This window comes from Corylus avellana, chromosome 5 (genome assembly GCF_965113065.1).
Source record: "Corylus avellana chromosome 5, dhCorAvel1.hap1.2, whole genome shotgun sequence".
NCBI lineage: Eukaryota > Viridiplantae > Streptophyta > Magnoliopsida > Fagales > Betulaceae > Corylus > Corylus avellana.
Genome location: NC_142494.1, coordinates 7318903 through 7390991, shown reverse-complemented (window position 1 = coordinate 7390991; position 72089 = coordinate 7318903). Strand labels below are relative to the sequence as shown.

The 72089-nt window shown below is 36.3% G+C and overlaps 5 protein-coding genes across 5 annotated transcripts; 3 read left to right on the top strand and 2 right to left on the bottom strand.

Annotated features, from left to right (window-relative positions):
• Nucleotides 1–6507: 6507 nt before the first annotated feature.
• Nucleotides 6508–7251, top strand: LOC148585323 (uncharacterized). The gene has a single exon (XM_088516710.1). It carries the CDS (start codon nt 6508–6510, stop codon nt 7249–7251), a length of 744 nt encoding a protein of 247 aa, XP_088372836.1.
• Nucleotides 7252–17371: 10120 nt separating this feature from the next.
• On the top strand, nt 17372–19877 carry LOC132181741 (proton pump-interactor BIP103-like). Its single transcript, XM_088516709.1, has 8 exons — nt 17372–17569; nt 17685–17876; nt 18182–18310; nt 18469–18657; nt 18770–18845; nt 18879–18976; nt 19607–19705; nt 19782–19877. The coding sequence occupies exons 1-8, from the start codon at nt 17372–17374 to the stop codon at nt 19875–19877; spliced, it is 1077 nt and encodes a 358-aa protein (XP_088372835.1).
• A 10059-nt stretch (nt 19878–29936) lies between these two features.
• Nucleotides 29937–30928, bottom strand: LOC132183326 (transcription factor bHLH162). The gene is made up of 3 exons (XM_059596738.1): nt 30755–30928; nt 30316–30660; nt 29937–30207 (listed from the first exon to the last, which is right to left on the bottom strand). Exons 1-3 carry the CDS (start codon nt 30920–30922, stop codon nt 30061–30063), a joined length of 660 nt encoding a protein of 219 aa, XP_059452721.1. The 5' UTR covers nt 30923–30928; the 3' UTR covers nt 29937–30060.
• Nucleotides 30929–33304: 2376 nt separating this feature from the next.
• Nucleotides 33305–38970, top strand: LOC132189616 (uncharacterized). Its single transcript, XM_088516708.1, has 3 exons — nt 33305–34619; nt 34826–37206; nt 37495–38970. The coding sequence occupies exons 1-3, from the start codon at nt 33305–33307 to the stop codon at nt 38968–38970; spliced, it is 5172 nt and encodes a 1723-aa protein (XP_088372834.1).
• Nucleotides 38971–56622: 17652 nt separating this feature from the next.
• LOC132182336 (uncharacterized) lies at nt 56623–57930 on the bottom strand. The gene is made up of 3 exons (XM_059595553.2): nt 57643–57930; nt 57285–57513; nt 56623–57170 (listed from the first exon to the last, which is right to left on the bottom strand). Exons 1-3 carry the CDS (start codon nt 57889–57891, stop codon nt 56746–56748), a joined length of 903 nt encoding a protein of 300 aa, XP_059451536.1. The 5' UTR covers nt 57892–57930; the 3' UTR covers nt 56623–56745.
• Nucleotides 57931–72089: the final 14159 nt, after the last annotated feature.

The window sequence follows — 72089 nt, the reverse complement described above, 5'->3', positions numbered from 1 at the left end:
AACAATAAAGCTTTCAGCGAAGAATATGTGAAGAAATGATTTGGCTTGGCTTGACTACCACCGATTGAGTGAGGATCGACGAATGAGACACTTTGGAAACGTCACACCAGAGGCAATGAGTACTACAATCTATTTTATTCCATGTAAAAGTCTTGATGACTCAGCCCTAATTTATATTCCAATAAGAGCTGATAACTCGGCCCTAAAAAATGTTGTAGTAGTTTACCTTTATAAAGGCCATTATATTATAAATAAAGGAAGCAAAAAAATTATTCTACACATTGTGTTTGAAAAGATTTTAGGTTTCCTTCAACGAATTTAAAGGGTTTAGGTTCCCTCAAAACCTAACAATCTAACCTGTTATATGTTTGTGAAAATATTTACGTAACAGCTCGAGATAAGTAAAAACTTACAGAACAGTTGAACGATTTTTATCATGTAAACATGTTTAAGCAATGTTGAATTATTTATCATTACATTAAGATTATGTGTCTTTTTTGTGGAAATAGATTATGACAATTGAAAATAATTGTGTGGATCATCATGTATGAATGACAGGCATAGGTGTGGTTTAATTATTTATATATAATGAAAATTTGTTCCCATACGTATACATGGTTTAAAATGAAAAGTATAAAGAAAAAAATATATATCCTTTTAAATAAATGGGCTAGTTGGTCGTTTTTTTTTTTTTTTTTTTTTTTTATGACCAATATGGCCGATTATGAGTAGTTAATGTAGTATGTTTTTAAATTTTAAATGTTGTCTTCCTATATATAGTTTGGAGAGTAGTAAATTATGAAAAAATAATATGGTGCATTAGATTTTTGAACTTAATGAAATCACATATAAGAAAAAATATTGAAATATAATTAAATGCATTTAATTAAGCTAATTTAATGACTAGTTCACTTTTGAAAAACTGGTTCATTCTTAAAAAATCAATTCAAAAATTATTCCTAAAAAACCAGTTTAGCCTTTAAAAAAAAAGGGTAAAATACCTTATTACCTCCAGAGGTTTAAACACTTTATTTTTTTTCTCCTAGGGTTTCATTTTTATCACAGGAGATACCTGTGGGTTTTACAAAGTCAGAGATCGTACCTTCGTTAAAATTTCGTCTAAAATTTAACGGAATGTCACGTCAGCACCAATCAAAAATCGACACGTCTCGTATAATTAATTTTTTGAAAAAAATATATATATATATATATAGAGAGAGAGAGAGAGATTTGGGGATGGCTATTATTTGGGGGATGGTTTCGGCCACCCCTTTGACCACGAGGGTGGCTTGGCCACCCCCATCTAGCCGGTTCCCCAAACCCGCTAGAGGTGGTTTTGGCCAGCCACCCCTATCCCACCGTGGGGATAGCAAGTCACCCCAAACCGGCCAGATGGGTCACCCCCCAAATGGCCAAGAGGGTGGCTACGGCCACCACCAATCTTTATTTTATTTTTTGAAAAAATATAATTTTTAAAAAAAAAAAATTCGAAAAATGAATTATATGACACATGTCGATTTTTATGAAAAGCACAGGTACCTCTTGTGACAAAAATGAAACCCTAGGGAGGGGGGAAAATAAAGAGTTTAAACCCAGGGGCCAATACGTATTTAACCCTAAAAAAAAAAAAGGGTACACACCGAATGCAGATCTACAAGCTTGTTGGCAGCTCATCTGCAGCCTATCTAGATAGGAGCAAACCCGAGAGCCTCGTCTGGAGACCGTCCGGATGCCTATGTTATTTTCGTCTTACAACCTTTACTAAAAATGCCATATCTAGAGCTACATACCTCTGATTGGAGCTAGCTTACGGCGTTGGAAATCTAGCTCAAAGATCTACAAAGTCATGTTTGGAAGTTTGGCTAATTACGATGTTGGTCAAAATGGGCTGTAAAGGGAAGACTGGAATGCTGGACGACATTATGTTTAATTTATGCACTTTTATTAAGTGCCTGGCCGGATAGGGGTGTTTCTCGTTCGAACAGGCCTTGTAGAATTACAATTTCCAACTTTAATTCGTACTTTTATTAGGTTTAGGGTTTGGGGACCTATAAATACATACTTATAGCCTCAAAAACGTAGTCATTGTTTATATTTGAGTTTGTTTAATAAGAATTACTTAGAATTGAGTTTCTTCTTGATTTTCCTTCAAAACCTAAAGAGTACCTAGCGTTTTAGAGAAGATTTGTTAGCTCCTTTGATAGAATCATGATCTAGAAATACCTATATGTTCTTTATTCTTGTTATTCGCTACAGTCCACTAAGTCAAGCTACATCAATTAGTAATAGAGGCTAAGTTACTTTCCATGAATGGGGAGGGGCAACCATTGTGCAAACATGAGTGAAGTGCACATGCACACGGAGGCAGTATGTAAGGAGCAACCGGCGATTCGTTTACAGCACATGGGTGATGGTCCAAACGGTCGTCGTCACCAACCATGACTGTGGTATGAGAAGGCGAGAGGCAAATCTATCGCTAAATGTTGGCAACACATGGAGGAGCAAGTCGAGGCTATGAGGGATCAAATCGAAGCCCTCTCTACCTGATTATCCAACATGGGTGGTCAAAATGGAAATGGATCTTGAAACCCTTTTACGGAGTGCTGAACGCACGGATGCCAGCACCATGCGCAAGCTCATGCCAATCAGTAGGTGAACGGATTCAAACTCAATATTCTGAAATTCCAAAGGTATCTACAACTCGAAAAATATCTCGATTTGGTGCTGACTGTTGAAGAGGTTCTTGAAATCAAAGGGGTGTCCGATGAACGACAAGTCTCTTTGGTGGTAAACACATTCCGAGGAAGAGTTGCTGCGTGGTGGCAACAACTGAAGCAAACTAGGATGCAGTAAGGCAAATTAAAGATCAATAGTTGGGAGAAACTATTAAAATATATGCAAGTCGTTTTCTTGCCCTATAGTTATACCATGAGTAGAAAATCATTGAATTGGAGACAAGGGTCTATAGCTATGACAAAGAAAATAGAAAAGTCCTACAAAAAAAGAGGTGTCTAGGGAGACATGGATTGAGGCGGAGATTCCACAACAAGCCAATTTGGCCCATATTCGCCAACCTCAACTCTATCTACCCAATCTATATGTGGAGGGGGAAGGTGAACCTGTTGATGAGGAGTTTCAGGAATTTGAGTTCCTTAATGAAGAGTTCAAGCATGAAGATATTGAAGATCCTTCACAAGGATTCGTGGATTGAGATTTCCCACCAACCTACGATGACGATGTCAGTGAGGTAGATCCGAATGAAAGACCTTTTCCATCCAAGCTGATGAATGCCAAATATTGTATATTTGGGCCCCTTAACTTATGTTTGTTAAGCACTTAGCTGTGTTAATTTCTGATGTTTTTTGTTAGTTTTAGTGTTTTTGTGTGTTGCAGGTCATTAAGAGAAAACTGTCGTTTGAGGGTGGAAATAAGCAAAAGAATTGAAGATCCCTGGAAGTGCGATCGAGCGCATCTGCACTCGAGCCCATGCACGGCATGCTCGAGCGCACGACCATGTCAACCCTAGCATGCATCACTTAAGTGATGTGCCGCAGAAACCTTGGAAAGCCAAGTGCACTCGAGCGTACCGTGGGTGCGATTGAGCGCACTCACGCTAACCTGGCAAAGCTAAACCCTAGCTTTTTTCATTAGTTATACAATTTTTTATCGTGTAACCACACATTGGGAGGCGCTGTTTTAAGCTAAAATACGACGTATTGTCGAGGGGGAGCTTTTGCTTTGTTTTCCATTGAAAGTTTTATTTTTCTCATGATGTGAATTCAAATGTTTATTGTTTTTATTATCAAGAGAGGCTAAATCTTTCAACTAAGGTTGAAGATGAAGCTTCGTCATTGACAAACTCATATATTCTCGTATTTTGTTCATACAATTTTGACTTTGAATAAGAATGTAGTAAATCTTCATTCAATTGGTTGATTCTTATCTTTTAATTGAATGTGATGAATTATTATGTGTTGGAGTTGGATATTTGACGGGTTTCATCCTTCGGATACATCAAATCATTTGATTGAAATCAGATATCCGTTGCGATTCGTTAACCAAATAGATACATAGGATGATTTAATTTCAAATCAGATATTTGTTGTGATTTGTAAAAATGGGTGGATATTTAAACTAGATATTTGTAAAACATCGAACAATAGTTTGAGCATAATAGTTTGTCCATTGTATGAACAAATACGAGAATATAGAGTTAAGATTTGGCAAAGTGAATTCTTAAACCTTAGTGTTCTCTACCATTTCATTTCATCATTTTCTTTAGTTTATGCTTTATTCTGCACGACAAAAATCACGAATTCGGAATTAGGTTACAATAGAGTTAGTTTAAATAGAAAGTGATTTACACAACACAAATCCTTGTGGATTGACCTCACACTTACACACACGCTTTATTGCATACGACTTGTGCGCTTGCGAGTACAATTAAATTTGTACATCAAATTTTGGCGCTGTTGCCGGGGATTTGTTTGTTAGTGAATTTGATTTTTTATTTGAATTGATTTTATTTTTCTACGAGTTATTTTCTTTTTGCAATTTTATTTTATTGTATTTGTCGTTGTTTCTACCATTATGATCTACAAAAAAAAAAAATTGTTTGTTGTTTCAGTTTATCTTGCTGCAGTTTTGGAGAATTTCAGTATTTGTCAGTACGCTTGATCGCACTCCATCTGCGATCGAGCGCACTCGAGCCTTTTGCAGGGAGCAGCCCGCATGCCTGCACTCGATCCACTCCGCAAGTAAGCACGAGCGCACATCTACGCTCAATCGCATAGTTCCCGCGCTCGAGTGCACTACCAGAAGCAGCAAAGCACAATTTTTTTTGTTGTTTTAAGATTTCTTTTGTATATTTTTGTTGATAGTTTGTTTCTATTTCTATTTATCTTTTGTTTGGTTGTTTGTTTCCTTTTTCTGATTATTCATTGTTGTTTAGTTAGTTTGTTTGAGCACTTGAGATTGGTGTATGCTTGGTCGGAGATCCCTAAACTTAGATTTGACACCTTTAGATCCCGACATTGATAGAACTCTTAGGAGAACTCAAAGAGTGCCTATTAAGAGTGAGGATAAAGGTGAAATGGGAGACCAACAAGATAATATACCCCAGAATATGGAGCAACCTAGGGTTGAGCATGAGGATGCTAGAGCTAGGAATCCCAAGCAAGCTAGAGCTTGGAACGTGGACGTCACTACATCACTTAGGGAGTAGTTCGCACCTATGGACTTCACTACATCCCATTCGTGTATAGTGTTGCCGCCAACCAATGCTACTCATTTTGATTTGAAACCATATATCATCCAACTCCTACCAACGTTCCGTGGCCTAGAACTTGAAAATCCTTACAGTCATGTAAAGAAATTCAAGGACATATGCGTCACTTTCAAATTTGAAAATTTTTCTGAAGAGTCTGTCCATCTCAAACTATTTTCTTTCTCTCTGCACGACAAAGCCAGGGCATGGTTGGATTCCAACACGCCCGGATCCATTACATTTTGGGAAAGTTTGTTAAGCAAGTTCTATAACAAGTATTTCCCAATGTCAAAGGTCAATGAAAGCAAAAAGGAAATAAGTTCCTTCACTCAGGAGAAGGACGAGAAATTTTCAGAATGTTGGGAAAGATTTAAGGAGTTGTTGATAAGATGCCCTCCACATGGATATGAGAAGTGGAGACTCGTTCAATTTTTCTACCAAGGATTGACCCAATCCAACCGTAGTATGATCGAGTCAATGAATGGAGGAGCATTCTTAAGTTTGACAAGGGATGCAGCGTATAAGGCATTAGACAAGTTGTCTGACAGCTCACAGTAGTGGGATTTTTTGAGTTGTCGGGATAAATCTGCCAATATCCTCAAGAAAGGCGGTATCTATAAGGTTAAGGAGGACACTGATTTGGGGATAAAGATAGATGCCCTGACCAAGAAGGTTGAAGCTCTTGTAGTGGGTTAGTCCGTAAATACTACTAACACATTCAATGTTGATGGCTGTTCAATCTGTGCTAATCTTATGCACTTAGCACAAAATTGTCTATTTTCACCGGCTTTTGCCGAGTGCTCGATGGAACAAGTGAACGCTTTCAATGATTTTAGGAAGCAAGCAAGCGGGCCCTATTCAAAGACATACAATCCAGGGTGGTGAAACCACCCTAATTTCTCATGGAAGCAGAGCCAACCAATGAACGAAGTATTTCCCCCACATGCTCAAAATCATGGTCGTACGGCTCAACCAGCGCAATCTTCTGCATCTTTGTCACAATCGTCGCTGGAAGAAACAATGAAGGCATTCATACAATCGAATAGCCAGACCATACAAGAGCTCAAAAACTCTACCATGGCAAACACCCAAGTGATAGATGAAGTGAAGAATGCCACCATGTTAACACCCAAGCAATTGCAAAGGTAGAGAGTCAGATTGGATAGATAGCCAATCACTTGGGTGAGAGAGAAGAAGGGAAGCTACCCAGTCAGCCCATGCCCAACCCAAAAGGTCAATATATGGTTGGGAATTCCTCAAGTCCTGCACACGAGCAAGAACATGTGCAAGCGATTGTCACACTGAGGTCAGGGAGACAAGTGGACAATCAAGTGGTTAAGCAAGAAGAAGACCCTACGAGGCAAGAAAGGGAGAAGAGTGGCAACAAAGAGAAGAGAGATGCCGAGCCATCTACAGCCACACCCATTATTGAGGATCCTCTTAGGTCATTTGTGCCGAAAGCACCTTACCCTGAAAGGTTGCAAGCACCCAAGAAAGGAGGGAAGTTTGAGGACATTCTGAAAGTATTGAAGCAGGTCCAAATCAATATACCATTTTTGGACGCCATCCAACAAGTGCCTTCCTATGCCAAGTTTTTGAAGGATTTGATCACAATTAAAAGAAGAACGAATGTCCCAAAGAAAGCATTTCTGACCAAGCAAGTTAGCTCTATCCTTCAATGCAAGTTGCCCATTAAGTATAAGGACCCTCAGTGTCCTACCATCTCTTGCACGATAGGAGTCAATCAAATTGAGAAGGCTCTTTTAGATCTCGGGGCAAGTGTGAATCTTCTACCCTATTCAGTTTACCTGCAATTAGGGTTAAGAGAACTAAAGCCCACATCCATAACACTTCAATTGGCTAACAGGTTAGTTAAGATACCACGGGGAATCATTGAGGATGTTTTGATCAAGGCGGATAAGTTTTACTTCCCCGTGGACTTCATTGTGCTAGACACAGAGCTGGTCCAGAATGTTGGAATTTAGATACCGGTGATTCTAGGGCGACCATTCTTGGCTACGGATAACACCCTGATTAATTGTAGGACAGGGTGATGAAGATTTACTTCGAAAATATGACAGTGGAGCTGAATATCTTCGATATTAGCAAACAACCATTGGAATATGATGAAGTGAGAAATGTATGCTTGATAAAGGAGATTATGGATGAGACAGTGGATGAATCAAGCATTGGGGACCCCCTGGAGGCATGCTTTGCTCAATTTGGAGAGGATTTAGACTTAGATAAGTTGCTGGAGCAAGCAAATGTGTTTTTGGAGACTGCTCTTTTGGCGAGCAATGAGAAGGAGGAGATAGCAGTATCTAATCCCCCCAAAAAGGAACTTAAGCCTCTACCGGATAACCTTAAGTATAAGTTCCTAGGTCCAGCAGATTCTTTGCCTGTGATTATTGCTTTGGATTTGGTCGATGCTCAAGAGGAAAAATTGCTAGAGGTTTTAAAATAGCACAAGGAAGCTATCAGTTGGACCATTGAGGATATCAAGGGGATTAATCCATTGGTGGTGATGCACAAGATACATTTAGAGGAGAATGCCAAGCCATCAAGGGAGCTATAGAGAAGGCTAAACCCAGCAATGCAAGAGGTTGTGAGGACTGAAGTGATTAAGTTGTTAGATGCAGGGATCATTTATCCAATCTTGGATAGCAAGTGGGTAGACCCTATTCATGTCATGCCAAAGCAGGCTAGATTGACGATAGTAAAGAACAAGGATGACGAGTTGGTCCCAACTCGTATTCAATCAGGATGGAGAGTTTGCATAGATTACCACAAGCTAAATACAGCCACCAGGAAGGATCATTTTCCACTCCCATTCATTGATCAGATGGTAGAACGTTTGGCTAGGCACGCATACTGTTGCTTCTAGGATGGTTATTCTGGATACAACCAAGTCCCTGTGGACCCCGAAGATCAGGAGAAGACGATGTTTACTTGCCCTTTTGGGATGTTCGCCTACCGTTGCATGCCCTTTGGGTTATGCAATGCACTTGTTACTTTTTAGCGGTGCATGATCAGTATTTTTTTTGACTTGGTAGAACGTTTCCTTGAGGTTTTCATGGATGACTTCTCTGTGTTCGGTTCATCGTTTGAGGAGTGCTTGCACCGCTCACCATGGTCTTAGTGCGGTGCAAGGAGAAGAATCTGGTGCTCAATTGGGAGAAGTGCCATTTCATGTTGAAGTAAGGCATTGTACTGAGGCACGTCATATCTTTTTGGGGGATTGAGGTTGACAAAACAAAGGTAGATCTGATTTCCAACCTTCCACCCCCATGTATGGTGAATGAGGTTCGTTCTTTTCTAGGCCATGCAAAATTTTATAGGCGATTCATCCAGGACTTTAGCAGGATCGCTAGGCCCTTGTGCAAATTGTTGGTGAAGGATGCCCCATTTGTATTTGATGAGGACTGCAAGATAGCATTTGGGGAGTTGAAGAGAATTCTGACGTCCACACCCATTATTCAGCCACCCAATTGGGGTGTACCATTTGAGATAATGTGTGGTAACGCATCGAATTATGTAGTCAGAGCTGTTTTGGGGTAGCGTGTTGATAGACTCCCCCATGTCATTTACTATACGAGCAGGACTCTGAACGACGCACAACTCAATTACTCCATGGAGAAGGAGTTGTTGACAGTCATTTTTGCGCTAGACAAGCTTAGATCCTATTTGCTAGCATCTAAAGTCATCATCTTTTCGGTTCACGTAGCATTGAAGTATCTTTTTCCAAAAAAGCTGCTAAATCTCATCTGATCCGATGGATTTTGCTACTTCAGGAGTTCAACATAGAAATTCAGGACAAGAAGGGTTCCAAAAATGTGGTGGCGGATCATTTGTCTAGATTGACTATGGATTACACTGAGGACGCAGCCCCATTTTGGAGACTTTCCTTTATGAGCAATTGATCCACATTGCTCATGAGCCCGCACCATGGTTTATTGACATAGTGAACTATCTCGTCACCGACCAACTGCCTCAACAGTGGGGGCGACAAGATAGGTCCAGATTTTTGTCCATGGTGAAGCACTTTTTCTGGGACGATCCTTACCTGTTCAAGTATTGTTCCTATCAGATCATTAGGAGGTGTATACCTGAGCATGACCAATCCAATGTCATCTCCTTTTGTCATGATCATGCTTGTGTAGGCCATTTCAATGCTAACAAGACCACTTCTAAGATTTTGCAATGTGGATTCTATTGGCCTACCCTTTTCAGAGACATCCATGCTTATTGTACATCTTGTGAGCATTGTCAGAAGCTAGGGAGTATCTCTAGGAGGAATATGATGCCCCTCAGTTCCATTTTGATTGATAATATTTTTGACGTATGGGGCATCGATTTCATGGGGCCTTTCCCGAACTCCTTTGGCTATCTGTACATCTTGGTTGTTGTGGACTATGTGTCCAAATGGGTGCAGGCAGTTGCATTCAAGACCAATGACCACTTTTTTAGAGACACTATCTTTGCTCGTTTTGGTACGCCTCGAGTAATTATAAGTGATGGAGGTAAGCATTTTTGCAATCGGATTTTTGAGCAGTTGATGAAGAAGTATTTCATCACACATAAGGTTTCCACCTCGTATCACCCACAAACGAGTGGACAGGTTGAAGTTTCCAATCGAGAAATCAAGCATATTTTGGAAAAGACGGTAAACCCCAATAGAAAAGATTTGTCTCTGCGATTGAGTGATGCACTGTGGACATATAGGATAGCTTTCAAGACCCCGATTGGGATGTCACGCTATCGGCTTGTGTACGGGAAAGCATGCCATCTTCCTGTGGAGTTGGAGCATAGAGCATATTGGGCCATCAAGCAGCTGAACTTCAATCTTTTGAAGGCTGGCTCACAAAGGAAGCTCCAACTCAATGAATTGAAGGAGTTAAGGAATGATACTTATGATTCTGTGCAGTTGTACAAGGCACAGATGAAAAAGGCTCACGACCAGAGCATTTTGAGACAATCTTTTGAGCCTAGGGAGAAAGTCCTTCTTTACAATTCACGGCTGCATCTTTTCTCAGGCAAGTTGAAATCTCGGTGGACAGGCCCATTTATCATTCGGTCAGTTTTTCCTCATGGGGCCATCGAGATTGAGGATCCAAAGAATGGTAACACCTTCAAAGTGAATGGACAGAGATTAAAACCATTCCTGGAGTTGAGGAGTAAGGAGATTGAGATGACATTGTTGGAAGATACGAGTTATTCTGAGTAATTGTTGTCTTTTTTGGAGAGTCTTGCTGAAGATTTAAAACTTAGCGCTTGTGGGAGGCAACCCTCATTCTTTTCCTCACCATTTTATCTTGTTTGTTTGTTTCAGTTGTGTTTTTTAGGGCAAGTGTCTGCCATTCAAGTTTGGGGGAGCGTTCTCCTACGTTACACCTGACTTCCGCAGCTCATCTGGTATTGTATCTTTCGACCCATTGGGGACAATGTGTCATTTTAGTTTGGGGGTGGGGTAGACATTTCTCTATCTTTTTCTTAATTATTCTTGTTGTTTTGTCTAAAAAAAAAAAAATTGCTGTGTTATTGATTAAGCAAGGGTAACACATATTCTGTGGTTTGCATGTCATTGGTCTGTTTAGCATTTTGAATACAGCATGTCATTAGGAATCTGAGTCTTTTGACTCATTGTTGGATTAGAGAGATTTCACATGTTGAGTTTATCACCACGAGCACACTAGCATAGAATCAGTGAGGTATACGATTTGAATTGATTAGGGTGTATCTAGAGATTGGTAGGATGCAGTGTAATGAAACCTTGGCTTGAATAAAAATAAAATAATATTAATAATAATAATAATAATAATAATAATAATAATAATAATAATAAAAATCAGTTTGAGCTTTCCATTGAGTAACCGGACCTCATGTCTCACTAAGCATTGAGTGTTCACGTAAAAAGATAAAAAATCTAATTTGGTTGGTTGTATGGCTAGTTTGGCTTTGTAGCCTAGTTGACTTAAGTAATTAATCCCTTAGGGATATTTCTATATCTAGTGCCTTAAAACCATTTGGTTTGGGAGTCTCTGACCCAACACTTGTTACATAAGTCAATTAGAAAGCTTAAGAAAACTAAGCATTGCACAGCCTACAAAAACAAAAACAAAAAATTAAAAAATTAAAAAATTAATCCTTGGTTGTTTCATCTAAGCGAATTCTTGTCACTTTTAAGGTGCACCCAAGTTTGAGAATAAATTGAAGCCTCATGATCATATATTAGTCTCACATTGCACTTATTGGAACATGTGTTGTCTCAAATTTTCATCTTTGAGGTGAATGATTTGTGGTTGTCTTGATGTGATTGTGGTGTTCACTGTGATAAACTTACTCATGATGTTAAAAACCATGTGTTTGTGTGGAAGTTCTTGTTTGTCAAATAACATAATGCATAAATGTTTGCGGGTATCATTATTGTTAAACCCTCACAAGACTTCACTCGTCCTCTAGGGATGCTTAAGGGTTTAAAAGGCTTGTTGCATATGCTAAATGCAATCGTTTCACCCACAAAAGCGGACTTATGTTTCTTGTTTTCATTTTATTTTGCTAAGGGACTAACAAAATGTAAATTTGGGGGTATTTGATGAGTGCCAAATATTGAATATTTGGGCCCCTTAACTTATGTTTGTTAAGCTCTTAGCTGAGTTAATTTCTGATTTTTTTTGTTTGTTTTGGTGTTTTGGTGTCTTGCAGGTCATTAAGAGAAAATTGCGGTTTAAGGGTGGAAATAAGCAAAAGAATTGAAGATCCCTAGAAGTACGATCGAGCGCACCTGCGCTCGAGCCCATGCATGGCACGCTCAAGCGCACGACCACGTCAACCCTAGCACACATCGCTTAAGTGCTGCGCCGTAGGAGCCTTGGAAAGCCGAGTATGCTCAAGTGCATCGTGGGTGCGATCGAGCACACTCACGCTGACCTGGCAACGTTGAACCCTAGTTTTTTTTTATTATTTATACAACTTTTTATCTTGTAACCACACATTGGGAGGCGCCGTTTTAAGCTAAAATACGATGTATTGTTGTGGGGGAGCTTTCGCTTCGTTTTCCATCGTAAGTTTAATTTTTTTCATGATGTCAATTCAATTGTTTATTGTTTTTGTTATCATGAGAGGCTAAATCTTTCAACTAAGGTTGAAGATGAAGCTTCGTCATTGACAAACTCATATATTCTCGTATTTTGTTTATACAATTTTGACTTTGAATAAGAATGTTGTAAATTTTCATTCAATTGGTTGATTCATATCTTTTAATTGAGTGTGATGAATTATTATGTGTTGGAGTTGGATATTTGATGTATTTCATCCTTCGGATACATCAAATCATTTGATTGAAATCGGATATCTGTTGTGATTCGTTAACCAAACGGATACAGATGATGATTTAATTTCAAATCGAATATTTGTTGTGATTTGTAAAAATGGGTGGATTCATTGAATGATTTAAACTAGATATTTGTAAAACATTAAACAACAGTTTGAGCATAATATTTTGTCGATTGTATGAACAATATAGAGTCAAGATTTGGCAAAGTGAATTCTTAAACCTTAGTGTTCTCTACCATTTCATTTCATCATTTTCTTTAGTTTACGTTTTATTTTGCACGACAAAAATCATGAATTCGGAACTAGGTTAAAATAGAGTTAGTTTAAATAGAAAGTGACTTACACAACACAAATCCTTGTGGATCGACCTCGCACTTGTACACACGTTTTATTGCACACGACTCGTGCGCTTGCGAGTACAATTAAATTTGTACATCACAAGCCATCCAGCCTAGAGGAAGAGTACGAAGAAGATGGGTTTTCTCCTATGTTTGGTGGCCTCTACTCCAAAGAAGATGACCCATGGAAAATGAAGAACCCACAGATGACATCGCAGATTATGAAGAGGTTGATGAAGACCTTCCAAGTGAAGTGCCTAATTTTAGTGATGAAGAATTAGGTTATGTTAACTTCCTTGATGCAGACGAAATCTTGTCAAATTCTTATAACAATGACTATAATGAGTTTTATGTGGATGAGGAAAATTATATGGTCACAAGGGAAACAACGGCTGACCCATTCTTGTCTTCATGGCACGTGGAAGGGAAAATGAACGAGAAAAGTACGGCAAGCCCAAAGTATTGCCAAGTGGTGCGTGGGGCCTTCGCGACAATCATCAAGGTATGTCGATGATGAAGAGCATCACGTTTATTGTGGGGTGTTGCCTTGTCTTGATCTTGAGGAATGGTGAATAGAACGAATTGACAGGGCATTAGAAGGACTGTGGAAAGAACCGGCCGAATTCGAGGTCGAATTCTCTCCAACCAGGAGAGAATGATGCAGATCTGCAAGCTTGTTTACAGCTTGTCTACAGCCTATCCGGACGGGAGCAAACCCGAGAGCCTCATCTGGAGTCCTCATCCGGAGACCGTCCGGACGCCTCCATTATTTTTGTCTGCCAACCTTTACTAAAAATGCCATATCTAGAGCTACATACCTTTGATTTGAGCAAGCTTTCTAGCGTTGGAAAGCTAACTCAAAGATCTACAAAGTCATGTTTCAGGAAGTGTGGCTAATTCTAATGTTTACTAGGTCAAAATGGGCTATAAAAGGACAATTGGAAAGTTGGACGACACTATGTTTAATTTATGCACTTTTATTAAGTGCCCGTCCGGACGGGAGTGTTTCCCGTCCGGACTGGCCTCGTAAAATTACAATTTCCAACTTTAATTCATACTTTTATTAGGTTTAAGGTTAGGGAGCCTATAAATACATACTTATAGCCTCTAGAAACGCAGTTGTTGATTATATTTGAGTTTGTTTAATAAGAATTATTCAGAGTTGAGTTTCTTCTTGATTTTCCTTCAAAACCTAAAGAGTATGTAGCGTTTTAGAGAAGATTTCTTAGATCCTTTGATAGAATCAAGATCTAAAAATATCTATCAATTCTTTACTATTGTTATTCGCTGCAGCCCACTAAGTCACGCTGCATCAACACCACATGTCGCAATATTAAGGTACTTCGAAGAATGATTAAGCTATTATATATATATTTAGTGTGGAGACACTACACGTAAAACTCCAAGTTAATCAAATTTTGGGGGCATTACACATGTAGTCCTTAAGTTATATTGAATATGGCTTAGGTGTGTTAATGATATTATCACACAAAATATCTAAATTATAAACCTTGTAACTTATAAACTATTGTCCATAATAAGTAATAAAATTGAGAATTTTATTTGATAAAACTATAATATATCAATTATGATGATCCATTTAGATCATAGAAGTAGAGACTTATGATTGATATGTTGGTGTGCAGGGAAGGAACTAGAATGTTTAGTTTGGGGTGAGGGGGGGCGGGGGATATTTAAAACAAAAATTCTTGGAGGGGGCAAAAGTTAATTTTTAAAGGTCTTTTAATTTTTTTTCTTTTGTGGGGGGGGGGGGGGGGGGGGGGTTGGCCACCCTATGGCTTGGGTGGGCTAGGCCCTCCCAAGCCAAGGGGTAGTTCCGCCCCTGTTCGTGTGGTTACAGTGTACATAACAGACCATGTTTTTCTTTTGTGGGGGGGGGTTGGCCACCCTATGGCTTGGGTGGGCTAGGCCCTCCCAAGCCAAGGGGTAGTTCCGCCCCTGTTCGTGTGGTTACAGTGTACATAACAGACCATGTTTTTCTTTTGTGGGGGGGGGGGGGGGGGGGGGGGGGGGGTTGGCCACCCTATGGCTTGGGTGGGCTAGGCCCTCCCAAGCCAAGGGGTAGTTCCGCCCCTGTTCGTGTGGTTACAGTGTACATAACAGACCATGCTTTTGTGGGGGTGGGAGGAGGGGGGGGGGGGGGGGGGGGGGGGGGTTGGCCACCCTATGGCTTGGGTGGGCTAGGCCCTCCCAAGCCAAGGGGTAGTTCCGCCCCTGTTCGTGTGGTTACAGTGTACATAACAGACCATGTTTTTCTTTTGTGGGGGGGGGGGGGGGGGTTGGCCACCCTATGGCTTGGGTGGGCTAGGCCCTCCCAAGCCAAGGGGTAGTTCCGCCCCTGTTCGTGTGGTTACAGTGTACATAACAGACCATGTTTTTCTTTTGTGGGGGGGGGGGTTGGCCACCCTATGGCTTGGGTGGGCTAGGCCCTCCCAAGCCAAGGGGTAGTTCCGCCCCTGTTCGTGTGGTTACAGTGTACATAACAGACCATGTTTTTCTTTTGGGGGGGGGGGGGGGGGGGGGGGTTGGCCACCCTATGGCTTGGGTGGGCTAGGCCCTCCCAAGCCAAAGGGTAGTTCCGCCCCTGTTCGTATGGTTACAATGTACATAACAGACCATGTGAGTTGTTATTCTATATATAGCTATTTTTAATATGAATAAATTATACTCACAATTGCTTATAACATTGACTCTCAATCCTTAGAGAAATTAAAACTCAAATGTGAAGTGAATTTCACTTTCATACATTTAAGAGTGAGATCTTTCAAGGTCAAAATATCGGTATGTTCAATGATAACATGTAACATTTTGGGAACAATACTCCTCGAGATGAAATCCATAATCCTGGATTTATGAAAGCAAGATGAAATATCCACTTGAGAGAAATGACTGAAATGTAATGGAAATATCCACGGAGGATACCAAAATACCCAAAAATAACATGTTTAAAAATAAAAACAAATAAAAAGAAGAAAGAAAAAAATTTGATGCTGGGCTAACCCACGGCCATGTCGTGGGTTCCATTTTTTCTTTTTTTTTTAGAATTTTTAATTATTTAAAAATTAAATAATTTTTAAGTAAATGAGTATAAATGACATTTCACCAATACTTCCTCTCATTTTGTTAAACTAATGATTAAGTGATTAAATTTACATCTTCCTATAAGCTTAAACTTTTGGGATAAGTGGTAATTTAATAGATTTAACTCCAACCTCTAGCAATAAGGGTGATATTACAAACTTTTTAAAATTAGATATACTAAATTGAGAATTTTTTAAAGTTTAAGAAGATAATTGCAAAAACATTAAAAGTTTAGAGGAGTAAACTGTAGTTTCTCATTTTTCACATAGACAATTATCAATCTAATATTGGTTGAAGAAATTTTTCTAATAAAAATTAAAAAGTTTCTTGACTATGATTATTCTAAATTATTTATAACCCCAATAATGCTTGGTAGGCCCCATAAATATATTAAAGAGACGCAGAAATATTTGACAAGGTATTGGGAAGACTTGACTTTCTTTGCTTTTATTTTGGTATGGTTTAAACTTTACGTACTTGGCGTGGGGTGCAAGTGTCTTGAGCATGAGGGATACCTATGTGGAAGTGGGTGGCATATTCTGGCAGGAGACACCATCACGTTCATGTTCCTGTTAATTATAAACTATAAGTACGTCAACTCAAAGTTTGTGTTTATCTTCTCACTTGAGGTAATTAAGATTCCTAACTATCTCCTTAGTGACTTTTTGTCTATTTAATTATGTTTGATTTCCATTTTTGTTCTTTGTATAGTAGCAGTTGATTTTGTAATTGTGCCTATTTTTTACTGATCCCCTAACATCTAGTTAATATAGTCGCGTGACATTTAGGTCGACCACTACAAAGAAAATATAGTAATTATTAATTATTTTAAAAATTTAAGTTGAAATAAATATCCGATACCAAGTTAAATCTCGAAAAATTAGGCAGATATAAAACAATAAATTTAATTATCTGATTAATATGTTAACATTAATGTTTTTGTTTTGAAATTTAATATATAGATGCAATCGGTGTTTAATATGTGCGATCTCCATTTTCACCATTTTCACGTATTCTAATATTTGCCTTTTTAAGGTAAAAATTTATCAGGTATATATGCATATGTGTCTTTATCTTCAGAAGGCATATAATACATGAAGTTGATGGTTGCATTTTCACGTAATGAAATTCTACTATATATTCTCTTAATTAGTTTTTACAGTCCGGCCAACATGTTTTGATATTTTATATATATACATATGACTGTACGTTGTTTTGTTTTCATTTATGTATATTTAGTTAAATTTGGTAACTTTCAAATGTTATGCACGCATTATGAATGTAGGCTTGACTAGATTTTCCTAGTCTCTGAAAATCAGGAAAAATCATAACAATGGAGGAACAAAACCAGGAGCCACTAAGGATTAATGTTGTTGAAGAAGGGCATGCTAATACCATGAAAGTCCATCGATTCTATTTCGTTAAATTATGGTCATCAAATTTGGAAGTTAGAATCGAAGAGGCCAAAAACCTGATGGAAAAGATGAGGCAAGAGCAGCTTGAAATCTCCAGAAACATAAAAGAGAGAAAGGTATGTTAGATACCATCTTATATAATCCTTGAAAATATTGGATTTAATTCCAATTCAAAGAAGAAGTTAAATGATGTAAGAGAATGTTAATTATTTTGCTGAACTTTGTCAACAGGCTGATCAGGATCGGCTGGTTTCTAGGCTTAACTATCGAGATAATAATAATGGATTCGGAAACAGTGTGGACTGGGGGGGGAAGCACTTGAATTTTCATAAACTAACTCTGGAAAAGCTGTGTTTTGCAAATAATGCATACCGGGGGAGGGCTAGCAAATCATGCTCTTCAAAGCGAGTGCTTGATATTAATGTAAGAATTAATGAATTACCAAAATGAATTAATATATATTTTATTTTTAGTTTTCTGATTTTCTTCTTTTCCAAAAGAAGGGAGAATTTGATGATGATCTTCTGCAACAAGCCCTAGACAAGCTGTATTCTGAAAAGCAATCATACCGGGGAAGATCACGTAATTCATGCTCATCATTACAAGACCTTGACAAGAATGTAAGAATTAATGATCAACATTATATATTTATTCGATATTTTTTTATTTTCATCTTGTCTAGTGTATATATTCAAGCACTATATATATGTTGACATTAATTTATACAGAAGTTGCATTTCCGGATGCTACATGGAAGAAACACTTTGTCCGAGGAAAAGAAGCTCTTAAAAGACATCAATGCAAGAAACCAGAAAGCCCCCAGTTCATGTTTCTCATTAGATGAGCTTGATGATGCTGTAAGATTCAACATATATATATATATATATATATATATATATATATATATATATATATATATATATATGTGTGAAATATTAAATTTTCTCAAGTGAATTCTTTTGTCTTGTAACCTTAAATTGATCATCTTTCCTATTTCTATTCTTTTGTTTTGCAGATATGGGGGTTTCATCGCCGTGAAAGGTGGGATTGGATGTTTAATAATAAAGATGGGGATCAAGAGCGGATCATAAAAGAAAAAAATCAGCTTACATGTTTAAAAGAGAAAGCTATTGCCACAGCTGCAGTCAAAGGAAAGCTTTGGACCTCTTTGGGTTCAAAACAAGCCATACAAGACAAAATTAAAGTAAATAAAATATATACTCCTCCTATAAACCTCAACTTGAATTTAAAAAAAAAAAAAAAAAAAAAAAATGTAAAAATTAAAAATTAACCAAGTTTCCTGTACGTTATTGCAGCTTTTAGTTACTGAATTAGATGGAGAAATGAAAGAAACATCCTCAAGAAGGACCATTCTTCAACTGATTAAGCGGCGTGATCAGAGAGAATTGAAGAAAATAAGAGAAGATATAAAATCTCTGCAGAAGCAATTAGAAGTTGCACGCCACAGAAAGAATGAAATGTTCGAATGCATTCTTCAACGGAGTAAACTGCTTGATGAGGAGGTATTTTAATTTAGTTTTAACTGGTTTAATTTATAGATTTTTTTTTTTTTTTTTTTTTTTTTGGTTTGGGTAAAATGTAAGTTGTAGTTAATTTGTGTACGACATCATTATCTCTTCAACATTTCTCTTCATGCGCCTCTTGTTAGAATATATTGTTAATTACGAACTTAAGTTTGTAATTGGATAAATAAGGTTGTAAGGGAATTTAAACCTTAGATTCTAAGAGAATCTTTCAAACACAAGATTTGAGATTAATTATTCATTACATATTACATAAGAGAGTTAGGGCTGAGTAAACCGCTCTTATTGAAATATTATCATAACCCTAATGCGATTAGGGTTAGTCGACTTATACTAACATAATATAAATCTAATACATAAAACTAATACGACTACCCTAATATGGAAATGCTTGTAGCATATATATACTTGATTACCCTACATTTTTTGATTTAATAAATTTTTGATTATATTACATTATATATCCTAAATAAAGAAAGTGGATTAGAGTATATTACTCAAAATAAAATAACACATATATATTGTATTATCTTAATGTATTACAGACGAGTAATTCTCTTTTACACATTACTATATATGCTCTCTGATTAGTCTTCTTCATGATTTCAGAGTTCCTGCAACTACCAATACCGGTCGCTCTTACAAAATGCCAGAAAACTTGCTCAAAAGAAAGATGTAGCAACCCTTGAGGAATTGTCTCAAGAACAGGTTTGATCAATTGCTTTTGACTCCCTATATACCCTTTTAAAGTCTTCCTTTTTAGAACTTGTGTTTCCATGATTAGGTTGAAAAATTCTTTTCCCAATGGAACAACAATAAAGCTTTTAGAGAAGAATATGAAAAAAGATTGGGCATGCATGGCTTGACTGCCGATGATTGAGCGAGGATTGATGGATGAGGCACTCCGACAAACATCACATTAGAGGCAATAACTACGTACTACAGTTTGTCAAATTGAGATCTCCTAAAATTCTTTTTAAATTTAAGATTATTAAATTTATAAATTTTAGCCATCTAAACATTTAAAGTAAGTCATATTTTAAAATTTGATAAGGAAGCTACTCTTACCCATATCATTAAATGAGGAAGTTAGTCTCATCCATTGCATTAAATTTTAAAATATGACTTATTTTAAATGTTTAAATGAAATAGATGGTTGAGATTTATAAATTTGAGAATTACAAATTTAAAAGGATTTTGTTAGGATTTAATTGGTGAGATTAAACCTGAGGTTGCGGCTATGGCGGCTTGGCTAAGAAGAAGAAAGGAAGAAGATGTTGTAGGGTTGAAAGTGGCTTGCGTGAGAAAAGAGAGGTCTAGAAAATATCAAGCAGGTTGGACACGTGGCATAAGAGGTGTGGTTCAATAGGAAAGCTGGAGAGCATTATTCTTGTGGGCTGCAAATTGGGCTATTACAGTGGGCTTCAATATGTTAGAATTGTTAATCAGTTGGGCTTCAACTGATGGGCTGTTAATAATTGGGCTTCAATTATTGGGGTTGTTAGTCTGTTAGATTATTGTTTAGCAGTTAGTGAATGGTTGAGGATGATTGCACGTGTAAAGGCAATAAGCTCAACTGAGATTTTCAGGAAATTAGCGTGTGCTTTGTTTGTATTCTGTAACCCGGAGATACATTGAGGTCTCGAAAGCTAAATAATAGTACCCTTGGATTCATCCAACTCATTCTCCCATCATCCATTTCTCTCTCTTATCCTTCCATCCCTTTCATTCACATATATATCATCTTCTAAATACAGAGAAAATATAAAGAAGCAGGAAATTCTTTATAAAATTTTAAGGAATCTCAATTCCAGTTTATCTTAGGATGTTATAAACTGTTGGGAGAAACAACAATACACAAACTCTCTTTTTGTGTAAATCTATAGGAAATTATAAAATAGAGCAATATATATGCGGAAAATATATATCTAAACACCACAAGCACAAGACACACGGATTTTTCAATGTGAGAAGGAAAAACCACGGATTTGTAGTCCACTCAAACAATTTCACTATCAACAATAACGGAAATACATGAGTCTTCTCTAGTCTCAACAAGAGACATACAATCAGCAGCTATCCTTCAAGAAATACAATTTATTGGCACAAATCAATTTCTACAAGAAATAGAGAAAGATCTCACCCAAGCAAAGGTACTGTTCACGGGCTCAAAAACCAATACAGAATGTCGGAATCCAATCTCTACTGTTCACAATGAAGAGTCACGTGTCATGAACATCCATGCAAAATTTTAGCTTAATCAGACCACAAACGCTTGTCAATCGGAACTATAGAACAAGGCTGGACGGAATTTCCAGATTCTGGTTTTTTGAAGCTCTTTCTCTCTTTCTCTGGCGGCTGCTTGTACCCTCTTTTTTTTTTTTTTTTTTTTTTTTTGCAACAACAAAGAATATCAAGTTTAGCAAAGCCTATCCCAAATGGGCATCTCCATATGGGTTTAATAAAAACACACATGGGCTACAGAAGTTTGGGCCATCCTTCACTTAAGAGTGAAACCCAATCCAACAAATCTCCCCCTTCCTGACTAGGTGGAGGGATTTGCCATCCCGGCGATCGAGCAACAAGTCTCAAGCTTCTCCCTTGCTAGAGCATTCGTTAACATATAAGAGCCATTATCATTAGTGTGAATTTTCTCAAGTGCTAGCAACTTGCCATTAAGAGTTTCTCTTACCCAATGGTACCTTCATCGATGTGTTTCGATCTCGAATGAAATGAAGAGTTCTTAGCAAGGTGAATAGTACTTTGATTATCACAAAACAACACATATTGCTGTTGCTTGAAACCAAACTCCCTCAAAAACTTTTTCATCCATAGCAACTCTTTACAAGCTTTTGTTACTGCAATCAACTCTGCTTCAGTTGTAGAAAATGCAATACACTTTTGTAACCTCAACTGTCAAGAAACAGTCCCTCCTGAGAAAGTGATCAAATAACCCGAAGTAGACTTACGGGTATCCACATCTCCTGCCATATTAGAATTTGTATAGCCAACCAACATTGGTTTGCCACTCCCAAAGCTAAGACTCAACTTGGAAGTGCCTTACAGATATCTTATAATCCACTTTATCGCATTCCAATGTTCTCTTCCCGGATCTGAAAGAAATCAGCTAACAACACCAACTGCAGGGGCTATGCCTGGCCTCGTACAAACCATTGCATACATCAAGCTTCCTACTGCTGAGGCATATGGGATTCTTTTCATATCTTCCTTTTTGTGCTCAACTTAAAGTATGTAACAAAAGGAGAGCTAACCTTTTTAGCCTTGTTCATGTTGAACCTCTCAAGCACATTCTCAATGTATTGCTCCTGTGATATAAACAGCTTATCATTTCTGCATCTATGAATACGAACCCCAGGAATCTACTTAGCTAGCCCCAAGTCCTTCATTGCAAAGGACTGACTTAACTACTTCTTCAACCTGTCAATTCTAAAAGAATTCATGCCAACAATCAACATATCATCAACATAAAGCAATAGGATAATAAAATCATCATCAGAAAATTTTTACACAAAAACACAGTGATCAGAAGTAGTCTTCCTGTAGCCTTGCTCCTCCATAACAGACTCAAACTTCTTATACCATTGCCTGGGTGCCTGCTTCAAACCATAGAGGCTTTTCTTAAGCTGACACACATAGTCCTCTTTTCCTTTCACTATGAAACCCTCTGGCTGCTCCATATAAATCTCCTCCTCCAAATCACCATGAAGGAAGGCAATTTTCACATCCATCTATTCAATCTCTAAGTCTAGGCTAGCTGCTAAACCAAGAACAACGCGAATGGATGACATCTTTACAACATGAGAGAAAATCTCATAAAAGTCAATACCTTTTCTCTGCTTGAATCCCTTGACAACTAGTCTAGCTTTGTACTGTGGTTGTGAAGTGTATTCTTCCTGGTTCACCCTGTAAATTTACCTGTTCATCAAAGCTCTCTTGCCTTTAGGCAACTTCACCAACTCAAAAGTGTGATTGTCTTGCAATGACTTAATCTCATCTTGCATAGCATCAACCCACTCTAACTTATGTTCATCTTCCATGGCTTTTGCATAACACTCGGGCTCTCCCCCGTTAGTTAGTAACACGAACTCATCTACAGAATACCGAATGGAAGGATATCGGTCTCTGGTAGACCTCTTGAGTGGAACGTCTATTGGTATCTCTAGTATTGGCAACTGATCATGAGTTGCATCCTGTAAAGGAACATCAGTATCACCAGGACCCTGCTGGTCATTTTGAATATCATGTTCAACCTGTGCTAGCAAATCTGTCAAATGAGCCAGATCCAAGTCAATCAAACCATCACTGTAGTAAGGCACTGCCTTTTCTGTCTTCTCAATATCATATATGGTTTGATCTTCCATAAATACAATATCTCGGCTTCTCACTAGTTTCTTCTCAACTAGATCATACAATCTGTAACCAAACTCATCTAGGCTATAGCTTAGGAATATAAACTGCTGGGTCTTTACATCCAGCTTTAACCTCTCATCTTTGGGAATATGCACAAATGTCTTACATCCAAAGACGTGCAAATGATCATAAGAAACATCTCTGCCAGTCCAAAACCTATTTGGTACATTAAACTGAAGAGGGACACATGGTGTGAGATTAAGAACATGTACTGATGTACTTAAAGCCTCCCCCCAAAAGGAGTTTGGTAATTGTGCTTGTGACAGCAAGCACTTTACTCTCTCAACTTGTGTTCTGTTCATCTTTGCAGCTAAGCCATTCAATTGAGGAGTTTTCGAAGGTGTCCTTTGATGCCGAATACCCTGTTGCCTACAATATTCATCAAAAGGACCCAAATACTCTCTTCCATTATCTGTTTTGATGCACCTCAGCTTCTTTCCAGTTTGTCTCTCAGCTAAGGCCTGAAATTGCTTAAACACATCCAATACCTGATCTTTTCTTTTCAAGGTATATACCCACAACTTCTTTGAATGATCATCTATGAAGCTCACAATGTAAAGGCAGCCACTAAGTATACTAGTCTTCATAGGGCCAGAGATATCTGAATGTACAAGATCAAGTATACTTGGCTTTCTTGTGGAGGGGGAACTCTTGCAGGAGACTCCATTTTGCTTCCCCGCCAAACAATGTGTTCACTTTTTCAAAGATGCACTCTTCATCCTAGATAGAATATTCTTCTTGGCCAATATTGCCAAGCCTTTCTCACTCATGTGGGCAAGTCTCTTATGCCACAACTCTACTGAAGACTCATCATCCATTGCATTAATAATGTCTTTGGAGAGTTTTGCCTGTAGCATGTACAAGTAGAAAACTTCTAGGCTTGAGCAACATACATAGCACCTTTAGTGAGCTTCCACTAACCATTACGAAAGGTGTTGCAATACCCATCATCATCAAGTTTACCTACAGAAATTAAGTTCAAACGGATGTCAGGAATATGCTTCACATCACTCAGAACTAACTTCATGCCATTACTCATCTCCAAGCACACATCTCCAATACCAACAATTTTGGCCAAGCCATCATTTTCCATCTTTATTGTCCCAAAGTCACTGGCAGTATAGGACGTGAAGAAATCCTGTTGAGATGTAACATGAATTGAGGTGCCACTATCAATCACCCAGCTGGTCTCAAGGCATGCAAAATTAATGACATCATCATCATAAACAATGAAGAAGTCTCTAAAAGTAGTGGTGGCAACTCGATCATCATTCTTGCCATCGTCATTTTTTGTCTCCTTCCCTTTCTCTTTGTTCTCTCTCTTCAATTTTCTGCAATGCTTCATGATGAGCCCTTTCATGCCACAGTGATGACACTCAACATTAGCAAACCGGTTTGACTTGTTTCTATATTTATCTATATTCTTCGAACCTCTACTCTTACTTTTGCCCCTTCTTTCTGTAATCAAAACTTCTAACTGTGAAGAGGACCTTTGTGATTTTCTTCTCATCTCTTCATTCAATACACTACTTTTAGCCAGATCCATATTGATTACACCATTTGGAACTGAGTTATATAATAACATTCTAAATGTCTCCCAAGAGTCCGACAATGTACCAAGTAAACACAACCCCTGAACCTCATCATCAAACTTGATACCCATCCTAGCTAGTTGATTAATAATTCTTTCGAAAGTGTTCAAGTGATCTATTAAGGGAGTTCCATCTTGGTATATCAAATACATCAATTGCTTCATCAGAAACATTTTATTATTTTCAGTCTTACGGGCATACAACTCCTCAAGTTTTTTCCAAAGTGTGCGTGCATGTGTCTCACCATCAATATGATTCAAAACATTATCATCTACCTACTGCCTAAGATATCCACAGACTTGTCTATGCATCAAAGTCCATTCTTCTTCAAATTTATTGTCTGGCTTCTCAACAGCAAAAACAGGTAAATCAAATTGCTTCACATAAAGTAGGTCTTCCATTTTACCTTTCCATATATGATAATTTGATCCATTCAAAGACACATTTCTACTTAGATTAGCCTCCATAATTCAACACAAGATATTTAACAGAATAATAATCACTTAAGTGCACTCGATCATACCTAGCCTTGATACCACTTTGTTGGGTGAAACAAAAATACACAAACTCCCTCTTTGTGTGAATCTATAGGAAACTATAAAATAGAGCAATATATATGCAGAAAATATATATCCAAACACCACAAGCATAAGACACAATTTTTACGTGGAAAACCTTCCTAGTGTGAGAAGAAAAAACCACGGGACCGTAGTCCACTCAAACAATTCCACTATCAACAATAACGAGAATACATGAGTCTTCTCTAGTCTCAACTAGGGGCATACAATTACCAGCTATCCTTCAAGAAATACAATTTCTTGGCACAAATCAACTTCTACAAAAAATAAAAAAAGATCTCACCCAAACAGAGGTTACTATTCATGGGCTCAAAAATCGATACAGAATGCTCAGAATCCAATCTCTACTGTTCACAATGAAGAATCACGTGTCATGAATAGCCTTGCAAAATTTTAGCTCAATCAGACCACAAATGCTTGTCGATCGGAGCAATAGAACAAGGCTAGACGGAATTTCCAGATTCTGGTTTTTTGAAGCCCTTTCCCTCTCTTTCTCTAGGGGCTGCTTGTATCTCTCTTTATTATTATTATTATTATTATTATTATTATTATTATTATTTGCAACAAAAAATGATATTAGGTTTAGCAAACCCTATCTCAAATGGGCCTTTCCATATGGGTTTAATAAAAACCCACATGAGCTATACAAGTTTGGGCCATCATCCACTTAAGAGGGAAACTCAACCCAACATAAACTAGGTTGGTGAAAGTTCCTCAAACCCAGTTTAAAAGAAAACTATGTCCTTTATACTAAGCTAGTTTTAAGCACAGACATCAAGTAGCCAAATCATTTGATTTAATTTGATTTTTTTTTTTTTTTTTTTTTTTTTTTGGGGGGGGGAGTGTAATCTAAATCAGCCCAGTTATGAACAAGTTTTGCTTTTTTTTCTGCATTATGCCAAGGTTCCAAAAGCGTATGGAGTAAATGTGTCCGATGTTGGCTTCATGGAATGTTAAAATTTAAAATTGAAATCAAATTGTTAGGGTTAGGCCTTTTAGAAGCATTGTGTAAGAATATTATATTGTTTCTTACAAATAATTTATACCAGTTTGAAATCAAATTGTTGATTGTGTGAGTGATGGCAAGCTAGCTAGTTAATTAGCAAGAGAAATATGAGTAAATAATCTTGAAATCAAGTTACAATAAGTCGTCAAGTAAGATATATATATATTTTTAATTTATTTCATACATGGATTACTTTATCGAAGACCTTTGATGTCGTTTTTTCTATAGTCGTTTTAGAAAGCACATAAATTTTATCCAAATCGGTTTGGAGGAAATTTTCTTGAACCCACTCTAATAGGTGATAAGTGTCATGCTCACTTTTTTTTTTTTTTAATATTTACCATTATTTATTATCATTCCACTAATCTAGGGACCCAGACATTAAATTTTTAGAAACATAAAAATATTGAATGACATTTGACACTTATTAGAGTAGGTTAAAAAAAATTTCCTCCAAATTAATTTGTATGAAATTTGTGTCCTTTAAAAAAACAAAAAAAAAAAAAAAAGACTAACACCTCATCGCCTAGAAGTCGCTAGAGCTGAAAAACATTGGATTCCAAAGGTAGAGAAATGAGCATCTCGTCATTTAAATTAGTCATCATCCCTACGTAGAAATACATGGCTACCATGAAATTTACAGGCTTTTAGCTTTAATTTATACCCTTATTTTGAAAAAATCATATCTACCTCAAAAAATTCAACGATTCAAATTGCATCGTCTTTATTTATTTATTTATTTTGTAACAACATTGCATCGTCTTTAGAAATTGCATGAATCAGGCTGGACATCATAATCAAAGTCCCACAGATCTTACTGTAATTTTACGCGCATCGTTGCTGGATTCGTCCGAAAATCAGACATTTCAGTTTTCGGTGACTTTTATATCCCCAAAATCCAATCAAGATTGGGCGATCTGCCTACAAAGGAGAATGATTTCTTGCATTCTACCCACCATCTCTTCTCTCTTTACTTCTTTGTTTTATTTTTTATTTATTTATTTTTTGAAAAAATCAAAATGATGAAGTGAAGATACTGGAGAGATGGTGGGTAGAATGAAGTGAAGCTTTCCTCGCCTACAAATCAGCGAAACAGCCTAATACATAACGTTTTCTTGAGAAATGATAAAGAGTGCATGAAACATTGAGTCCCCAGAATGAACTGCCATTAATTAAGGACCTCTGCTTGTTCTTCATCAAGAATGTGAATAATTTCAGTAGGAGACTTTTCCAAATTCAACTTCCTTACCGCTTTCTCCGACACTACATTTTTGCAAATTCCCATATCAATAACAAGTATGCACACTTTTCCTCACATGGTGTAGATTGGAAGATATTGTTGCGCCTCAAATCCTCACCCTTCACGGTGAACATTTGAGGTCACAAACGATCGAAGTATCCACCTACACTACAAAAAAATGATGGCTTAGTGACGTTTGGCTTAGTGTCATTTTACCAAAACGACACTATTAGGCATCGCTTCAGTAGTAAAAGTTTGCACAGTGAACAACACTATTTCTAATTTCAAACCCAATACATAAGCCTTTTACCATGTGTCGCTAAATGAATATTGACCCTTTTTTTTTTTTTTTTTTGGCATAAATAGTCATTATTCACATGTCACTAATTTGTTATTTTTTTTTGTAGTGCTAGCGCTCGAAGTATTAATCGAGCGTTTGAGGTCATGAATGATGGAAGTTTCTACTGAGCATTTGAGGTCACCAACGATTAAAGCTTTCTTAACTTTTTCTCGTGTTATATATGTCTCCAGGAAAATATTTTGGTTTGAGTCCAAGTTTCAAGCGGTTAGTCTAGTAATTTGTTTTTCTTTCTCTCCAAGTTATAAGGGTATTCTTTTAAGTTTTATTTTACTTGGAGAGTATAAAGAAATGCTATATGTATTGTTTTTCATTCAAGTTTTATAAAAGGTTACAAGTCTTACGACTTTGGTTTTTTAGAAGAAAAATTTTATATTTCTAAAATAAATTTAATCACTTAATCAATACTTTAATAAATTATTCGTTATTTTTTTGGTAGATTGGGAATTTTGATAATCTTTGAAAGTTGCTTGTGATTTTGGGTATTATTTGATACTATTTGGGAGTGAGTATTCATTATAATTCTCAAAGTTTGGATAGTTGGTATTGTTCTTCTAGTTTTGCTTTTTCTTTATTTTCTGGTATCAGTTCTGTATCAGAACTTTGGTTGTAATGGCCAATCAAGTTCATGGTCGGCTTTGGCTAGAAACTAAAAGACCAAACTGCAAGCTAGTGTCTTCAAGAACAACTGTCACGGCTTCAACCTTTGAGACATGATGCATCAAATCACATGGAAAAGAGTGATCAAAAAAACAAAACAAGGTGCAAAAATAGAAGAACAAGACCATCTAATTAGATTGTGATCAAGTATTTTAATTAACCCATGGAATTGAGACCTGCTAAGATATAGAAGGTTAGAGAAAGGATAAAATTTATTCAAAGCGGATGAGAAAGGGAAAATTTTAAGGTATATTTGACAATCAGAATCCAATAATTGTCCTAGATTTTACCTTTTTTTGTGTTTGCCCCTTCTGATATATAGAAGCTCCTTTTATATTTTATGTCAGTTAGGATTGTCTCTTACAGATCTAAAATCCATTGCAAATGATCATATGACCTTCAAAATAAAATGTAAACTAGTTTAAATTGTCTATGCTCCTTCAATTCACTATAATTTATTAAAAGCGAATGAAAAAGGGAAACTTTTAAGGTATATATGTTTCTGTGTTATGACAATCAGAATCCAATAATTCTCCAAGATTTTACCATCTTTTGTGTTTTCCCCTTCTGATATATAGAGGCTCCTTTTATATTTTATGTGAGTTAGGATTGTCTCTTATAGAAAATCCATTACAAATTATATGACCTTCAAAATAAAATCTAAACTAGCTCAAATTCTCTCTCTCTCTCTCTCTCTCTCTCTCTCTATATATATATATATATATATATATATATGCTCCTTCACTATAATTTGCTAGGTTGTAATGTTTCTGTATATGTGTAAACGCATGCTTATTTTATTAAGATTTAGCTTTATTTATCAAAGAGGGAAGACAGATTAGATTAACAAATTAACTCCATGTGAGGGATCGAGCTTCTGTATACTCCTAATGAATTATGTAAATATCACAATTATATTTCTTGTAAGTAATTATGAGTTGAGAATTATTCGTAAATCTCATGGAAGTTGTTCAGTTATCTTTCCTGTAAATAGAGTATTATATATATATATATTGTACTACTGGGCTGATAATTTAACTTTGGAATCCAGAAGTAAATAAATAGATCATCTCTTCATTAAAACTAGTCATCATCCGTAGGAATACATGGCTACCATGAAATTTACAGGCTTTTAGCTTTAATTTCTACCTTATTTTGAAAAATCATGAAAATTTCAACGATTCACATTGCTTCGTCTTTAGAAATTCCATGAATCCGGCTGCACATCGTAATCAAAGTCCCACAGATCTGACTGTAATTCTACGTCGCTTGTGGATCCATATATCAGACTCTTCAGCCTTTCAGTGACTTTTGTTACTCCAAAATCTAATGAAGATCCCGCAATCTGCACAAAAAATTGCCCACAACTTTAAATATATGTATGTACATATATATATATATATATATATATAACGTTTTTTCTTTTCTGTTTTTGAGAAATATATAATTATACCTGTGCATGCACTATATGGTAAATTGAGTCCCCAGAAACTGAATAGCTGGCACTAAGGACCTCTGCTTGTTCTTCATGAAGAATGTGAATAATTTCATTGAAGATGAACTGATTATCTTTTCCCGTTGTCAAAACGACCTCAAGAGAGGAACCCATTTCACGAATTTCGATTTGGGGAGCTTTAATTCTGGCTGCTGATGATGTTGCTTCAAAATTTGTGCATGCGTATGATCTTTTTCTCCCCATTAAGCTCTCCTTCTTCTCCTTGAATTTCTTCATCTTTGTCTCTAGACTTTTGATGTGGCTTATTGCCTCATCTATTTGATCCGGCAGTGGCAGTGCCTCCTGAATATATATTATAATTCATCAGTACTTACCTACTTCTTACATTTATATCTACACACACACAGAGAGAGAGAGAGAGAGAGAGAGGGGAGACCTTGGAATTCTGATTTGGGAGGAGAACGTTGAGCTTGGAGTAGAGGATTTTCATTTGATTTCTCCTATTTTTTTCGATGAGCCTTCTTTCTATTTTAGTTGAAGTGGATTGACTTTGCTGATGATTCATGTTTTTCTCAGACAAGTTATTAGCGACAAAGAAAACCATGAAGAAATTGTTATATCTGCTGTCTGGTGAAGAAGGCTTGTCTTCTTGAGGGGTACTATATATACTGTTTCTTTGAGTCTTGAAAGAACAGTGGTCAGACGTCACGCGGGGAAACGTCAGCAGTGTGAGTCATCACTCATTCAGGCGGCCGTCAAGTTGGAAAATTTTATTTTGGCACGTGGAAGTTTTGTCAAATGACTCGGATTCTAGTCTGGTCTCGAGGAAGGAGCACCAGTCTTAATCACTACGTAAGGAACGACACAAGTGGGCCCCAAAACGTGGATTTCTATTGGCAACAATCCCGCGCTGAAATATTGCAGCTTATCCCCAACAGTAACTAATAATTATGAGATGCCTTCCTCATATATATATATATATATATATATATATATATAGTTTTAAAAATTAAAAAATTAAAATTAAAAATTGTCCGATTAGGGATTAACTAGGATTTAAAGTTGATATAATTAATGATTTATGGTGATACAGTTAACCACATACCACAAGTTAAGGGGAAGCGCAAGCTGAAAAGACGAGGTTAAATGAGTCGATAGTTTACCTGTGATTTGTTTCTAATGCCCAAGTTAGTATTGGAGGAGAATTTTCTATAATGATGGTAAGGTAAAGTGATTAAGGCATAAACTTTTTATGGGCACCAGACAACCCCTTTTATCAAGGACAGAGCCAGCTTTAAATTTGGGAGAACTAAGGGTTAAAAATTTTTTTTGGAAGACCAATTGGCTAAAAATACCTTAAAATAATTTTTTTTTTTTTTAACCTTAAAATTTTTTTTTCCTTGTAATTTGGGGGGATGGGGACTGGGCCACTATCGGTCTTCCCCTAAATTTGTCGCTGCCTTTTATTAGCCTAGCTCGTTTCTCACTTGGATCCCATAAACCTGACACGAAGATTCTTTCGTTAGAGAGGGAAAGGCTCATTCTGTGGGGACAAGGACAACCCCAAGTCCGATAGAAGCAAGACCGACAGCCAACCCGATGGCAATAACGGCCTCAAGGTTATGAGCTTTGTGAGCTACCAAGCTGCTCTACCCCGTGACAAAAAGAGAAATGGGGGGCCGGTATAGGCCATGCCCCCCTCCCCAACAATTCACAAAGAAAAAAAAAATATATATATATATATATATATGATAAAAAAATTTAAAAAAAAAAAGGAAAAAGAAAAAAAGAAAAATTGCCTATTGACCCCTATTCACTAAATTTTTTAGCCCTTAACTCTTACTTATAGTAATTTCTGTCTCCGTTTCTGCGTCCGGTACAGCATGAGGAGACTTTTATGAGCCCCCACGAGGCAGTTGGCCGAGCGCGTGCTTTGCTACCCTAGTCCATATGGACCAATTACGTATTTACTTTCTTAGGATAAAAAAATAATAATAAAAAAAAAGTAATGTCAACAAACCATTTCACTGTAGTTCTTACGTCATGGATATGTCAAAAAAAAAAAAAAAAAACAAAAATCTCTTTTAAAAAAATAATAAAATAAATAAATCATATTTGATGAATATGTCATCAATAGTTCATACCATTTTTCTTTGCTCTGGACCAATTCAGGAATTTAACTACTCCCACCTTGTACAGATGTCTCAAGGCAAAAGGTATTAAAAATATGTATTTATTTTTTGAATAATTAAAAATATGCATTTATTAATGCTTAAAATCTTCATCTAGTGTGAGCACAACATAAACCTTGGGCCAACTCAAAAAAATAAATAAATAAATAAATAAAAAATTATCTATTTCCGTTCATTTTTAAAGTTCAATGTTTTTTCTTAAAATTTTTTTTAAAAAAAATCAAGAAATAATTCAAATTCGATGACAAATTATTTCCAAGTCGGGGGACTAATGCAGGATAACTAGATATAATATTTGAAGAATATTTTGGGAATAAGACAAGTACAAGAATGGAAATCAGGCATAATATTTGAAGATATTTCTTTGTCTACAAGAATTTTACCTTGTATCCAATTTTAGGGATATTTTTGTATTTTTATTTCTTTGTTTTTCTCCAATTATTTTGCTTGGAAAGTAGTCAAACTTAGCCTATATATAAAGGCAGGTCTGCACTATTTTGAAATTCAATTTTGATATGTCAATTAAATTTCAGTTTTTCAGATTTATTTTTTTATTTGCTTAATTATTGGGGGGCAACTAAGGTCTCTCAGTCTCTCTCTTTCCTATCTGTTATTTTCTTTTTTTTTTTGGAACTATTATAGGCATATAGCGATTTTTTTTCTCTCTAGGGCTCCCGAAAACCTAGAGGAGAAGCAAATTTTCTTCCACCACAAACTCATCTAGTCTGTGAGTGGGAAGGTTAATCTACGGATCACTCTTGTCTGTATTGGGATTGGAGGCACTATCTAGAGGCATGGCTGAAGAGTTGGAGGCTTTATGGGGAAAATTCTCTTTGACGGAAGAAGAACAAGATGGACTTGAGGTGGCAGAGGAGGATGTGGAAGAGATCACGGCCAAAGGTTCTCATTGTCTGGTAGGAAAGCTTATCTCTAACAGGTTCATTGGGAAGAGAATTATCAGGGCAAAGTTGATAAGAGGTTGGAGGCCGACCGGATCACTGGAATTTAAGGTGCTTGGAGAGAATACGTTTTTGATGGACTTTGAGCATGAATGGGATAAGATTAGAGTTTTGGAGGGTCGTCCATGGATCTTTGAAGGTCAGCTTTTTTCGGTGGCCGAATATGATGGTGTAACGCCGCCAAGTGAGATGAATTTTGACACGGCGGCATTTTGGGTTCGTATGTATAAGCTACCACTGTCGTGTATGGGAAGAGAGATGGGGTTTAAACTGGGTGCAATTATCGGAGTTGTGGAAGATGTCGACACAGATGATGATGGCATTGGATGGGGCGAATTTCTCCGTGTGAAAGTCCAAGTGAACGTCTTAAAGCCGTTGCCGAGAGGGAGAATCCTTAAACTGAAAAATAAAACTTTGTGGATCCCTTTCCAATATGAAAAGGTACCCAAGTTTTGTTTTCATTGTGGGGTTATCCGCCATGGAGTTGGGGGATGCGTGAATGAGGAACTACGTTGGAAACATGGAAAACCAAAGGAACCGGAGTATGGGCCGTGGTTGCGAGCAGGCTCGCCCAAAAGACGTTCGGAGAATAGAAGGGGCAACTATGGCGAGGATGAGTTTTTCCATGAAGAGGACAGCTTTCATGGCTCTGCATCGGAGTCACGGCCAGCTACTTTCCGGCCGGCGAGAGTCTCAACCTCGGACAGTAACGGACGCCAGAAAAGGAAGGAAACACGGAGCGAAGAAGGTGGGATTTCATTAAATTCCGCTAATTTTCCTGGCGATGTAGCTGGTGTATTCCCTGGTGGGCAGCGTGATCACTTAATGCAAGATATTCCAGAGAAGGAAACGCACGGTGATCAAGGGAATTTAAGGAAGGTATCCGTTACTTCTCAATGTGGAAAGAACGTGGGGCAAAAGGGAGAGAATTGCGGAGACAAGATGCGCTTGAATGAGACAAGCAGACAAGCTGAGAAAGGAATGCTGGCCACGGATGGAAATTATGGTCTTAAAACCCATCAGGCCACGTCAGAAGGCTTTTATGGGGATGCAGTTTCTTCACCAACAAAGGAGAATATTGGGCCTTATTCTCACGTGGGCGGCGACCAGCTCTCACCAAGAGTGGAAAATGGGCTGGTAGGCCCAAGGAGTGTGCCAATTCGCTCATGGAAAAAACGAGCACGAGCGAAACAGGGAGAGGCTACTGAAAGGGCTGACCGGACACCAACCTTGGGGAAAAGGCATGCAGATGACGATGGGAATCCAGAAAAAAAGGAAAAAGAAAAGAAAAAAGGAAAGAAGGTTATGGAAGGGGAACGAAATGCTGAATTTATGATGGCGGTGGCTGGTGCTCAGCCCCGCCAAGAGCCATGAGTATACTTAGTTGGAACTGCCGGGGGCTTGGGAACCTCCGGACAGTTCGTGACCTTTGCCGCTTGGTAAAGGAAAAGAAACCCAGTTTGGTTTTCCTTATGGAAACCAAACTTACAGCTTCTCGGATGGAACGATTAAAATTTCAGTTGGGATTTGGAAGCGTTTTTGTCGTTGACTGTGTGGGAAAGAGCGGTGGTCTAGCTCTATTTTGGAAGGATGATGGAGTGGTGGAAATCCAAAACTATAGCCGCCGTCACATCAATGCTACAATAAGGAGTGAATATGGGGCTCAACCGTGGACCTTAACTGGATTTTATGGCAATCCCGACGCTTCAAAAAGAAAAGAATCTTGGAATCTCCTCCAGCATCTCCGCTCATTATCATGTAATGAGTGGATGTGTGTGGGGGATTTCAATGAAATTCTCGCAGACTCGGAGAAGGTAGGCGCTAATAAAAGGCCTAGGTGGCAGATAAGGGCGTTCCAACAAGCATTGGAGGCGTGCCAACTCTATGATTTGGGATTTGTGGGTCCAAAGTTCACTTGGAGCAACAAGAGGGAGGAGGGGCATTTCATTATGGAGAGATTGGACAGAGCTATAGCCAATCCAAAGTGGATGCAATCATTTCAGAACTATGAAGTGGAGGTATTGGCAAATCGATCTTCAGACCATGCCCCAATTTTTGTACAATTCCATGTAGCAATGCGTAGCCAAAGGAGAGTAGAAAAGAGGTTTTTTTATGAAGCTGGATGGGGCAAGCAGCCAAGCAATAAAAACTTAATACAATCCGTATGGAGCGTTAACAGCCCAGGGCCCAATCCATGGCAATCATTCTCAATAAAAGTGGAGAAGTGCAAGAGGGTAATTAAACGGTGGCAGATTAAAGAGAAAGGGCAGGTTGACCAGCAAATACAGAAGAAAACGGAGCAGTTAAAGAATTTACAAATGGTGGAGACTCAACCAGAGGGAGAGAAAATTCAGTTGTTGCAGCAAGAGGTGAATGAATTAATTGAAAAGGAAGAGCTGCAGTGGCGACAACGGGCAAAAGAACACTGGCTGAAAAATGGAGATAAAAACACAAAATTTTTTCATGCTAGTGTGAAACAAAGGCGTCAAAAAAATAAAATTCTCCGAATTGAAAATGAAGAGGGGAGTTTATGTTCCACACCTGCGGATATTGTCAAAGCCTTTACGGATTATTTTCGGAATTTATTCTCTACATCTAATCCAAGGGGTCGAAGGGAGTGTCTTGATGGGTTGGAAAGGAGGGTAACTCCAAGCATGAATGAACAGCTAGAGAGGGAGGTCACAAGGGAGGAAATTTGCGGCGCTATTGCTCAAATGGGGGGTCAAAAAGCTCCGGGACCGGATGGTTTGCCTGCCTGTTTTTATCATGACAACTGGCCCACTGTTGGGGAGGAGGTATGTACTCTCGTTAAAAATTTTTTCGAGTCGGGTACATTGAATTATGATGTAAATCTTACCCATATTGCGTTAATTCCAAAAAAGAATAATCCTTCTAAGGTTTCAGAATTTCGACCTATTAGTCTTTGTAACGTGTTATATAAAATTATTTCAAAGACATTGGCTAACAGGTTGAAGGTGATTCTTAATGATATTATTTCTCCCCATCAAAGTGCGTTTATCCCGGGAAGGCTCATCTCGGATAACGTGTTGGCGGCGTATGAAACTATGCATTCTATGCATTCCAGAATGTGGGGGAAAGTAGGATATATGGCCCTTAAATTAGACATGAGCAAGGCGTACGACCGGTTAGAATGGTGTTTTTTGGAGAAGGTCATGAGAAAAATGGGTTTTGGTGAGAAGTGGATTGGCCTTATTATGAAGTGCATTTCTTCGGTGAGGTACTCCATTATCATTAATGGGAATCCAGAAGGTAACATCCAGCCAACTCGGGGTATTCGGCAAGGGGATCCCATCTCCCCATATCTATTTATTTTGTGCGCTGAGGCCCTGAGTACTCAACTATTGCATGCGGAACAAAATGGAAGTCTCCGAGGAGTTCCTACATCACCAAAAGGGCCGCGATTGAATCATCTATTTTTTGCGGACGACAGTCTAATTTTTTGTAAAGCCACTGCACAGGATTGGCAACGACTGTCATTAATCTTGGAAGGGTATGAAGAGGCTTCGGGACAACGGCTGAATAGGGAAAAAACGTCCATCTTTTTCAGTCGGAATACACGAAGGGAGGTTAAAGATCTTATTATTCGATTGGCAGGGGTGCCAGTCACCCAACGGTATGACACATATCTGGGACTTCCAGCTTTAGTGGGAAAGTCTCGAATTAGAGAATTTCAGAGCATCTCAGAGAGAGTCAGGCGACGGGTTACGGATTGGAAGGTGAAGCTCCTCTCACAAGCTGGAAAAGAGATCTTATTAAAAGCCGTAGTTCAAGCTATTCCCACGTATAGCATGAGCATTTTTTTGCTCCCAAAAGCCTTATGTAAAGAGATCAATGGCATTATGCAGAAATTTTGGTGGGGGAATAAGGAGAATGAGAAGAAAATACATTGGATGATTTGGGAAAAAATGGGTCGGGCTAAGTCACAAGGGGGGTTAGGCTTCCGTGACCTCCAGGCTTTCAACAAGGCGCTTCTTGCTAAACAATTGTGGAGATTAATAACTCAGCCAGACAGCTTGGCTTCCAAAATTCTAAAGGCCAAGTATTTCCCACATGGTACCCTTAAGGAGGCCAAAGTGGGAAGTAGACCGTCCTTGGCTTGGAGAAGCATACTTGCGGCTAAGGATTTATTTTTTGCAGGTTTAATTTGGCGTATTGGGAATGGAGAATCAGTGTCAATTTGGGGAGACAAATGGATTCCAACTCCATCTTCTTATTCTATTCAATCTCCTTGCCAAATCCTCTCAAGAGAAGCAAAGGTGTGTGAATTGATTGAACCGTCATCTTCAAGGTGGAATATTCCTCTGATCAAGGAAATATTTTGGGAAGAAGAAGCGGAATTAATTTGTGGACTGCCACTGAGTAGATATAACAAGCATGACAGATTAATTTGGAAGTTCACAAGCTCTGGAGAATTTTCGGTGAGAAGTGCATACTATTTGGAGCTTGATAGAAAGACAGAAAATTGTGGTGGAGGCTCAAATCAATCGAGGCTCAAAAATATTTGGAAGACTATATGGGATTTGAGGGTGCCTAATGCTACGAAGATGTTCATATGGAGGGCATGTAATAATATTCTCCCCACAAAAGTAAACCTTAAAGCTAGAAGGGTGTTGGAGGATGCTACGTGTATATTTTGCACTAGAGCAAGTGAGACAGTTTCCCATGCACTTTGGGTCTGCCCAGCAGCGCAGGACGTATGGAGTACCAGCCGCAGGTCACTGCAGAAATGTGCTTGTATGGAGGACGATTTTTTGGAAATCTTTGAGTTTTTGTCTTGCAGGTGTACCACGGAAGAGATGGGAATATTTGCTTGTACTGCTCGGGATATATGGAAGAGAAGAAATGAAGTCATACATGGTGGGCTTTTCAAGCACCCAAAGGCGTTGGCACAAGAGGCAGAGACACAATGGCAGCTATGGGAAAAATCTGTTGAGCAGCAGGAGGACCAAGCCGAGACAGCACCCAACGAGCCTGCTCCTCTCCTGCGGTGGACAGCGCCAGCTTTTGACACATACAAGGCCAACTGGGATGTGTCGGTGAAACCAGTTTCCAGGCGGTATGGTGTGGGCATCATCGTTCGGGACTACATGGGCCAAGTGTGTGCAGCCGCATGTTTTGCCTTCGAAGGACGTCCGGACCCTACAGTGGCGGAGGCGATGGGGGCTCTTTGCGCCGTGGAATTTTGTCGAGCTTTGGGCCTCCACAATATTATGTTGGAAGGTGATTCCAAATCAGTGGTCCAAGCAATTAGAGAAGGGGCAAGTTGGTGTAATTTTGGCCAAATTATTGAAGATATCCATGCTATTTTGCCGGGTTTTAGGAGCTGGAGAACGGAACATGTACGCCGTGCCGCAAACGAAGCAGCTCATGGATTGGCAAGGGCAGCTGAAATTACGGGGGTTGATAAAATTTGGATGGAAGAAGTCCCGGAGGTTGTTCATGATATAGTTGTTTTAGAGCAATCTGCTCTTATTGTTTAGAGCTTTTTTTAGCTCTTGGTATTTAGAGCTTTATGCTCTAGATGTTGTATTTCCCCAGATAATTTTTTGAATGAGATGAGTCCTTTATTCAAAAAAAAAAAAAAAAAAAATCCTCAATTCTCAATTTTTACTACAATCATATGATGACAAAACAAACTTAATTCTGTCAGCGTCACTCTTTGGGCAAAACAAAAACTTACTAGACATTTTTCACAAAAACAAAAAAAGTAATTTACAAATCCAAAGGATAGTTGCTGATCGAAAATCCTAGATCTTGATGATTTAAGGTCAACTTTATTTATTCATCTAAAATTCTACCAAACTTTTACATCTAGAGTTTCAACTTAATTCATGTATTTTATGTGAAAAAATTAAAGTCATAAACTTGTGTGTTAAAAGTTATACTTATCTACTTGAAGTTTCACATACTGAATACTTTTTCAACTTCTTATTCTTAGAATTTTTATGTGTAAATCACGTGTCAAAGAAAGAAAGAAAAACTTTCTCTCTTTTCTTCTAGACAACATCAAGAAAAACTTTAAGAGGAGGAAAGATCTAGATCTAGATTTTCTCTCTTCCCACTTTATGGTAACTCGGTGTCTTTTCTGTAAGCTTCATAGGTCTCTGTTTCTCGCGAATTGCTTTAAATCTAGTTTGTAGATCTAGATCTAGATCCAGATCTAGTCTCTTTAAGCTTAGATCTGATCGTCTTCTTTGGCCAAAAAGTGTCTTCCGAAGGGATGTCTACGATATCGTGCTCTTCCGCTGCTACTTGTAGAGTTTTTTATTTTGTTTTTTGTTTTTTGTTTTTTATTTTGTTTATCCTGGCCTTCGGGTTGAGGATGAATTTGTTGTCCTGGCCTTCCATTTGAGGATGAAGTAGATTGGTATGGGGGCTTAATCTCACGGCCGGATTTTTAATTTCTAGTTGTTTTTTTTTTTTTTTTTTTTTTGTATTTGGGCTACCCATGTCCTAAATCTAGTATGCACAAAGCAGATTTGTTCCTTAAATGTAATTGCACATGGGTTAGTGGGTTAGCGAAAGCTTAAAGTCATTCTTATGACTTTGTAACTTTCATAACTTTTGGCTATGATTTTTAAGAGTTGTATGCTCTATGGCGTAAGAGTTTTATGCTCATGAAATTTCATCAATAGAAGTTCTATATTTCTTCCAAAAAAAAAAAAAAAAACTAGAAAATATAGTAGTAATCTCATTACCATTCCAATATACGAAACTGATCTTGAACCAAAAGTAAATACAATTACACTCAGGTAAATAAAGTAAAAAATCTTATAATCCAAACTCAATCAAATTACCTAAAATAAAATGTTATTTCCCTAACTAAATTTTAAACAGCAACACTTTATCCCTTTCTTAAAAAAAAAATAAATAATAAACTCTAGAGGAAATGATTTTGCTTGAATTATGAGTTACAAGATTTTTAATAATAGAGATATCCTCAAAGTGGGTGTAACATTCACAACAACCAAAAGAACCACCATAAATATCACTTAAATCTCCAAAGATCAATCCGCCACTAAAACTGTAAGTTTATATGCCAAGTCATTTTAGAATTCTTCACCTACTGTGTTTCTTGAATTTTCTCCGTACGTAAGGAAGGAAAAAGACATCCTAGCTAACTACAAATGAAGCGATCAAGCACGAGACGATCCAGACAAAGCAGTCTTTTTTCTATAGGATTACTAGGTTACGTAAACACTTCAAAAATCTCAGTCACCATCCATAGATATATGTCTAAAAATAAATAAAAAAAATTATATATATATATATATATATATATATATATATATATATATGAAAAAATTACAGTTTACCCCCTAAAGTTGACAGTGTTTTTCAATTCGAACACTAAAGTTTCAATTTTTGCAATCCACTCCCACAAAGTTTCAATTTTTTTCAATTCGACCAATATTATTCCAAAATTTTCATATTGCCCCTAATTTTTATTTTTTTATTTTTAATTTTTATGAAAAAAAAATGAGGGGGTGCGAAAATGGCCAGATGGCCAAAGGGGTGGCTACGGCCACCTTGAATTTTTTTTTTTAATTTTTTATAAAAAATAAAAAAATAAAAATTATGGGCAATATGAGAAGTTTTAAATACAATTGGTCAAATTACAAAAATTTAAAATTTTGTTGGGATAAATTACAAAAATTAAAACTTTAGTGTTCGAATTAAAAACCGATATCAACTTTAAAGTGTAAACTGTAATTTGTCATATATATATATATATATATATAGACATGCTTTATTAATAAGGTAGTGTGAAGTGTCATACATAGCGCACTATTTGTCTGTTTTTGGTCGCAATAGGCACGTAGTTTCGTGGGTGGCTGCTGGTAATCGATTAAGGCAGTGGGACGCGGAGTTTCGGAGGTGCCTTTGAATTATACCTGCGAAATTCATTGCTTTTTTCAATGGGAAAGCATGCACCGTATAATTTTACTGTATATATTGCGGCCAAGCTTTTTGGCAGCTAAAGGACAAGGACTTGGACTTAGAAGTCTTTCCATTAAGGCTCACTCCTGAAAGAAGTCAAATCGTAAGGTTGTTAGGGTGCAGCACACAAGCAACTTAAAGGGCAGGACTTGCTTCTCTGCACTTTCATGGAAATGGGGAGGGATCGATAAGGTACACTAAGCCCACCTTTGATTCGACCGTCTACAATGCTATTTTGAAAACAATCCCGACATAAGTTGAATTTTGGAGAACCTAATTGGTGAAGCTTGACATTTGTTATATTTTAATTTATTTCTATGTGTCTATGAATTAGTTGAAGTGCATCTTCATAATTTAGAAAAAATTTACCACCTAATGATAGTATGTGGAGAAGATGTGGACAATTAACAACACATATTGTACGTATACCGTGCTTTACGTGCTACGGAATTAAAAACAAAAACAAAACAATAAAAGCTCATTACAAAAAATATGCTGTGGGTATCAAATTTTTTATGGGTAATTATCTTTTCCCCCCATAAACTACCACTCGATCACCATATACCTCTATCAACTACTAACTTTACAGTACGACCCCATCAAATTACCATTTCGTTATTAAAACCCCCCTTCCGTTAGTTAAGGTCGTTAAGTCGGACGGTCCACCTATCATGTGCGCGTCACATGCCGAGAATATGTATGCATTTTTTGGGGGGTAATTATCATTTCTCCCCATGAACTACCACTCAATTACCATATACCACTATCAACTACCAACTTTACGTGCACGTGATAGGTTGACCATCCGACTTAACGACCTTGACTAACGGAATGGGGTTTTGGTAACGAAATGGTAGTTTGATGGGTTATAATGTAAAGTTAGTAGTTGATGGGGGTATATAGTAATCGAGTGGTAATTCATAGAGGGAAATGATAATTACCCCAATTTTTTACTAAAAATTTGGTATCAAACTTATGTGTAGCTTATTTATTGATACCTGTAACATTTCCCTTGATCAATTGTTTTGATCCTCTCTTGGTACCCATTTCTTGGTAAAAGACAATAAACGAAGGACTTGTATTATCAAGTTTAGTTAAATAGTTGTTTATGTTTTGTTTATATAATGTTGTTGGAAACTCTGAGTTTGAAATTGATGTTTCATAATGTCATTAATGTATAATCATATTACTAGTGGCCTCAAATCATGCATTTCCGCTTTTCGCATGTTTTTACTATAATAATTTTATGGGTAGTGCTACTAGTTGGTTACTGGTTAACCAGTTTGGAGGTATTGCTAGCAACACTCTCCAAATGGATCGAATTTAATCAGTTTTAATTTGGGGGCGTTACAAAATAGTATCAGAGCATTTGGCTCTGTTGACTACTAAATATGATCCAAAAATAGGTGACGATGCAAGTAGTCTTTAATTGTGAAAGACTAGAGCATAGGATAGAGTTAGGACTTTTGGTTGGTATGCCTTGATTGTTAAGGTGTGGGCGGGCTGAATGACAACCATATGACCTTGTGACCCTGTCATGCCTCAATGTTTCACAAAACAATGTGTTTGATGATGCCTAAATAAGAACCCATGTTGTAAAACCCACCCATTTTTGCACCATTGGGTCATTCACCAGCTCAGTACATACAGGGATGCCCTGTAGGGTCACTTCCGTGTCTTTCGCTCCTCCGCTAGCTAATTGTTCTTGATTTTTCTAGTCTCTACTAGTTGCACCCTTCTCACCATCCACAATATTGCCCTCCATTTCATGGTGCAAGTTGGGTGCTCACTAATTGTGGTACAACGACTCCAAATTTCAATGATTGAATTGAATTAACATCCCTTGATTTTACTACATAATCATGTTCATTTTACGAGCCATTTGTTTCAATTGAAGCTCAATGGAAGAGATTCGCAAGTCCTAAGGGTGTCATTCATCCTAAAACTCCTTGATTTGGTGTTCAACATGCGGTCTTTTTCTTTAGAATCAATAATCACATTTTTCACAAATGGCATCAAATTGCTTGTGCAGTTGACCGCATCCGAACTTGGATAGAAGGAGCCTACAATGAAGATGAAGGAGAGTAAGTGTGAAGGACCTTATGGAGTGTGCCAGTGGAAGACAACTCAAATGTTTAAGTTAGTGGGCTAAATCTATTAGAGGGAAAACCTCTAAGAGAATGGTTAGAGCATATGGATCTCTTACCTAGGAGAGTCATGCTACTTGTATTTATAGGAAGATTCCTTCTTTTTGCCCTTTTTTTGGTAGAGTTGGGCTCATTGGAATAAGAGAACGAGATTCTCACCTTTTGGCCCTTTGTCGTTCCTTACCTTCTGCCAAGAATATCAAGAAGGTTATTAGGGGTGAAAAGGGGGTTATGGTTAGTGATTGTTAGCTAAAACCATTAATCGAAACCGTCTTAACAGTAACACTCCCAAATTTAGCATTTACCAGTCTAGTAGGGTTACTGGTAATTACCCCAGTTTAACCAACTGGTGGGTAAATGGGAGACCGCCCTCTAAGCATCATCAAAGTTAATGTATAGGAAGGTAAAATAAATCTGAAAAGTCTATTAATCATTACAGGGACAAGTATAATCCTTAAAACAAGACACAGAGCAACTAACAATAGCTTAAGCAAACCTGATAACAATGTGAAGATCTCTCTTATGCAAAGTCTAACGACTTTGATTCTAGAAACAGGTTTCCTACAAAAGTAATAACTGCGTAAGTCTAGCGACTTAGTAAGTAAACCTCACAATTGGGTATGACATAAGCCAGTTATTATTAAGCAGAAATAAATGTGCAATGTTAGTAAACATTTGAAAGGGGTGTTGTCTTTGTTAATACACCATAAAAACATTGTTTTGTTGAGAGAAACGAGTGTACTTCCAGTGGCAATCGCCTGTATGTTTTAATGCATGAAACTAGTGCTTTATAGGTCATATCTATCATATATGGTCTACCCGAGATATTACAAATTCTCAGCAGGGTTGGTGTTGTACCGAGGGACTTATAATATAATGCCGGTGCCCCAACCATTATACGCAACCGTCCATAACACTAGCAACCCGACCAAGTCCGACCTCGCGTAACCCATGCTACTAATGATGTACGTCCTGTAGTAACCTGCCCGTTAAGGTTGCGCCGATCACGAAATAACCATTGGATCCACGAACATATAAACACACACATTTTTTACCATAAAATCAAGCATATATAGTAAGCCTATGTCCATTATACCGTACGTACCGATGTACCATGTCATACAATGCATCTTATCAACCAGTTATTAAAGCAGTTACAAAGTTATATAAAAATGTAGATTTGCTTATATCATATGCATGCTCAATCAACTCACATATCGTACATTTTTAAGGAAAGTGTTTGTAGGCGTTTACTTTCCTTGCACACTCGCTTGAGTCCTTTAACATCACAAGTTCTTGCTATAGCAAAATACGACACATTGTTATGCGCAGTACTAGAGAACTCCTACGAGGATGTTACTAAGTCTTATCTATCAAAAGGGGTCGTTGAACCCCTAATATTGCACATTTGGACCTAAGGGGCAGATGCCTTACTTTTTGGTTGAACGCTTAGGCTCAAAGTGAACGTTCATCCAATGAGTTCGGGCTTCCGGGTAAAAGCTTCAAATTGTGTTTTGAGACTTCTGTCTAAAACTAAGGGTTGATATATCTCACCCTAGGCTACTAAGAAGACACATGCAAGGCAACACATCATGCTATCATGCAAATCAAAGCAATAAGAGAATGGTTAAAAACTCTTTCAAAACATTCTTGGTTCTTGTAAGGAAATAGGTGCAAGGGCTTGTCAAAACATCTTTAAACTTGTAATGCTAGTAACAATAATCAAAAGGCAAGGGAATGGGTAAGGAGATTACCTTAGAAGATGGCAAAAGCACCAAACTTTCTACCTTCTCTCTCTCCAAGTCACTTCTCACACTAGGGTTAGGGTTTTTTCTGAGGCTAGGGAAGGCTAAGGGTGGAAGGCATGGCTTATATAGGAGCTTGGGGACGTGCCTTGCTCTGAAAAGGTAGAGAATGGGTTAAAACTGCTTTTTAATGTGTCAGCGAATGTTCGGGTACTATTAGGCGAACATTCGGATACTATTACACGTTGGATAAAAGGGTTCAGGCATACGTTTTGGGGTATCACCCACTGGCTCAAAGACAAGTCAACGAACGCTCGCGTGGTCCCCTATCGAACGCTCGTACTAAGGTTAGGAGCGAATGTTCATGTGGTCCCTAGCAAACGTTCGGTAGAGAGTGAAGTTTCTAGGTTTGGGCTTGGAAACCTCTAGGGGATGGGTTACTAACAAGGGGATTAGGTCTTTTGTTTTAAAACTATGTTTTATGAAAACATTAACCGTTTGTCATAGGCAGTCATTAATCTTTTAAAACGGGTGTTTTTATCGGGGTATTACATTTACCACCTAGGCGGTTAGTAAAACCGGCTAATAGCCTCCGCTAACCGTCTAGATGGTTAATCAGCAGTTAGCAACTATTAAAAAGGAAAAAAGGAGAAGAAAGAAAAATTAAAAAAAAAAAAAAAAAAAAAAAACGTCATTTCTACGGTAATATAGTAATACCCTGCTACATACGACGTTGTTTCATGTATATATATAGGCGATTAGCAGTTTTTCCAAATAATCTACCAAACACACATATGTGTGTGTGTGTGTGTGTGTGTGTTGGGAGGGGGGGGGGGAGGGGGTTTACCAGTTAGGACGGTTAGCAGGCTGTTATTATTTCAGCCCTAAGGTAGATTATTGTTGTTGAGGGTAATGACTCCTTATAATTGTTCTTCCATTCGGCCTGTGTGATTGCTTGAAGGGACCAACCGGGATTAGTAAATCGTTCGATGTAGCTAGAGTCTATTGGGCTGAGGGTCATGGGTCCAACAAGATAAATACTTGATATACCAAAGATAATAAGTGAAAAAAATTCAAACTAAGAATTATGTGACTTGATTTATTAATTTTCTTGGAGAAACATTTGCTTTCATTATCTTGTGAATCTTTTATTCATCTCTGTTGGGGTTATCCCACATCGGTTGTGGAAGGGGCTGGTGGTCACTTTATAAGTGTGAGGGAAAGCCTCACTTCTTAAGCTACCTTCTGGGATTGAGAAAAGCCCAAGACCACCCAACACTAGTATTAGAGTTCAGGTTCAACTAACAAGTCTTAGCCCAATAGTCAACGCGAGAAATGGGTTGTCCCTGCACCGACCCAGGGCCTAATGTGTGAGAGGGGAGATTGTTCAAGTTATCCCACATCGGTTGTGGAAGGAGCTGGCGGTCGCTTTATAAGTGTGAGAGAAAGCCTTATTTCTTCAGCTAACTTTTTGGGTTGAGAGAGGCTCAAGACCACCCAACAATCTCGGTGCAAGCGATGTACAAATTTACCATTGAAAATGTGAAACCCACATATGGGTCCCACGTATTCAATGGTAACTTTACAAAAGAGATTGACAAAAAAATATGTAAAAGAATGACACCAAACACATCCTCTCATCAACTGAAATTCCAATACCATATTCCCAAGTTGCACATAGATGACAAACTAGTTGACCCACATAAAGAATCCAGATCTTCAGAGGACTTGTTGCCCTCCCATTCGCAAAGGATCATGTTTGTGAGGATTGAAATCCTATCCACTTTGGATCCAAAGTGGTGCATTAGCCTATTTTCAGTCATCAGATCATATTGACTCCGAAAGGTACAAAAAGAACGTGTAAAGAAATAGTAGAATGCTTTTGGTTCCTTCATATATATATATATGTCTTATTTAGAACGGGTTGTCACTTGTCAGATTGGGATCATTCATTGAGAGGTTAAATCCCACTGAGTTAAAAAAAAATCATAAGTCAACTGACCATATCTAGTTTAAATCTTCTCATAAGTAATGAATTTTGCAAAGATTATGGAGATCGATGGAGAACGTAATCTTCTACCAAACTAGCATATATATATATATATATATATATATATAACCTGAAACCCATTTCAAAAATATCTTAAAATTGTGATATGTGTCGTGAATCTATTTTTTTTAAAAGTTCAACCCTTTTTTTAACCTATTCTTTATTAAATTATAATAAAAAATTCTGCGTATAACGCGGGTTATAATCTAATTATATTATAATTAATAAATTTTGTATTACTTTTTTGGCCAAAGTTTGAAAGAGATGAGAAATAAAGTAGGTCCTTTATTAAATTATTATCTAGGGGGATACAATATCCACAGATAGTGATTGGAGTGCCGTGCAGGCAGGTCTTCTTGACATTGATTTTTTTTATTCGTTTTTCAGGGTTAGTGCGGTATTACCATTTGGATGGCTATACTGCAATCTAGCCAATCAATTTATTTTAACTATTTATTATTTACTTATTTTATGTACTTCGACTTAGTGGAGCAACCTAACTAAAGATCAGGTTTGTTTGGTAACTAGAAGTAGGTATCGGTTCGGTCGGTATTGGTAGGGATATTTTTGCCTATCGATCCATAAAAATCGGTTAATTAATCAACTTTATACCGACAATGAATAGTTTCGACTTATTTTGTTAATTGATTAGTCGTTTAATTGTCAGTTATAAGTTTTTATGTTAAGATCTATCAACTTGCTTGTAACTATAGAATAATTAAAGCATATGCTTTATAAATTAAAAAAAAAAAAAAAAAAAAGAAGTAAAGTCATTTAACACCGACCAAAAGGACAACCATAAAATCAGCTAGACAAACTCAATAAGGAACCTTACCTACCAGATAAAATTCACTTGCAAAACCGGTTAAGTTAGTTAATTGTCAGTTAATTGACAAAAAAAAAAAAAAAATTCTACCACCTACCTAACCAAATCGATGGCGAAACAGTATTTTTATTCTGCCTACCGACCACCAGAAGTCGATTGTCAGTCGATTACGGTTTGGTGGTGGTCTGTAAGCTATCGGTAGGCGGTAAACGGTTAATCTGCCCACCCCTAACTGTAACACCTTTTTTTTTTTTTTTATTCAAGTAATGCTACTTTTTAAAATTATTTATTATATTTATGTTATATTAATTGACGAAGCATATTTTAAGTAGTTTTTCTTTATTTATTTGTTTTTTCAGTTGTTAATATCGAAAGTTACTTAAAACACACCATATTAGTGGGTGTCATTTGAGTGTGAATAGTAGAATTATTCTTCTTTTTTCCTCCTTTATGTTTGCTCTTTATAAATTTTTTAAAAAAAATTTAGGGTTAATAACTTTTTTAGTACTTAGGTTTGCAATTTTTTATTTTTTTCCCTAGGTTTCCAAAACAGTCAGAAATGGTACCTAACCTATGGGAAAGACGAAATTGACACCTCCATTAAATTCTGTGAGAGAAAATTAACGATCTGCCACGTGTCACTCCCCAAATATGCCACTTGTCCTAAAAATAAAAATAATTAATAGTTAAAAATAATAATATAATAATAAAAAAATTGAAAATTGCATGGGGTGGCCGACCACCCCCATTTTGGTGATTAGTCACCCCCAAGGCCGGTCTGGGGGTGCTCGAACCACCCGCAAGTAGAGGTGTCAACCTGGTCTTGGTTCTTGGTTATTGGCTAAAACCAGGCACCCGGTTATTCAATAACTGGCCAGTTCCTGCTGGTACCCGGCTATCTCAACTGGGTAGCCATTTAAAAAAAAAAAATTATTTGGACTTATTTTAGGTATTGGGCTTAATTTTTGAGCTTATTTGAGGTATTTGGTCTAATTTTTGTGCCTAATTTAACAACTTTTTTGCCCATTTTTTAAAAACACAATTAGCATTTTTGTCCCAATAAGTTGGGCTTTGTTGTGATTGTTCAAAAAAATAAAAAAATAAAAATCCTTAAAAAATCATTGTTTTTGGCTTTTTGAGCCTAAAAAAAATAAAAATCCAATGTTTAAAAATGTCATAAAACTTCATTGTTTAAAAATGCCCTTAAAATCCAATGTTTACAAATGCCATAAAAATTCAATGTTTAAAAATGTCCTAAAAAAAATTAAAAATTAATATATATATATATATATATATATATATATATCCGGTTACCCGATTATAACGGATACCCGATTATAACCAAGTGCCAAAAATCAGAACCGGAACCGGGTACCCGATTACTGATTTTTTCCAACCGGTATCTGGGAAACCGGTTGGTACTTGGTTTCCTGATTGGTACCCTATTTTTTTTTTTTGACACCCCTACCTCCAAGGCCGTTTGGGGTGGTTTGGCCACCTCCATGACCAAAATGGGGGTGCCTAAAACCACCCTCTTTGGCCTTGGGGATGACCCACTATGGGGTGACTTCAGCCACCCCCAGTCGCCGGCAGGGATGGTCAAAGCCACCTCATGGCCAAAATGGGGGTGGCCAACCACCCCCAAGGGCTTTGGGAGCCACCCCCTTTTTGGCCCTTGGGATTGGTTTCGGCAACTCTCTTTTTGGCCTTTGATCCCCAATGGCCAAAATGGTGGTGGCCGGCCACCCCTATGCAATTTTCAATTTTTTTTTTTTTTTATTTTTTTTTTTTAGGTTTAGTTTAGTGTTTTTTTTTTTTTTTTTTTTGGTAAATTTTTAGGACACATGGCATATTTTTGGAGTAACACATGGCAGATCGTTAATTTTCTCTCACAGAATCTAATGGAGATATCAACCTCATCTTTTCCAATAAGTTAGGTATCATTTTTGACTATTTTAGAAACCTAAACGGAAAAAATAAAAAACTGCAAACTTAGGTATTAAAAAAGTTATTAACCCAAAAATTTAACAAACAAGCCACAACACAAAAGTAATGCTATAAACCATATTTTTATTCTACAACTGTCAAACAATATTAACGTGATAGTCTAAACAAATCCTTTGAGTTTTTTTTTTATATAACAATAATTGATCAAAGGGTTAATAAAACTAGCTATCATGTTAACATTGTGAAATAATAATGTAGTTACTAGCATTACTCAAACACAACATACTTACATAACACTTAAATTTATTTTCACATTTATATCACATTACATTAAATGCTATGAGTGCTTGGGCTTTGGCCCTTTGGGCTTGTTAGGTTTGGTTGTCTTACTTTAAAAATGCTTAGGGTAAAACCCTTAATACCTCTATGAGTGATAAGTTGGAGTTTGAGGACTCTGAGGTCTTTAAAGAGAAGAATATGAGCTACATTCTATATATGGTTTTTTATCACCTTTGTAATGAACATAGTTTTTTAATACCAACAGAAGAATGGAGCTTACTAATTAACAGGTCCAACCTAACTTGTAGAATATGCCCAATACACCAACTAGAAAGACAACATAAAAAAGGGGTCTTATTAATGTCACCTGCAACCATGAAAAGTAAGATTGCATAAACCAAACCAAACCAAACAAAAGACACCCCAAATACCGAATTGTGTAAAGAAACCTGAAAAAAACCACCTTATTACCCAGTCAGAAAATGGACAAACCCCATAGACTTGGTTATCAACAAAACAATGATAACGTAATTAACAAACAATGATAATTACCAAAACAATGATATGTCAACAAAACAATGCATGTAAAAGAGTGATAACGTAATTAACAAACAAGTTAATCAAAACATAAACAGAATCTAGAATGTTAAAGACATAACCAGCGTACCAAAAAAATCAGCAGCTTCGGTCTTACGAGCAGAAGCCACTAACTGAGAAGAAGCCTTCTTCAAATTCTTCTTCGATCATGGCTTTCTTTGCCTTGGCCCCCATCTCACTAGCAAAACAAGAAAACTATAGATTATAAAAAATAAATTAAAAAAAGGAACCCAAAATTGAGCAAAGGAAATTTGTAAAGTCCTACAAGAAAGGTTCACTAACTCAAAAGTTCTTAAACAAAAAACTATGGGGTAATTATCTTTTTTCCTCATAAACTACAACGCATTTTCACTTTGCCCTCATAAACTACCAACTCTACTGCTCGACCCCCATGAACTATCATTTTGTGTTCAAAACTCCCATTCTGTCAGTCAAAGGCATTAACTCGGACGGTCTACCCGTCACTTTGCCCCCATGAATTACAATTCATTGTCATTTTGCCCCCATGAACTTCAATGCATTGTCACTTTGGCCCCATGAACTACAACGCATTGTCACTTTGACCGTCTAAGTTAACGCCTTTGACTAGCGGAAATGGGGTTTTGGACACAAAATGGTAGTTTATAGGGGTCGAGCAGTAAGGTTGGTAGTTAATGGGGGCAAAAAGTGAAAATGCGTTGTAGTTCATGGGGAGAAAATGTAATTACCCCAAAAACTGTTTGAAGTTCTAACCTTCTAATACAAACCAAATTTGTTATAAAAAATTATAAAAAAAGTGATAGGCAAGATTCTCTTACCCTCCAAGATGTTTTAGTAGCCTATCCATTTCCATCAAGAAAAGATGCTATGGTTTTCAGGTCTTCCAAAATTGGAGGCATGATCATAAATAAATAGGGATAAGTATCAAAAGAGAAAGTGCACGGCAAAGTGCATCAAGACCGACTTAAAGGCATCAATTAGATAAAGAGCAGCATATCTCACACCACCATCTGTCTGAATTGATGCTCAAAATGACCAAGATAAAAGAGTTGTTCGGCCAAAAATAGGCTGGTTTCGAAAGGTAAAATTATGCAGCAAAAAATAGACAAGGTCAAAATATTAGCCATAAGAAGATGATGCAGCTACTCTTGTGGACATCATTAATTTTTCCCCTCACTTTCTCTCTTGTTACTCCTCATCTACAATTCTCAAAATTTCTTTTACTTGTAATTACTTTCTGCAGGGGGTACTATAGATGCAGCACATCAAAGGGTTGTTCAGCCAAAAAACAGTAGAGAGATGCAGAACAGATGCTTCAATATTGCTCATCATCACCTACACCTCTTCTTATTTCTTACTATTTCTTACTCTTGCATTTTGATTTCTTTATTTTTTGATTAGTTAAGTTCATATCAAACATAAAGAAGTTCCTATCTTGGCCTCTTAAAAGTAATTGCTTGATTGTTGTAGCTTAGACTTTATTACCCTGTCTAATGGATCACATATATATCCAGCTAGTTGTACTTAACTTTATTTTTTTGGTACAAAACTTGATGCTGTAAGTTGTGCTTTTCAGTAATCCTACGATTTTTGAGTTTGTGATGCTCTTAACCATTATATATTAATCCAGCATTTGTAAATTTGTTGTGCAGATTTACAATTGCACAACAAATTCGAGAATAAATGCAAAATCAAAGAACCAAACTCGAAAATAAATGCAAAATCAAAGAACTAAGTGTTCAAAATCAAAGAATCAAAATCAAAACCTTCAGTTAGTTCAAAAAATTAAAACCAAAGAAAATGAAGTCACTCGAAAAATCTATACCTGAAAAGACAGGAAATGAGAGAGAGATACGATGGCTTGCTGTATCAAATATATGCGCGTGTTAAACAAGCTTGTAACTTTGTAACTTCGTTTTTCAGTTTAGTCGGTTTGAACTTCTTGTTCATTTTGTATATTGATTAGTTAAGTTAGTTTGTTTGTTAAGTTCTGTTATAAAGTGTATGCGAGTATATAAGCTGAATTTCTTCATTGTATTTGATTAAGATTTAATATACAGAGAATACAATCCTCAGATTCTCTCTCATCTTGTTTAATCTTCTTCTTCTCTGCTCTGTTCTTTCTGTTATGTTCTGCAACTTCTTCAATACACAACAATCTATATTTTGACATGGCATCAAAGCCCGTCACGATTTTGTGAAGCTTGTCTCTTCAATGGCACCAGAACTGGTTATCCCTTCTTCTTCTTCCGCTTTTGTAAACACCATTTCAAACATTCAATCTCTCGATCCTTTTGATACTTTGTTCCCCAGTAATGGAGAGAATCCAGCTCTCAATCTTGTTGGTAGTCCACTGTTAGAGGAAAACTACAACACATGGAGTCGTTTTATGCTTGTTTCTCTAAGTGCTATCGATCGATTGATCTTATCATGATCGACCAGACTAATACACTAAGAGTAATCAGATGTTCGATGGAACATTCAATTGTGTCAAATTGGATCAATCATTTGATTATATCACAATCGATGAAACTAATGCACTTGGATCAATCGATTGAGATTATCACGATCAATCGGACTAATGATCGATCGATGGGTCTTATCATGATCGATCAGACTAATACGCTAAGAGTAATCGGATGTTTGATCGAACATTCAATTGTGTCAAATTGGATCGATCATTTGATTATATCACGATCGATCACACTTATGCACTTGGATCGATCTATTGAGATTATCACGATCAATCGGACTAATGATCGATCGATTGATCTTAGCATGATCGATTAGTATAATACACTAAGAGTAATCGGATGTTCGATCAAACATTCAATTGTGTTAAATTGGATCGATCATTTGATTGTATCACGATCGATCAAACTAATGTACTTTGATCGATCGATTGATCTTATCATGATCGATCAAAATAATACACTAAGAGTATTCGGATGTTCGATCAAACATTCAATTGTGTTAAATTGGATTGATCATTTGATTGTATCACAATCGATCAAACTAATGCACTTTGATCGATCGATTGAGATTATCACAATCAATCGGACTAATGATCGATCGAGTGATCTTATCATGATTGATCAGACTAATACACTAAGAGTAATCGGATGTTCGATCAAACATTCAATTGTGTCAAATTGGATCGATCATTTGATTATATCACGATTGATCAAAGTAATGCACTTGGATCGATCGATTGAGATTATCACGATCAATCGGACTAATGATCAATCGATTGATCTTATCATAATCAATCAAACTAATACACTAAGAGTAATCGGATGTTCGATCGAACATTCAATTGTGTCAAATTGGATCAATCATTTGATTGTATCACGATCGATTAAACTAATGCACTTAGATCGATCGATTGAGATTATCATGATCAATCGAACTAATGCAATCAGAGCAATCGGATGTTCGATTGAACATTCAATTGTGTTAAATTGGATCAATCATTTCATTGTCTTACGATCAATCACAAACTAATTCACTTGGACAACATGGACATCATTTCTAAAGGGGTTTTTTATGATCGATCGGACTAATGGACATTGTGAGAAATGTTTGGATCAAAATCATATATTGAGGTCTCCGGACATTGTGAAAAAGAAATAAAGAAATAAATAAGAATAGAAAATAGAAAAATAAAAAATTGACCAATAATTAATATAAAATAACTAATGACATATTATTTCTATTATATATGTAGGATCAATAGCATCGCCCCAAAAAGTCACCTCCGATAATGTCATTAGAATGTCTTTTTTAATTTTAATTTTTTTACTATGCAGTGTCGCACTGCATAGTAAAAATACTTGTATGATGTAAGAGTTTAATGGTAAGTTTGGCCTATAATTATATATAATAAAACCTAAAATTTATTTATTTATTATTTATTTTTATTTTTCTCATGTCATTAGCGGTGACCTTCAGAGTCGCCGCTATTGACCCTTTATCAACGGCGACTATGAAGGTCGCTGCTTTTGACCCCTCATTATCGGCGTCCGGCGAGTCACCACTAACGATCTTTTTAATTCCTGTTTCAAAAATAGATAATTTTGTATCTAACTGTATAAAGGCAGGCCTGTTTATTTAATTTTTAAAAATTTTCTCATGTCATTAGCGGCACTGAAGGTTGCCGCTATTTACCCCTCAACTGCGACGATTGTGAAGGTCGTCGCTGTTGACCGCATGTCGCCGCTAATGGTCTTTATAATTTTTCTCATGTCAGTAGCGGCGACCTTATGAGTCGCTGCTATTGACCCCTCATCAGCGGCAACTCTGAGGAGTCGCCGCTCTTGACCCCTCATTCGCAGGTCACCGCTAATGGCCTTTTTATTTTTATTATTTAATTTTTCTCATGTCAATAGCGGCAACCTTGAGAGTCGCCGCTATTGACCCCTCATCAGCGGCTACTCTGAGGAGTTTCGGCCACCCCTAATCTTTTTTTTTTTTTTTTAATTTATTTTTTTATTTTAGAAAATACATTTTTTTAATTAAAAAAAAAATTAAGTAGGTGCCACATGTCAACATTTGATTGGTCCACGTGGAATTCCGTTAAATCAACTAACGGTCAACTGACGGAGGACTAACTTGGTCTATTATTAAAACTATAGGGACCTCCTGTGATAAAAATGAAATCACAAGGGAGAAAAAATAAAGTTATAAAACTCCGGGGGGACTGAAGTATTTAACCCTTATAATTATTAGTCTAATCCCCATACTATGATTACCTATATATATATATATTAGCTTAAATTGTCTTCGTTTTTATTATTACATTTTTCTTTTAATTATGAGGTTTGCTATGTATTTGGGCAGGGTATTAGAGTAACCCCCCACTAAAATAATGACGAAATGGAAGAACTAAGGATAACTACTCCATGATTTCAGATCGAATTTACACCGTGATTTTAGGTGTAGAATCTAACTAAGGCCAATAACTCATTAGTGAACAGTGTACATAGGGGAAAGTCATATAACCATTTCAAGTACAATCACACTCATATGCTAAAATTCAGAAAACCCTCGCTCTCTTTTTATGCAGTATACAATTTGCTTCGATAATTTAGGTGTGGGCGAGTTCTCTCGCCAGCAATGCATTGCCAGTCTCCGATTATCTCTAACCATTTTACAAGTATCCATTGACTGAATTTGACTGTGAAATCAACTGCAACATCAAGTTTGTTGAGATATATCTTAACAATTTTGGACCCTTCGTGGAAAATCCTCACTCCCTTTTGAGCAATATACAATTCCCTTAAGAAAAAAATTCTCCTACCCGCAACCCAAAACAAAAGTTGCACCTTTACTACCCAACTAACATAAAATATACCAATCTCTTTATAGACTTTATTACTTACTAGACAAGTTTGGACCCATTGTAGTCAAAATGCAAAGCATCATTGTTGATTGTATTCTTTTTTATTAATTACTTAATTAACTTGCCAAAAAGATAATCACTGTACTTTTTATGTGGCCAGTGGGGTAGGGGCAAGTTAGTGGTAACTTTGGAAAATTAAAAAAAAAAAAATCCTCAAAACTTTATTTATTTTTAAGTCAATAATAATACTGAAAAAACTCATTGCTACATTTTTAGCATCATCCCATAATACAAGCGCTTCAATTATTATTTTCTCCGAAACTAACAAAAACCACCCTATTTTACAAATCCAAGGAGCAAAAAAAACCAAAACCGAGGGGCAAAATTATATGTTTCTCACAAATCACACAACTTCAACGGCAGTACCAAAACGCAATCCGGCCAAATTCTCAAGCAAATCAAAGGTTAACATGGAGGCCTTAGGCTTCTGTAGCCGGTCGGAGAAACCCACCGGCAATATTTCCGGTGTCATTCTCTCGCATGTGCTGAGCCACTTAGCCTGCATGTATTTGTGCTTCCTCCATGGCCCCAAGTGCATTTTCTTTTCCTTCATGCATTTTTTGGCCGCCCAGCACAAAATCTTGATCAGGCTTCGTAATCTCTCCGATTTGCCCACAAACATTTCCGGCAACCGGCTAATCAATCGGTTGTATTCGTTGCTGGCTCTCGCCATCTCGAACTCTGCTCGAAAATTTAACTCGATCACAACCCTCACATCTCCTTTCTTTGGGTTTGATTTGTCCAAAACTTCCAAGAAAGTGTGCTCCCCTGAAAAATTGTAATTTTTCAACTTTAGTACTCTTTAATTTAATTTAATTTTTTATTTTCATTTTCCATTATATATAATCATTGGGATAGAGATCGGAATATTGTGTTAATTACCTGATGGGAAATCAGGTGTGTTCCTCCACTTGGATTTGCAAATGAGACAATTGTAGCCGACATTTATAAGGCGGTTGCATATTTCCCGTTGCAAGCAATTCCGGCAACTTCCGGCGACCGGTCTTGGACACACACATTGATTATCCACCCTGCTGCTAAATTCTCTTAATGCGTCCTTTGTGGCTTGCCGGATTTTCGTCTCAATTGAACTTGTTCTGTATAATGTTCCCTGTAAAAATACAAAAACATTAATCAATCACAAATTAAATTACACATAATGGATTCATATCTTATCAATATAATAATATTAAAAAAAAAAAAAAAAAAAAAAAAAAAACTGTCATATGTGAAAATTTACCTGGAGATGTCTGTCTTGTTCTTCCCAAAAGGCCTTGTTTTCTTCAACATTGAAGGGATTCTCATGATCTTCATCTTCGTCTTCGTCGGCATCGTTGTAGCCATTGGAGCTGAACGAATTTTCTGAAGAAGTTTGAACAGTTTGATCTTCCTCCAGAAACCCAAAAACCAAGTCGGAAAAACTCGTCCCCTCTTCAGAAAATTCGGAAATCTCATCGGAGCTCCGGCGAGTGAGCGGAAATCCAGCCATCGCTAAGGCCTTGGGAATGTGAGGCTGCGTAAATCTCAGAGCCACGTGGTTTGAATGGTTTTCCCCTAACACCGATGCCCGAATTTATAGTGGAATTTTCGAGTTTCCTTACGTGGGACCACAAGGCTGAGGTGGACGTACGAGACGCGGCGCGACACAGGAGAGAAGAGAATGTCTGGCTTCCTGATCACGTGGCGATGAGTGAGACTGAGCAGGATTGGACAGCTGGATGCCATGTCAGCTTGACGAATGCTATTAGCGTACTATTTCGGATAATCTTGGAATATTCTAATTGTTTTTAAAATATTTTATTCGTAGATCGTAATGATTAAAAAAAAAAAAAAGGTCATGAGGTTTATCCTAATCTTTTTGATGTGGTGGGGACCACTAAACAAATCGAGAGATTGATTTGGCAGCTGGCAATGCGATGATTGGCAAATGAAGGAGACACGTGGCATTGTCTGGGGATTTTGATGGTTGGGCTTATCCGATCCAAGTGGAAGATAGTGTCCGTCCAAAGCCATATGAGTTGGTAGCATATTAGTGAGCATGAGCATATGGATAATGAGCATAGTATATTCCAATTTATGGTTTTGCCTCATTTCAATGGACCAAAATGCCCATTGATTATTGCTTTATTTCACGTGGAATTTTTTATCAAATCAAGGTTTTGCAAGCAAATTGTCAAATGATTACATGTCAAAAAAAAAAAAAAAAATTGTCAATGATTACAGGGACGAAATTATATTTTTGTTTTATGATTATTCTATGATATTGGGTGACAGTTTCAATCAATTTTTGAATAATAAAAAAATAGGAACAAGCTTCATTTTATTTCGACGTAAAATGTTTTTTTAAAAAAATATTTTGGGTTGAAAAAATTTATGACGTTTGGCATGCATTAAAAAGCATATATATATATATATATATATATATATATATTACTTAATCATATTAATCTATAAAAATCAATTTTTATTGGCAATATAAAAAGAATAAATCATATAAAAAAATAAAATAAAATTAACCTTAAAAAATTGAGTTCTAATAGTGATCTGACGGTGGCTCGGTAGAGGTTTGACAGTGATGTGGTGGAGGCGGTTCGGCAGTGACGTGGCTGGTTTAGATGTTTGAGAAGTAGAAACTCAAACTTAAAAAATTGTTTACGAAATCTAAAAATGAAACCCATTTTTCGAAACTAATAAAATGCTTTTTTTTTTGTCAAAATGAAAATATTTTCAATTCAGTTTGATTATTATTTTTTTTTTGGCACTAAATATCAAAATATACGGATTATTATTATTATTATTTTTTATTTATTTTTTTTACACCGAAACAAACTGAGAATATTTAGAACTGCCACTAATACTGTAAAATAATTATTAAAGAAAAAGTGATTTTTGGAAATATTCTACGGGTTACAATACATTACAAATTAATTATGTTTTGTCTTATTTATGAGACCAAAATACCCTGTCATTTAGAGCTTTTTCTCACGTGGGCTTGACCGAATGATGGCTCAGTCTGCAATTGTAGAGTGCATGGCTTTAGCACTTAGTGCGTTAGCGGCCACCGCTCTCCGAGTCGCAACAAAGGACCTACCACGAAGCTTCTTTGTTTGCTTCTTTGCCTTTTGTGAGCCATCTTCAACAAAATGGTTGTCATTTTTCTTTGGAAGTCTTTCACATATGGGAAAATTCTCTTGAGAGCAAAAGGATGGTGAAAGTTTGGAGAGTGAAATGTTGTGCTTATTTATCACATGGGCAACCATGAAAGTCTTGACCATACATCTTAAAGAGATGGAATCATGGAACCTCCAAAAGAATATGATCATCTCTCTACCATTTCACTTTTTTTTTTTTTTTTTTTTTTTGGCGCCTAACAGGCTTCTCTTCATTTCAAATTATATTTCTCCTAAATATATGGCTGGCAAAACGGGTTGACGTATCAAGTTCGTGTCAATCCGATTAACCTGGCAACCCATTTCTCCCAATTCGAACAGGACACGTTTATTAAACGAATCATAAATGGGTGACCCGTTTATGACATGAACCCATTAAACTTAAACCCTAACTCTAAAATTACATGTCATGTTCGCGAGTCGCGGATTAAATTGTCAACCTTAAATTAAGTTAAACTAAAATTTACTTAAAAAATAAATAAATTTTTTTTAAACTAAAATTTACTTAAAAAATAAATAAATTGTATAAACGTGTTAACCTGCCAACCCGTTTATGTTAAACCCAAACACGACACGTTTATTAAACCAATCACCCATTTATGACTTAAACCCGTTTAACCTAAACTCTAACCCTAAATTACGTGTCGTGTTCATTTTGAATTCATGGGTTGCGGGTTAAATTGCTTGCCCTATCTAGATACTATTCATGGAAATCTATCACCCATGAGAAATTATGGTGTAAGGGTGCATAATGTTAAGTATAATGTTATCTACTATACATTCATTCTATTGGGTTGATGTGGTCGTGTTCATTAACCCTTAGATCAATTATAATTTTAAAAAAATAATAATAAAAAGTTAATAGGCATTATCACATCGGTCTAAGAAAATGAAAATGTAGTATATAACGTTTTTTTATCGCTAGAGTGTGATTACCCTACACAAACCTTATTTTTCTAGTTTTTCAAGCCAACCCATGAGAGATTGTGCCTATTCACATATGTAGGTCGACAAATTGTATTGCCATTGCCTACCTTCTGACTTAAATGTAAAATCTCATGTTCGGTATCCTAACTAAAACCTTCCATAGAGAAGAAAATCGAAAAAATAAAAGAAAAAGTATACATACCGTACTATATTATCATATAATTTACAATGTTTTTCAAACTATCAATTGAGATAATGTTATCTTTAAACTATCAAAATATTGTAATGTACAATCATTTTATTTGAAATGACAAAAATACCTTTAATAACGAATTTAGAAAATTCAAAAACCAATAATTAAAAGCTGCTTACTCACAACTGCTAAAGATCGACCCACGGTGGCTTTGGGTCTTCACACAAGGCTCACGTTGTAGAGTCTGTTTGAAATTGCGTTTGAGAGATAGAACTTTTAAGTCAAAAAGAGCTTTTGGGCAAAAGTTTTATTTTTAAGCTTTTGCTAAAAGTGTTTTTTTAACTATTTTTAGGCTTTTTAGATTCTTAAAAGCGTTTTTAATTAATTTTACCAAATGAATACTTAGTCATTGTGGATTTTTTTTTTTTTTCAAAAAAAAAAAAATATTATTATTTTTTTAAAATAATTTTAGAAATATATTTTTCTTTTTAATGACATAAATGATACATTAATTTTTTTTTAATAATCTAAAAGGAAATTACTTTACCTAAAAATTTTAAAGATATTAAAAATTGCATTATTGTTCTAACGAGAAATGATAATTCCGTTTCAAAGAACCAAATGATTCCGTTTCAAAGAACCAATTTCATTTGGTTATGTAATTTTGGATTTGAAAGTGATTGGCATGATATAAAATAAGTAGAAAAAAATTTATTTATTTATTTATTTGAAAAATAATAAAAAATAATAAAAAATAAAGCGCTTCTATGGTGGTGAGTCTGGTGACGGTATACAGTAAAAAGCGCTTGTGTGGTTGTGACGGTACACTGTATATTCCTAGATATTTGCTGGGAGCTATGATCATGATTCTGATTGATGTTAGCATTCTGTGCCTGTATAAGGTATATTCGCATATACACCGAATTATTCTTTTTATTTATGGTAAAAGTAATGTTGAGTATTATACATTTTATATTGTTTGTAGATATTTTATGTTTTAAATGATTTGTATAAAAAGTCCAACAAAGATATTTTGAGAGTAAATGGCATATATAGCATCTCTGTTTTTGTCTTATGGGTATCTTTCTCAAGGTTGATTTTGATCCAGGAGAGACAATGAGATGAACTAGGAATACTTCTAAAATTCTATTGGAGGTACTTTGCAACCTGATGGGGCTGTTTGCCATTGGCTTGAATTGTAGCAAAATTTGATTGATGTGCGAGAAAAATAAGAATGTTTGATATGAAAATTTTTTTAAAAAAATTTAAGGGTAAATGCGGGCTGATGCAGTTAGCAAAAATTACTATTTGTATATTCTTTATAGAAATTATATATTTAGTAAATTCAAGAAAACAACGTCATTTTGAATTAGGTATATGTTATGTTTACATTTTTTTTTTTTTTTAAAATTCAAAATCGTTTCAAATAGGAGGTAATAGAGACCCAAAAAAGACCCAATAGACTAGAATAAGTCTATTTCCTAAAATGCGAATAACGAATAATAATCATAATAACCGCATAAATACGGATAGTAAAAATATTATGTGATTGCGAATATTTAAAAGCAATATATATATATATATTTTGTATATACGATAAAATATATATGATTGCGGATATTGCAAATAATCTCTTCATTACCCTTTGAAGTCATCCATGATAAGAGTAAAAAGACCACCAAAAGATATTTTCAAAGTAAATGGCATGTACTTTCTTTTTTTTTTTTTTTTTTTTTTTTTCACGGGGTATCTTTCTCACCGTTGATTCTGATTGAAGTGAGAAAAGAGGAGGAATTAGGAATGCTTCTAAAAATTCTATCGGAGGCACTTTACAACTCGATGATTAGTATTTTAAAATTTTTTACTGACGGTCCAATTTAGAGAAGATAGAACTGGTGGGGGATGTCTTCCATGATAAGAGCAAACGACCAATAAGAAAAGTCCAGCTTTGTCGATGGCATGCAACATCTTTGAGACTACTCCAAAGATGACCAGATTCATTGATTGGAACTACTATGATGTTGTCAATTGTATAACATCTTCTAGCTGTACAAACAGGTTTGTGAAGTTGGTATTCTTCTTCAAATTAACAAGACAAATCTCTCTGAATCAAAACTTGGTTGTAGTTATGGTTATTCTGGGTGCTCTTCTGATCTTACGTGAATATTATTTTTTAAAAACGCAAAAAAAACTTATCCCGTCAGTAAAATAATATCCCATGTAGAATAAAAAAACACCTAAAAAAATCCTGACATTTTTTATTTTAGAAAAAGGAGCTTTCCCTTTCTTTGTGGAGAAAGTGGGGTGTAAACAACTTCCACCAGGCCAGCTTGTGGAAAAAGAAATCTGATCTAGATTAACACAAACTTGACAATTGACATAACCATTTTTTAACTTCTAGATTGACATGAAAGATACTTTATTTGAAAATACTTCTAGAAATGCTCTATTATTGATTAATTTAATAAGCTTTTGTTAATTAATTAAGTTCTAAAACAACAGTGGGAGCATAAATAACAGTTTTGAGATTAATAAAAAATTTTCCTGGGCTGATGAGCCTTCCCAAAGGACACAATCCCAACTTGCAGTTCAAAAAGATGAATATAAAGGTGAAAAGAAATATATCCTAACACAATCACACCCCAAAGTTGGCTGATGAATATGATAATTAATTATAAAATTTGGATGACAGGGAATCCCATGAGAAGAAATCTTTGATTTGATATTTTACAAAATTGCTTTCATCATATCTTCACCTGATACACATGGATGATTACCAATTTACCCACTCACTTTTCTTTTCCCTTTATGCTATCTTTATGCCCATTTCTACTCTTCTTCCTAAATTGCATTTGAAAGATCTCATGATTTTCTGGCATTGAATAAGCAAACAAGGTGGTGGATTGCGTTGATAAGTATTGAAATTTTTTTATGGTAATGATGATTTAATTATCTTTAATTGAGGAATTTAGTGATCTTAATTTAATAAATTTATTAGTATTTGAAATTATAGAGCGCTATACATAAGGGTGGGCAGATTAACCGATAAGAAACCCTCCTATGTGGTCATGTTGCAAAAGGAGGGTTTTGCATCCCCCAATAAAAGAAGGACACCTCACTAAAGGGAAAAAAATGCAACAAAAAAAAAAAGAAAAAACCTACACCCTAATGCACCCAATTTTCAACTAAAGAAGAAAGAAAAGACAAAGAAGAGAGAAAGAAGAGAAAGAAGAAGACCGTGGGTCTGCAGACCCATGGCCGGCCTGGATCTGGCTAGCCACTGAGACCCACGGCTATGTCTCGCTGGCTGTGGATCTGCTGAAATGTTAGCCACATGGGTCTTGCTTCAGTGGGTCTGATTTTTTGGTTTGGTTTTTCACATGGCTCTAGCGCCGTGAATGATAGCATGGCTCCGGTTTTAGGGTGATAAAATCCCAAAAAGGATTAACCTTCCCCTCTAGGTTTTAGTTTTGAATCTAAAATTGAATTTTGAGGCATTTGAAACGAGTTTTATGACATTATAATCAATTTTGGAGACATTAGAATCGATTTTTGAGGCATTATAATCGATTTTTGAGCCTGAATTTGGCAAAAAAGTCGCCAGAGAGGGTGACCCAAAGTCACCGGAGAGGTGACCCAGGGCTGGGTCACGGCAGACCCAACTGCTGGGTCACGCCTGACCCAACGGCAGGGTTTGCCGTTGCCCGTGGGTTCGCTGTCATCAGTGGTTTTGCTGTCGCCAGAGCAGGTGGTTTGGTTCTTTGCTTCTGGTGTTTTGATTTCATTTTGTCAAAATAAGCTTGGTGATATGTCACCTTGTGGTTGGATGCTACAAAAGACCCCTTTTGCAACATGACCGCATAGTAGGGGCTCCCTTAATCGATTATCAACTGTCTATCGACTGCGATCGAACTGACATTAACCATCAACCGCCAGAAGTAGGTCGGTAATCGGTTAAGATTTTTATACCGATTTTCGATTCAGTAGTAGGTAAAAAAAAAATTCTTCTAGGTTTCCGAACCAAACAGATAAGGAACCGATAGTGGGGGTATAAAATGAGGTAGTTTCATTTTTAATATTTTTTTATTCCTAATATACGATTTATTGAAATCAAAACTATATATACATCTTTTTCTTTCTTTCCCCTAACCTTAAATCAAATCCTTTGCCCCCCCTCTGACTCTCTCGCAGTTGTCCACTCGCCCCTCTCACTCACAGCTCTCTTGTTAGTGTCATCACAATTGCCCAACCGTCTCTCTTTGGCTTTCTCAGTCTCTTGTTGTTGTGTTCCTCTTCTCTTGAGTCCGTGATTGCATGGTTTGACTTCAGTTGTTGTTGGTGCGACATCGGAGCCTCGTGGTCGTGGGTTGCGCAGTGTTGGTCTGATGGCGTTTTCTCTGGAAGCGGTTATGTGCCGGTGGTGGGAGACAGCTGTGCGTTTTTCGTCAACTAGGTTTGGTTCGTCATCAACCCGGTTTGGTCAGGTTTGGATCATCAATTACGGTAACCGATTATCCGAACCATTATTAACTGATTAAATGTTTTAACCGAAATTTTCGGAATAATTTTGTATCGAAATGTTTACGGTTACTTAGCCGAATTAACCGACAATTTCGGTTAATTATCAAAAGCAGGATTTCCTATATCGTTATAACTGATACCCACCCCTAACTGTACATAATCAAATTAATCAATAAAAGATGAAGCGTATAAGGCTTTGTGCTTTCATATCTTTAGTTTATTATGAAATTTTATATGGTATGAGGGCCTAAAAACTCAACCACGGTCAAATTCAAATCCTTTTATTCCAGTCTCAACAATTCATTTTTTTCCCCTTTATTTCTTTCTCACTAGATCACTCTTCCTTAAAGAATGACTAAAGTTTGAGACATTGTCCAATCGAACACACGCTTTACTGTTGGAGCATCCTCAAGTTTTGGCCATAGTAGTTGATGCTAGCTAGAGTTGCCGTTGTTCCACATCAAGCTATAGTAAACGTCATTCTTCAATTATTTGGTGTTCAAGATCAACACTCACTAACCGACCATTAATCTTGTGAAATATAATAAGGGATATAAATCAGTTATGAAAAATGGTGATTTAATTATACCATAACCTAAGAAATTTCTTTACCTTAATTTAAGGAATTTGTTTGTATTTAAAGCTGTGTGCCGTTCTCTATGTCGTTCATCTCTTTAGTAAAATTCCACAAAATAGAGAACAAAAAGTACATGGTATTATCAAATCTGGGACAGAAGTGAATCCATAATGCCGAGTTTGAGTCTTCAAGAGGTAGCTTAATCGGCTGGGATTACGTCTAATGAAGCAAATGTCACTAGTTTGAATTCCCCTCCCTCTCTTGTAAGGACATGTCAAAAATAAAAAAATAATGCTGAGTTTAAAATCACGATGAGATTCATGCTGGATGAAAGGCTGTTGATAAAGATAAGAACAGGTTTATATTAACAATTGATAGATAGTGAAAGTGCAACTATTGTAGTAGTTTCAAGAACGTGCTATATATATTTCAACTCGAAGTTGCCTACGAAAAGATAGCCACAAATTTGAAGGCTAGCTCCACCATGAAACTTCGCAATAAAACACCCAACTTGATGGGTCTTAATTAGTAAATTGAATATATGTAGAGAGCAGACAAGGAAGGGACAGCTATATCTTAAACATTTTGCACCTGATGTTGATAGAGCATTTTCAATCTTTATGCCACGTTTTTTATGTGCCAAACATTGAAATTCATGGATCACTGTCTAGGGGTTTTGCTTTCAACACACACACACACACACACACATATATATATATATATATATATATATATATATATATATAACTACTCTTTCAATGGCATATTCCATTGTCCTTAAGAAAATGAACATATTCTTATGTAAAACCAGCATGACAACAAGAACATTTTTCCGAGCTTTTAGTACAAGTTTCTTATAAAATAATGTAATAATTCACGTGTTATTTACTATATCTATCACTAAAAATATGTTGCATTTGTTTTTAGGAGAAATGAAAAAAGTGAGAGGAGTATGTTGCCAAATACACAGATAATAACCACAAGGGTGGTAGTTGAGTTGGTAGAAGAATTCCTTTCATCCTAGTGGTCGCGTGTTCGAATCCGCTTGCGGTAGTAGATGCGTGAACCAGATGCTACTTTGAAGAGGCTCTACTGGCTCACACCTTTGTGGGGTTGTGGTGATGGGCTCGCATTCCCAGGCAGTAGCTATGGCTCAAACCGGACATTCCACAGCGGGTGGGAACCCTGATGGTAACGCCCAAGGGGGGAAATTACACTGGTCGCCCCTTCCCACCTTTTTAATTAGAAAAAAAAAAAAAAAAACACACACAGATAATAAAAGAAACATGGGAAAAAAGGTCGGGTATTACATGTGGTAGTCAAAGCTGTAACACTCATTTTCATAAATTAAGTATGAATTTTCATGTGAATTTGTAAGGAGTTATAGACACTTGAAATTATTTTAAATGAGTTGAAAGATATTTTCTCTATATTGATTTGGAAAAAATTTCAGTCTTTTTGAAATAAATAATGACTAATACCTAGAATATCATTAGGACCTGGATTCACTGAATTTTTTAGGAGAATTCCAGTTTCTCAAATTTTAAATCTAAGTTGTCCATTTTTCATCTAAGGGTCATTTTATATATTTATTATTTTATTAAGTGAAACACGTGACAGAACAATAACATTTGAATAGAAAATAAATAACCTAAATTTAAATTTTCTGAAACTGAAATTATCCTGATCCATGTGATAACCACTAGCCGAATTGAAATGTAAAGAAACATAATTTACTATCAAGTGGATGGGACAAGAATTGAAAAGCAAAGAAACATAATTCACTACCAAGTGGATGGGACCCAACGATTTGTCTCCTTCTCCAAGCAGAAGAGTTTTTTAGTTGACTTCATTCATTTTTTAGCGACACTTTTGTTTGTAACCCTCAGCAGCGTTAAATAATAGAGAAATATTATCGCCGCTCGACAAAAGCCGAAGGAGAAAATTAAGAATCCAAGATCAAGTCTGACGAAGAAGAGTGAGAAAATTGAGCGGTGGCCATGCCATGCCATGCCATGCCACTTATTTTCTGCAAAAAGAAAGTATGTGCTTTTTTTTTAAATAAAATTATTTAGAATAATTTTGCCTTTTCTTTTGTGTAATTGGCATCAGAGCCTCTATGCTCTTAGAAAACATCTCATACTTTCTATGCCATCAAAAGTGATCTTCCTATTTTATTATTTAATTCATTTAAAGTTTGATTAAACTGATTTGTTTTATATAGCAAGATTTTCAGGTTTCGCGACTCCGTATTTTTTAGTGATTTATTATTATTATTATTATTATTATTATTGGGAATAATGATAAAAAGAGGAAAAATCTCAAACAATCTTACAATTTTTTTTACTAGGAAAAAAGTAATTTCACAGCCTATTATAATTTATAACATAACTTAACTTTGTTCATGATCTCTTGTTTCATTTATATTCTTAAGTAAATAAAAGAGAATGCTCTTTAATTTGAATGGAAGAAATTCCTTTTGATATTCTTGATGTAGTTCTTGTTTAGAGTTTTTATACTCTAGATCTTTTGATATGAAATGAAAGAAGTTTATCCAAAAAAAAAAAAGTAGATAAAAGAGAATGATATAAAAACAAAGAGAATAATTTTTATAGGAACTTGGCACAAATTAGGTCGTTTGTACTCTCTATTAAGAAAAGATGACGCATCAACTTGAAATAATAAAAATAAGTAATCACATCATATAGGTTCTCTATTATGAAGGGTTAATCTTAACCATATTTTTTAGGTCTTCTCAAAATGTGCTTTAAGCCTAAAATTAATGAAATTAATTGCATCTTTATTTAAAACCTGAAAACAATAAAACAACACAAAATCAAACAAATAACAATGCTAAAGAATTAACATATGTGAGTTAAGAGGATTGAATGTGCAACATTCGATGCTTATCGATAAGGGTTGTAAAAATACAAAATCTATCTCTTTCTCTTTTGATTTGTTTTTTTATTTTAGGTTATTTCTTTATTTTTTTTAAATTGAATTTTGTGGATAATGAATAGATTTGGTGTTTCCACAATACTCACTTTTGTTATTCCACGCTTATGTGTCATCCTCTCAATGGAAAGCACAAAGAACTTAATTTATGTCAAGTTCCTATAAAAGCTATTATCATAAAGAAGAATTCTTCATACCTATTTCTTTAAGACATTTTCATTTAACTTGTGAGATGGTATGATAGCATCACACACTAACACTTATCTTAAAAGTATAAGTTAATAAAAAAATAGTAAATTTAATTATTTTTGGACTACGGCGTTCAAACTTAAAACCTATACAACCATATAATATTAAATCTGAAATATTTTTATAAAATAATAATAAATAATAAATTTAATTAATACTTTTATAAGAATCATTGCCTACACCATAGCAACAAACAACCATAGGTATAGCATGTGAAAGCGACAATAAATTAAAATAGATTGGAAATGCCTTCTCTTTAGGTTGAACTATAATATAACATAATTACAAGATTAAGAGGATAACCAAGAATCTTGCTGGTGCGATCTAGATTCCTCACGACACAAAAGTGTAAAAGTTAAAAAAAAAAAAAAAAAAAAAGAAAAAAAAAAAGAAAGGAAATTAAATTATATTAAATAAATGTCCACATATTAGTCATCTATTTTATATTATTATATATAAAGTACAGCTGGTTTGTGGTACAACTAAGGAACCAACATGCACATTAAGCCTTTGCATTTCTTTTGCATTAGAAAAACCTTCCTATCATCATCCACCATCTTTATACTCTGAGATAATTAAAAGGCACAACTTAGCTGGGAGAGGGAGAACTAAAGCTGTTTCCTCTAGAGGGTGTATATATTGTCATACACATGACGTCCCACATAGAGGAGTTCTCTTTTGCAACTTCATAGTTGGATTAATTTCTGCCATCTTACAAATTGCAGAAATCAGAAGAAAAATGCCTGATTTAGCACTATACATGCATTGCTTTTAGCGGTGTAAGAACCGAGGGGTATACATGCAGGTGGATATTAACTGCACGTATCCGCTATATGCAATTATCCGTTATATGCATATGTAGATGCAGATGAGGTTAGCAAAAATTACTACTCGCATATGCGAATGAGGATATATATATATATATATATATATATATATATATATGTTGTGGATGCGGCTATGCATATTGCAAATAACGACAATCACATCTGCATGTATCTTTATAATCTGCATACTACAAGGAGTTTTCAGAACATTTTTATACCACATTGAGCTTATTGCAAATCGATGTAACTACCAAGACTGATTTTACATTTTTCCTCTAAAAAAAAAAAAAAAAAAAAAAAACGATTAGGCAAAATTTCCCTCTAAAATAAGGGTGTGTGTGTGTGTGTGTTTTTTTAAGGATATTGTTGAAAGATATTTTTGAGAATGGTGGCCCCTCAAAAACTTCCAACCTAACCCCAAAACAAATTATGGTCCCCTTAAATAAAATTTCTGTTGCTTTCCTACCAACAACGCGGTACATGTTATCATGATATGATGGACTAGGGATATGTTTTATTAATTGGACCAACCATATTCGTTATTGGTCCAACCATGATATGCCTAGGTTTCGATCATTTTAAAGAAATTATGCGAAAGCTTGTCACCTTTGTCATATGTTGGTTCGAGGGGAGTAGAAATCAATTGTAGTTGAGTGAAATGGCATATGTTGGCAATATATGTATATAGGGATCCATAATGGCCAAGCTAAAATCTTGCTAAGGAGGAAGACTTTAGCTGACATATTTATAATTGGACTCATTCATAATGGTTTTGTTGATCGATTAGAACAATTAAAAAACTTACATTTTCAAATCACAATTTTTACGATCCCAAATCCAAAAGGATCCTTAATTAGTCCTTTAACAAGCTTGATGTTACTTATAGATCATAAATTTTCTATTCAAAAATCAAAATACACTGTTATTGTAATGAGATTGAAATGACAAGTATTCTCAATTAATGTTGAATGTGTCTTATAATGGTGAAGAAGCTGAATTGTGGATAAGAAGGGAGCAAGGTTAGATGAGATATTTATTTGATATTCTTTCCTGGAAAGGACAGCTTTCCTCTGTGTCTCCTTCAGGGACAATAAAATAGGTTATAGCTACAAGTCAGAAATTGGTTTTTGGCTAAAGATATATATCAGAAGTCACTTACAAAATCAATCACAGTAATTTAGATCTTTATACAAGTTTGATGTTACTCATGAAATCGTACATCTAGAAATTGGATAGAGATGATTCTGATAAGAACAAAGTCTAAGCTGATAAGAACAAAGCTCCTTCACTAGCTGGAGATCAAGATGGACTGACGTGCGGCCTATTAACTTCTACATGCAAAGGAAGACAAGTTGACTCCAAGACTACCTCTCATTCTAAGATAGGAATAGAAAATCTTCACATAATTCTGTTAGATAACAATGATGTAATATTTGTTAGCATAGTAAGTGTAATTGATTAAAATTACTTCTAGTGTAGTCTGGTTAGGATACTACAATTGTAAAGTTTCGTTCTTATAAATGAATATCTCTCCAGTGGTTTTGGTATTCCGCCAAAATCAATTCATTCAGTTTCTCTTTATGGTATAGAGCCTTTGTAGGCACACACCCCACAATTGGCACCTCTGTTGAACCTACATTCTCTCCACCCATGCTTTCCCAATTCAATGGCAAGCTTGAACGTCCAAACTACCTTGGTTGGACAACTCAATTTCTTCCAATCCTGTGTACTCATGAGTTGATAGGCATTGTTGATGGATATGAACTGTGCCCACCCAAATTTTTAAGAGACGACAGTTCTAAGGAAACTCTCAATCCAGACTTTGTCATATGGAATAGAAAGGACATGCTACTAATTATATACATTTCACAGTGACCAACAAATCAAACATGGTTATGCCGGTCACATACAACCATTGAATCCAAGGCCCATATAAACATACACACACACCATAAGGTTAACTTGTATAGTAAGTTCATGGCCGTTATCTTATAAGTATTGGTGTACCATGTCATACGATGCAATTAATCTTTTTCATATTTTACAAAATAACATCTCCATGCAGAAGAAACTACGTCTAATCATCATTAAAACGTTAACTCATACTTAAACCAAGATTAAAGACAACAATACCAATATAAACTAAAATCCACAAACTATGTCATGAAAAACACTTAAATAGCATAACAACTACCTAAAGAACAAGTTAGGCTCAGGAGATTACCTTCTTGAAGTAAAGCCTCCAAGAAATCTTTTATTCTTGTTCAA

Excerpts from the sequence above, each read along its gene's own strand:
- LOC132183326 (XM_059596738.1), bottom strand. The coding sequence starts at position 30,922 with ATGGTTTTCTTTGTCGCTAATAACTTGTCTGAGAAAAACATGAATCAT. Across the intron at positions 30,661-30,754 it reads TCCCAAATCAGAATTCCAAG|GAGGCACTGCCACTGCCGGA; the intron begins GTCTCCCCTCTC and ends ATATATATTCAG. Across the intron at positions 30,208-30,315 it reads ACCATATAGTGCATGCACAG|ATTGCGGGATCTTCATTAGA; the intron begins GTATAATTATAT and ends TTTTTTGTGCAG.
- LOC132189616 (XM_088516708.1), top strand. The coding sequence starts at position 33,305 with ATGGCTGAAGAGTTGGAGGCTTTATGGGGAAAATTCTCTTTGACGGAA. Across the intron at positions 34,620-34,825 it reads TGGGCTGGTAGGCCCAAGGA|CCCCGCCAAGAGCCATGAGT; the intron begins GTGTGCCAATTC and ends GCTGGTGCTCAG. Across the intron at positions 37,207-37,494 it reads GACGGGTTACGGATTGGAAG|CCAGACAGCTTGGCTTCCAA; the intron begins GTGAAGCTCCTC and ends TTAATAACTCAG.
- LOC132182336 (XM_059595553.2), bottom strand. The coding sequence starts at position 57,891 with ATGGCTGGATTTCCGCTCACTCGCCGGAGCTCCGATGAGATTTCCGAA. Across the intron at positions 57,514-57,642 it reads AACAAGACAGACATCTCCAG|GGAACATTATACAGAACAAG; the intron begins GTAAATTTTCAC and ends GTATTTTTACAG. Across the intron at positions 57,171-57,284 it reads CACACCTGATTTCCCATCAG|GGGAGCACACTTTCTTGGAA; the intron begins GTAATTAACACA and ends ACAATTTTTCAG.
- LOC132181741 (XM_088516709.1), top strand. The coding sequence starts at position 17,372 with ATGGAGGAACAAAACCAGGAGCCACTAAGGATTAATGTTGTTGAAGAA. Across the intron at positions 18,311-18,468 it reads TAGATGAGCTTGATGATGCT|ATATGGGGGTTTCATCGCCG; the intron begins GTAAGATTCAAC and ends TTTGTTTTGCAG. Across the intron at positions 18,977-19,606 it reads GTAAACTGCTTGATGAGGAG|AGTTCCTGCAACTACCAATA; the intron begins GTATTTTAATTT and ends TCATGATTTCAG.
- LOC148585323 (XM_088516710.1), top strand. The coding sequence starts at position 6,508 with ATGGTTGGGAATTCCTCAAGTCCTGCACACGAGCAAGAACATGTGCAA.